Genomic DNA, 72,089 nt, shown 5'->3' with positions numbered 1-72,089 from the left:
TCCGAAGCCGCACCAACATAATAGAGATACAGAAACACCGTGGCCCCTTTCTTTGAGATAACTCTGCACTATTGCGAGCTGCAAATGCCACTTCCAGCTTAGCTGTGCAGAAGAAGAACAACAAGAAGAAGAAATATCTCGAAATATGTCCGTCAGGCCCCTTCCCTTGAGATAAATCTGCAAATATCTCGGAAACGAAGCGAGCTATGGCAAAATGTTAAGAGACCTTATGTGTAGAGAATTAAGTTTCCTACTTTTTCTGTTCTATGGTATTTTTTGGTCAGATGCGTAGTTCTCGAGATATATCAAGATATTTAAAAGTTCCGAAGCCGCACCAACATAATAGAGATACAGAAACACCGTGGCCCCTTTCTTTGAGATAACTCTGCACTATTGCGAGCTGCAAATGTCACTTCCAGCTTAGCTGTGCAGAAGAAGAACAACAAGAAGAAGAAATATCACGAAATATGTCCGTTAGGCCCCTTCCCTTGAGATAAATCTGCAAATATCTCGGAAACGAAGCGAGCTATGGCAAAATGTTAAGAGACCTTTTTTGTAGCGAATTAAGTTTCCTACTTTTTATGTTCTATGATATTTTTTGATCAGATGCGTAGTTCTCGAGATATATCAAGATATTTAAAAGTTCCGAAGCCGCACCAACATAATAGAGATACAGAAACACCGTGGCCCCTTTCTTTGAGATAACTCTGCACTATTGCGAGCTGCAAATGCCACTTCCAGCTTAGCTGTGCAGAGGAAGAACAACAAGAAGAAGAAATATCTCGAAATATGTCCGTCAGGCCAGTTCCTTTGAGCTGAATCTGCAAATATCTCGGAAACGAAGCGAGCTATGGCAAAATGTTAAGAGACGTTTTTTGTAGAGAATTATGTTTCCTACAATTTATGTTCTATGATATTTTTTGATCAGAAGCGTAGTTTTCGAGATATATCGAGATATTTAAAAGTTCCGAAGCAGCACCAACATAATAGAGATACAGAAACACCGTGGCCCCTTTCTTTGAGATAACTCTGCACTAGTGCGAGCCGCAAATGCCACTTCCAGCTTAGCTGTGCAGAAGAGGAACAACAAGAAGAAGAAATATCTCGAAATATGTCCGTCAGGCCCCTTCCCTTGAGATAAATCTGCAAATATCTCGGAAACGAAGCGAGCTATGGCAAAATGTTAACAGACCTTTTTTGTAGAGAATTATGTTTCCTACTTTTTATGTTCTATGATATTTTTTGATCAGACGCGTAGTTCTCGAGATATATCAAGATATTTAAAAGTTCCGAAGCCGCACCAACATAATAGAGATACAGAAACACCGTGGCTCCTTTCTTTGAGATAACTCTGCACTATTGCGACCAGGAAATGCCACTTCCAGTTTAGCTGTGCAGAAGAAGAACAACAAGAAGAAGAAATATCTCGAAATATGTCCGTTAGGCCCCTTCCCTAGAGATAAATCTGCAAATATCTCGGAAACGAAGCGAGCTATGGCAAAATGTTAAGAGACCTTTTTTGTAGAGAATTAAGTTTCCTACGTTTTATGTTCTATGATATTTTTTGATCAGATGCGTAGTTCTCGAGATATATCAAGATATTTAAAAGTTCCGAAGCCGCACCAACATAATAGAGATACAGAAACACCGTGGCCCCTTTCTTTGAGATAACTCTGCACTATAGCGAGCTGCAAATGCCACTTCCAGCTTAGCTGTGCAGAAGAAGAACAACAAGAAGAAGAAATATCTCGAAATATGTCCGTCAGGCCCCTTCCCTTGAGATAAATCTGCAAATATCTCGGAAACGAAGCGAGCTATGGCAAAATGATAAGAGACCTTTTTTGTAGAGAATTAAGATTCCTACTTTTTATGTTCTATGATATTTTTTGATCAGATGCGTAGTTCTCGAGATATATCAAGATATTTAAAAGTTCCGAAGCCGCACCAACATAATAGAGATACAGAAACACCGTGGCCCCTTTCTTTCAGATAGCTATGCACTATTGCGAGCTGCAAATGCCACTTCCAGCTTAGCTGTGCAGAAGAAGAACAACAAGAAGAAGAAATATCTCGAAATATGTCCGTCAGGCCCCTTACCTTGAGATAAATCTGCAAATATCTCGGAAACGAAGCGAGCTATGGCAAAATGTTAAGAGACCTTTTTTGTAGCGAATTAAGTTTCCTACTTTTTATGTTCTATGATATTTTTTGATCAGATGCGTAGTTCTCGAGATATATCAAGATATTTAAAAGTTCCGAAGCCGCACCAACATAATAGAGATACAGAAACACCGTGGCCCCTTTCTTTCAGATAGCTATGCACTATTGCGAGCTGCAAATGCCACTTCCAGCTTAGCTGTGCAGAAGAAGAACAACAAGAAGAAGAAATATCTCGAAATATGTCCGTCAGGCCCCTTCCCTTGAGATAAATCTGCAAATATCTCGGAAACGAAGCGAGCTATGGCAAAATGTTAAGAGACCTTTTTTGTAGAGAATTAAGTTTCCTACTTTGTATGTTCTATGATATTTTATGATCAGACGCGTAGTTCTCGAGATATATCAAGATATTTAACAGTTCCGAAGCCGCACCAACATAATAGAGATACAGAAACACCGTGGCCCCTTTCTTTCAGATAGCTATGCACTATTGCGAGCTGCAAATGCCACTTCCAGCTTAGCTGTGCAGAAGAAGAACAACAAGAAGAAGAAATATCTCGAAATATGTCCGTCAGGCCCCTTACCTTGAGATAAATCTGCAAATATCTCGGAAACGAAGCGAGCTATGGCAAAATGCTAAGAGACCTTTTTTGTAGCGAATTAAGTTTCCTACTTTGTATGTTCTATGATATTTTATGATCAGACGCGTAGTTCTCGAGATATATCAAGATATTTAACAGTTCCGAAGCCGCACCAACATAATAGAGATACAGAAACACCGTGGCCCCTTTCTTTCAGATAGCTATGCACTATTGCGAGCTGCAAATGCCACTTCCAGCTTAGCTGTGCAGAAGAAGAACAACAAGAAGAAGAAATATCTCGAAATATGTCCGTCAGGCCCCTTACCTTGAGATAAATCTGCAAATATCTCGGAAACGAAGCGAGCTATGGCAAAATGTTAAGAGACCTTTTTTGTAGCGAATTAAGTTTCCTACTTTTTATGTTCTATGATATTTTTTGATCAGATGCGTAGTTCTCGAGATATATCAAGATATTTAAAAGTTCCGAGGCCGCACCAACATAATAGAGATACAGAAACACCGTGGCCCCTTTCTTTCAGATAGCTATGCACTATTGCGAGCTGTAAATGCCACTTCCAGCTTAGCTGTGCAGAAGAAGAACAACAAGAAGAAGAAATATCTCGAAATATGTCCGTCAGGCCCCTTCCCTTGAGATAAATCTGCAAATATCTCGGAAACGAAGCGAGCTATGGCAAAATGTTGAGAGACCTTTTTTGTAGAGAATTATGTTTCCTACAATTTATGTTCTATGATATTTTTTGATCAGATGCGTAGTTCTCGAGATATACCAAGATATTTAAAAGTTCCGAAGCCGCACCAACATAATAGAGATACAGAAACACCGTGGCCCCTTTCTTTGAGATAACTCTGCACTATTGCGAGCTGCAAATGCCACTTCCAGCTTAGCTGTGCAGAGGAAGAACAACAAGAAGAAGGAATATCTCGAAATATGTCCGTCAGGCCAGTTCCTTTGAGCTGAATCTGCAAATATCTCGGAAACGAAGCGAGCTATGGCAAAATGTTAAGAGACGTTTTTTGTAGAGAATTATGTTTCCTACAATTTATGTTCTATGATATTTTTTGATCAGAAGCGTAGTTTTCGAGATATATCGAGATATTTAAAAGTTCCGAAGCCGCACCAACATAATAGAGATACAGAAACACCGTGGCCCCTTTCTTTCAGATAGCTCTGCACTAGTGCGAGCCGCAAATGCCACTTCCAGCTTAGCTGTGCAGAACAAGAACAACAAGAAGAAGAAATATCTCGAAATATGTCCGTCAGGCACCTTCCCTTGAGATAAATCTGCAAATATCTCGGAAACGAAGCGATCTATTGCAAAATGTTAAGAGACCTTTTTTGTAGAGAATTGAGTTTCCTACTTTTTATGTTCTATGATATTTTTTGATCAAATGCGTAGTTCTCGAGATATATCAAGATATTTAAAAGTTCCGAAGCCGCACCAACATAATAGAGATACAGAAACACCGTGGCCCCTTTCTTTCAAATAACTATGCACTATTGCGAGCTGCAAATGCCACTTCCAGCTTAGCTGTGCAGAAGAAGAACAACAAGAAGAAGAAATATCTCGAAATATGTCCGTCAGGCCCCTTACCTTGAGATAAATCTGCAAATATCTCGGAAACGAAGCGAGATATGGCAAAATGTTAAGAGACCTTTTTTGTAGAGAATTAAGTTTCCTACTTTTTATCTTCTATGATATTTTCTGATCAGATGCGTAGTTCTCGAGATATATCAAGATATTTAAAAGTTCCGAAGCCGCACCAACATAATAGAGATACAGAAACACCGTGGCCCCTTTCTTTGAGATAACTCTGCACTATTGCGAGCTGTAAATGCCACTTCCAGTTAAGCTGTGCAGAAGAAGAACAACAAGAAGAAGAAATATCTCGAAATATGTCCGTCAGGCCCCTTCCCTTGAGATAAATCTGCAAATATCTCGGAAACGAAGCGAGCTATGGCAAAATATTAAGAGACCTTTTTTGTAGAGAATTAAGTTTCCTACTTTGTATGTTCTATGATATTTTATGATCAGACGCGTAGTTCTCGAGATATATCAAGATATTTAACAGTTCCGAAGCCGCACCAACATAATAGAGATACAGAAACACCGTGGCCCCTTTCTTTGAGATATCTCTGCACTATTGCGAGCTGCAAATGCCACTTCCAGCTTAGCTGCGCAGAAGAAGAACAACAAGAAGAAGAAATATCTCGAAATATGTTCGTCAGGCCCCTTCCCTTGAGATATATCTGCAAATATCTCGGAAACGAAGCGAGCTATGGCAAAATGTTAAGAGACGTTTTTTGTAGAGAATTATGTTTCCTACAATTTATGTTCTATGATATTTTTTGATGAGAAGCGTAGTTTTCGAGATATATCGAGATATTTAAAAGTTCCGAAGCCGCACCAACATAATAGAGATACAGAAACACCGGGGCCCCTTTCTTTGAGATAACTCTGCACTATTGCGAGCTGCAAATGCCACTTCCAGCTTAGCTGTGCAGTGGAAAAACAACAAGAAGAAGAAATATCTCGAAATATGTCCGTCAGGCCAGTTCCTTTGAGCTGAATCTGCAAATATCTCGGAAACGAAGCGAGCTATGGCAAAATGTTAAGAGACGTTTTTTGTAGAGAATTATGTTTCCTACAATTTATGTTCTATGATATTTTTTGATCAGAAGCGTAGTTCTCGAGATATATCAAGATATTTAAAAGTTCCGAAGCCGCACCAACATAATAGAGATACAGAAACACCGTGGCCCCTTTCTTTGAGATATCTCTGCACTATTGCGAGCTGCAAATGCCACTTCCAGCTTAGCTGCGCAGAAGAAGAACAACAAGAAGAAGAAATATCTCGAAATATGTCCGTCAGGCCCCTTCCCTTGAGATATATCTGCAAATATCTCGGAAACGAAGCGAGCTATGGGAAAATGTTAAGAGACCTTTTTTGTAGAGAATTATGTTTCCTACAATTTATGTTCTATGATATTTTTTGATCAGATGCGTAGTTCTCGAGATATACCAAGATATTTAAAAGTTCCGAAGCCGCACCAACATAATAGAGATACAGAAACACCGTGGCCCCTTTCTTTGAGATAACTCTGCACTATTGCGAGCTGCAAATGCCACTTCCAGCTTAGCTGTGCAGAGGAAGAACAAGAAGAAGGAATATCTCGAAATATGTCCGTCAGGCCAGTTCCTTTGAGCTGAATCTGCAAATATCTCGGAAACGAAGCGAGCTATGGGAAAATGTTAGGAGACGTTTTTTGTAGAGAATTATGTTTCCTACAATTTATGTTCTATGATATTTTTTGATCAGAAGCGTAGTTTTCGAGATATATCGAGATATTTAAAAGTTCCGAAGCCGCACCAACATAATAGAGATACAGAAACACCGTGGCCCCTTTCTTTGAGATAACTCTGCACTAGTGCGAGCCGCAAATGCCACTTCCAGCTTAGCTGTGCAGAACAAGAACAACAAGAAGAAGAAATATCTCGAAATATGTCCGTCAGGCACCTTCCCTTGAGATAAATCTGCAAATATCTCGGAAACGAAGCGAGCTATTGCAAAATGTTAAGAGACCTTTTTTGTAGAGAATTGAGTTTCCTACTTTTTCTGTTCTATGATATTTTTTGATCAGATGCGTAGTTCTCGAGATATATCAAGATATTTAAAAGTTCCGAAGCCGCACCAACATAATAGAGATACAGAAACACCGTGGCCCCTTTCTTTCAGATAACTATGCACTATTGCGAGCTGCAAATGCCACTTCCAGCTTAGCTGTGCAGAAGCAGAACAACAAGAAGAAGAAATATCTCGAAATATGTCCGTCAGGCCCCTTACCTTGAGATAAATCTGCAAATATCTCGGAAACGAAGCGAGCTATGGCAAAATGTTAAGAGACCTTTTTTGTAGAGAATTAAGTTTCCTACTTTTTATCTTCTATGATATTTTCTGATCAGATGCGTAGTTATCGAGATATATCAAGATATTTAAAAGTTCCGAAGCCGCACCAACATAATAGAGATACAGAAACACCGTGGCCCCTTTCTTTGAGATAACTCTGCACTATTGCGAGCTGCAAATGCCACTTTCAGCTTAGCTGTGCAGAAGAAGAACAACAAGAAGAAGAAATATCTCGAAATATGTCCGTCAGGCCCCTTCCCTTGAGATAAATCTGCAAATATCTCGGAAACGAAGCGAGCTATGGCAAAATGTTAGGAGACCTTTTTTGTAGAGAATTATGTTTCCTACAATTTATGTTCTATGATATTTTTCGATCAGAGCGTAGTTTTCGAGATATATCGAGATATTTAAAAGTTCCGAAGCCGCACCAACATAATAGAGATACAGAAACACCGTGGCCCCTTTCGTTGAGATAACTCTGCACTAGTGCGAGCCGCAAATGCCACTTCCAGCTTAGCTGTGCAGAAGAAGAACAACAAGAAGAAGAAATATCTCGAAATATGTCCGTCAGGCCCCTTCCCTTGAGATAAATCTGCAAATATCTCGGAAACGAAGCGAGCTATTGCAAAATGTTAAGAGACCTTTTTTGTAGAGAATTGAGTTTCCTACTTTTTATGTTCTATGATATTTTTTGATCAAATGCGTAGTTCTCGAGATATATCAAGATATTTAAAAGTTCCGAAGCCGCACCAACATAATAGAGATACAGAAACACCGTGGCCCCTTTCTTTCAGATAACTATGCACTATTGCGAGCTGCAAATGCCACTTCCAGCTTAGCTGTGCAGAAGAAGAACAACAAGAAGAAGAAATATCTCGAAATATGTCCGTCAGGCCCCTTACCTTGAGATAAATCTGCAAATATCTCGGAAACGAAGCGAGCTATGGCAAAATGTTAAGAGACCTTTTTTGTAGAGAATTAAGTTTCCTACTTTTTATCTTCTATGATATTTTCTGATCAGATGCGTAGTTCTCGAGATATATCAAGATATTTAAAAGTTCCGAAGCCGCACCAACATAATAGAGATACAGAAACACCGTGGCCCCTTTCTTTGAGATAACTCTGCACTATTGCGAGCTGCAAATGCCACTTTCAGCTTAGCTGTGCAGAAGAAGAACATCAAGAAGAAGAAATATCTCGAAATATGTCCGTCAGGCCCCTTCCCTTGAGATAAATCTGCAAATATCTCGGAAACGAAGCGAGCTATGGCAAAATGTTAAGAGACCTTTTTTGTAGAGAATTATGTTTCCTACAATTTATGTTCTATGATATTTTTCGATCAGAAGCGTAGTTTTCGAGATATATCGAGATATTTAAAAGTTCCGAAGCCGCACCAACATAATAGAGATACAGAAACACCGTGGCCCCTTTCGTTGAGATAACTCTGCACTAGTGCGAGCCGCAAATGCCACTTCCAGCTTAGCTGTGCAGAAGAAGAACAACAAGAAGGAGAAATATCTCGAAATATGTCCGTCAGGCCCCTTACCATGAGATAAATCTGCAAATATCTCGGAAACGAAGCGAGCTATGGCAAAATGTTAAGAGACCTTTTTTGTAGAGAATTAAGTTTCCTACTTTTTATGTTCTATGATATTTTTTGATCAGATGCGTAGTTCTCGAGATATATCAAGATATTCAAAAGTTCCGAAGCCGCACCAACATAATAGAGATACAGAAACACCGTGGCCCCTTTCTTTGAGATAACTCTGCACTATTGCGAGCTGCAAATGCCACTTCCAGCTTAGCTGTGCAGAGGAAGAACAACAAGAAGAAGGAATATCTCGAAATATGTCCGTCAGGCCAGTTCCTTTGAGCTGAATCTGCAAATATCTCGGAAACGAAGCGAGCTATGGCAAAATGTTAAGCGACCTTTTTTGTAGAGAATTATATTTCCTACAATTTATGTTCTATGATATTTTTTGATCAGATGCGTAGTTCTCGAGATATATCAAGATATTTAAAAGTTCCGAAGCCGCACCAACATAATAGAGATACAGAAACACCGTGGCCCCTTTCTTTGAGATAACTCTGCACTATTGCGAGCTGTAAATGCCACTTCCAGTTAAGCTGTGCAGAAGAAGAACAACAAGAAGAAGAAATATCTCGAAATATGTCCGTCAGGCCCCTTCCCTTGAGATAAATCTGCAAATATCTCGGAAACGAAGCAAGCTATGGCAAAATATTAAGAGACCTTTTTTGTAGAGAATTAAGTTTCCTACTTTGTATGTTCTATGATATTTTATGATCAGACGCGTAGTTCTCGAGATATATCAAGATATTTAACAGTTCCGAAGCCGCACCAACATAATAGAGATACAGAAACACCGTGGCCCCTTTCTTTGAGATATCTCTGCACTATTGCGAGCTGCAAATGCCACTTCCAGCTTAGCTGCGCAGAAGAAGAACAACAAGAAGAAGAAATATCTCGAAATATGTCCGTCAGGCCCCTTCCCTTGAGATATATCTGCAAATATCTCGGAAACGAAGCGAGCTATGGCAAAATGTTAAGAGACCTTTTTTGTAGAGAATTATGTTTCCTACAATTTATGTTCTATGATATTTTTTGATCAGATGCGTAGTTCTCGAGATATACCAAGATATTTAAAAGTTCCGAAGCCGCACCAACATAATAGAGATACAGAAACACCGTGGCCCCTTTCTTTGAGATAACTCTGCACTATTGCGAGCTGCAAATGCCACTTCCAGCTTAGCTGTGCAGAGGAAGAACAAGAAGAAGGAATATCTCGAAATATGTCCGTCAGGCCAGTTCCTTTGAGCTGAATCTGCAAATATCTCGGAAACGAAGCGAGCTATGGCAAAATGTTAAGAGACGTTTTTTGTAGAGAATTATGTTTCCTACAATTTATGTTCTATGACATTTTTTGATCAGAAGCGTAGTTTTCGAGATATATCGAGATATTTAAAAGTTCCGAAGCCGCACCAACATAATAGAGATACAGAAACACCGTGGCCCCTTTCTTTGAGATAACTCTGCACTAGTGCGAGCCGCAAATGCCACTTCCAGCTTAGCTGTGCAGAACAAGAACAACAAGAAGAAGAAATATCTCGAAATATGTCCGTCAGGCACCTTCCCTTGAGATAAATCTGCAAATATCTCGGAAACGAAGCGAGCTATTGCAAAATGTTAAGAGACCTTTTTTGTAGAGAATTGAGTTTCCTACTTTTTATGTTCTATGATATTTTTTGATCAGATGCGTAGTTCTCGAGATATATCAAGATATTTAAAAGTTCCGAAGCCGCACCAACATAATAGAGATACAGAAACACCGTGGCCCCTTTCTTTCAGATAACTATGCACTACTGCGAGCTGCAAATGCCACTTCCAGCTTAGCTGTGCAGAAGAAGAACAACAAGAAGAAGAAATATCTCGAAATATGTCCGTCAGGCCCCTTACCTTGAGATAAATCTGCAAATATCTCGGAAACGAAGCGAGCTATGGCAAAATGTTAAGAGACCTTTTTTGTAGAGAATTAAGTTTCCTACTTTTTATCTTCTATGATATTTTCTGATCAGATGCGTAGTTATCGAGATATATCAAGATATTTAAAAGTTCCGAAGCCGCACCAACATAATAGAGATACAGAAACACCGTGGCCCCTTTCTTTGAGATAACTCTGCACTATTGCGAGCTGCAAATGCCACTTTCAGCTTAGCTGTGCAGAAGAAGAACAACAAGAAGAAGAAATATCTCGAAATATGTCCGTCAGGCCCCTTACCATGAGATAAATCTGCAAATATCTCGGAAACGAAGCGAGCTATGGCAAAATGTTAAGAGACCTTTTTTGTAGAGAATTAAGTTTCCTACTTTTTATGTTCTATGATATTTTTTGATCAGATGCGTAGTTCTCGAGATATATCAAGATATTCAAAAGTTCCGAAGCCGCACCAACATAATAGAGATACAGAAACACCGTGGCCCTTTTCTTTGAGATAACTCTGCACTATTGCGAGCTGCAAATGCCACTTCCAGCTTAGCTGTGCAGAGGAAGAACAACAAGAAGAAGGAATATCTCGAAATATGTCCGTCAGGCCAGTTCCTTTGAGCTGAATCTGCAAATATCTCGGAAACGAAGCGAGCTATGGCAAAATGTTAAGCGACCTTTTTTGTAGAGAATTAAGTTTCCTACTTTTTATGTTCTATGATATTTTTTGATCAGATGCGTAGTTCTCGAGATATATCAAGATATTTAAAAGTTCCGAAGCCGCACCAACATAATAGAGATACAGAAACACCGTGGCCCCTTTCTTTGGGATAACTCTGCACTATTGCGAGCTGCAAATGCCACTTTCAGCTTAGCTGTACAGAAGAAGAACAACAAGAAGAAGAAATATCTCGAAATATGTCCGTCAGGCCAGTTCCTTTGAGCTGAATCTGCAAATATCTCGGAAACGAAGCGAGCTATGGCAAAATGTTAAGAGACGTTTTTTGTAGAGAATTATGTTTCCTACAATTTATCTTCTATGATATTTTTTGATCAGAAGCGTAGTTTTCGAGATATATCGAGATATTTAAAAGTTCCGAAGCCGCACCAACATAATAGGGATACAGAAACACCGTGGCCCCTTTCTTTGAGATAACTCTGCACTAGTGCGAGCCGCAAATGCCACTTCCAGCTTAGCTGTGCAGAAGAAGAACAACAAGAAGAAGAAATATCTCGAAATATGTCCGTCAGGCCACTTCCCTTGAGATAAATCTGCAAATATCTCGGAAACGAAGCGAGCTATGGCAAAATGTTAAGAGACGTTTTTTGTAGAGAATTATGTTTCCTACAATTTATGTTCTATGATATTTTTTGATCAGAAGCGTAGTTTTCGAGATATATCGAGATATTTAAAAGTTCCGAAGCCGCACCAACATAATAGAGATACAGAAACACCGTGGCGCCTTTCTTTGAGATAACTCTGCACTAGTGCGAGCCGCAAATGCCACTTCCAGCTTAGCTGTGCAGAAGAAGAGCAACAAGAAGAAGAAATATCTCGAAATATGTCCGACAGGCCCCTTCCCTTGAGATAAATCTGCAAATATCTCGGAAACGACGCGAGCTATGGCGAAATGTTAAGAGACCTTTTTTGTAGAGAATTAAGTTTCCTACTTTTTATCTTCTATCATATTTTTTGATCAGATGCGTAGTTCTCGAGATAGATCAAGATACTTAAAAGTTCCGAAGCCGTACCAACATAATAGAGATACAGAAACACCGTGGCCCCTCTCTTTGAGATAACTCTGCACTATTGCGAGCTGCAAATGCCACTTCCAGCTTAGCTGTGCAGAAGAAGAACAACAAGAAGAAGAAATATCTCGAAATATGTCCGTCAGGCCCCTTCCCTTGAGATAAATCTGCAAATATCTCGGAAACGAAGCGAGCTATGGCAAAATGTTAAGCGACCTTTTTTGTAGAGAATTAAGTTTCCTACTTTTTATGTTCTATGATATTTTTTGATCAGATGCGTAGTTCTCGAGATATATCAAGATATTTAAAAGTTCCGAAGCCGCACCAACATAATAGAGATACAGAAACACCGTGGCCCCTTTCTTTGAGATAACTCTGCACTATTGCGAGCTGCAAATGCCACTTCCAGCTTAGCTGTGCGGAGGAAGAACAACAAGAAGAAGGAATATCTCGAAATATGTCCGTCAGGCCAGTTCCTTTGAGCTGAATCTGCAAATATCTCGGAAACGAAGCGAGCTATGGCGAAATGTTAAGAGACCTTTTTTGTAGAGAATTAAGTTTCCTACTTTTTATCTTCTATGATATTTTTTGATCAGATGCGTAGTTCTCGAGATAGATCAAGATACTTAAAAGTTCCGAAGCCGCACCAACATAATAGAGATACAGAAACACCGTGGCCCCTCTCTTTGAGATAACTCTGCACTATTGCGAGCTGCAAATGCCACTTCCAGCTTAGCTGTGCAGAAGAAGAACAACAAGAAGAAGAAATATCTCGAAATATGTCCGTCAGGCCCCTACCCTTGAGATAAATCTGCAAATATCTCGGAAACGAAGCGATCTATGGCAAAATGTTTAGAGACCTTTCTTGTAGAGAATTAAGTTTCCTACTTTTTATGTAGTATGATATTTTTTGATCAGATGCGTAGTTCTCGAGATATATCAAGATATTTAAAAGTTCCGAAGCCGCACCAACATAATAGAGATACAGAAACACCGTGATCCCTTTCTTTGGGATAACTCTGCACTATTGCGAGCTGCAAATGCCACTTCCAGCTTAGCTGTGCAGAACAAGAACAACAAGAAGAAGAAATATCTCGAAATATGTCCGTCAGGCCACTTCCCTTGAGATAAATCTGCAAATATCTCGGAAACGAAGCGAGCTATGGCAAAATGTTAAGAGACCTTTTTTGTAGAGAATTAAGTTTCCTACTTTTTATGTTCGATGATATTTCTTGATCAGATGCGTAGTTCTCGAGATATATCAAGATATTTAAAAGTTCCGAAGCTGCACCAACATAATAGAGGTACAGAAACACCGTGGCCTCTTTCTTTGAGATAACTCTGCACTATTGCGAGCTGCAAATGCCGCTTCGAGCTTAGCTGTGCAGAAGAAGAACAACAAGAAGGAGAAATATCTCGAAATATGTCCGTCAGACCCCTTCCCTTGAGATGAATCTGCAAATATCTCGGAAACGAAGCGAGCTATGGCAAAATGTTAAGAGACCTTTTTTGTAGAGAATAATGTTTCCTACAGTTTACGTTCTATGATATTTTTTGATCAGAAGCGTAGTTTTCGAGATATATCGGGATATTTAAAAGTTCCGAAGCCGCACCAACATAATAGAGATACAGAAACACCGTGGCCCCTTTCTTTGAGATAACTCTGCACTATTGCGACCTGCAAATGCCACTTCCAGCTCAGCTGTGCAGAAGAAGAACAACAAGAAGAAGAAATATCTCGAAATACGTCCGTCAGGCCCCTTCCCTTGAGATAAATCTGCAAATATCTCGGAAACGAAGCGAGCTATGGCAAAATGTTAAGAGACCTTTTTTGTAGAGAATTAAGTTTCCTACTTTTTATGTTCTATGGTATTTTTTGATCAGATGCGTAGTTCTCGAGATATATCAAGATATTTAAAAGTTCCGAAACCGCACCAACATAATAGAGATACAGAAACACCGTGGCCCCTTTCTTTGAGATAACTCTGCACTATTGCGAGCTGGAAATGCGACTTCCAGTTTAGCTGTGCAGAAGAAGAACAACAAGAAGAAGAAATATCTCGAAATATGTCCGTTAGGCCCCTTCCCTTGAGATAAATCTGCAAATATCTCGGAACCGAAGCGAGCTATGGCAAAATGTTAAGAGACCTTTTTTGTAGAGAATTAAGTTTCCTACTTTCTATGTTGTATGATATTTTTTGATCAGAAGCGTAGTTTTCGAGATATATCGAGATATTTAAAAGTTCCGAAGCCGCACCAACATAACAGAGATACAGAAACACCGTGGCCCCTTTCTTTGAGATAACTCTGCACTAGTGCGAGCCGCAAATGCCACTTCCAGCTTAGCTGTGCAGAAGAAGAACAACAAGAAGAAGAAATATCTCGAAATATGTCCGTCAGGCCAGTTCCTTTGAGCTGAATCTGCAAATATCTCGGAAACGAAGCGAGCTATGGCAAAATGTTAAGAGACCTTTTTTGTAGAGAATTATGTTTCCTACAATTTATGTTCTATGATATTTTTTGATCAGAGGCGTAGTTTTCGAGATATATCGAGATATTTAAAAGTTCCGAAGCCGCACCAACATAATAGAGATACAGAAACATCGTGGCCCCTTTCTTTGGGATAACTCTGCACTATTGCGAGCTGGAAATGCCACTTCCAGTTTAGCTGTGCAGAAGAAGAACAACAAGAAGAAGAAATATCTCGAAATATGTCCGTCAGGACCCTTCCCTTGAGATGAATCTGCAAATATATCGGAAACGAAGCGAGCTATGGCAAAATGTTAAGAGACCTTTTTTGTAGAGAATTAAGTTTCCTACTTTTTATGTTCTATGGTATTTTTTGATCAGATGCGTAGTTCTCGAGATATATCAAGATATTTAAAAGTTCCGAAACCGCACCAACATAATAGAGATACAGAAACACCGTGGCCCCTTTCTTTGAGATAACTCTGCACTATTGCGAGCTGGAAATGCGACTTCCAGTTTAGCTGTGCAGAAGAAGAACAACAAGAAGAAGAAATATCTCGAAATACGTCCGTCAGGCCCCTTCCCTTGAGATAAATCTGCAAATATCTCGGAACCGAAGCGAGCTATGGCAAAATGTTAAGAGACCTTTTTTGTAGAGAATTAAGTTTCCTACTTTTTATGTTGTATGATATTTTTTGATCAGAAGCGTAGTTTTCCAGATATATCGAGATATTTAAAAGTTCCGAAGCCGCACCAACATAACAGAGATACAGAAACACCGTGGCCCCTTTCTTTGAGATAACTCTGCACTAGTGCGAGCCGCAAATGCCACTTCCAGCTTAGCTGTGCAGAAGAAGAACAACAAGAAGAAGAAATATCTCGAAATATGTCCGTCAGGCCCCTTCCCTTGAGATAAATATGCAAATATCTCGGAAACGAAGCGAGCTATGGCAAAATGTTAAGAGACCGTTTTTGTAGAGAATTAAGTTTCCTACTTTTTATGTTCTATGACATTTTTTGATCAGATGCGTAGTTCTCGAGACATATCAAGATATTTAAAAGTTCCGAAGCCGCACCAACATAATAGAGATACAGAAACACCGTGGCCCCTTTCTTTAAGATAACTCTGCACTATTGCGAGCTGCAAATGCCACTTCCAGCTTAGCTGTGCAGAGGAAGAACAACAAGAAGAAGAAATATCTCGAAATATGTCCGTCAGGCCAGTTCCTTTGAGCTGAATCTGCAAATATCTCGGAAACGAAGCGAGCTATGGCAAAATGTTAAGAGACCTTTTTTGTAGAGAATTATGTTTCCTACAATTTATGTTGTATGATATTTTTTGATCAGAAGCGTAGTTTTCGAGATATATCGAGATATTTAAAAGTTCCGAAGCCGCACCAACATAATAGAGATACAGAAACACCGTGGCCCCTTTCTTTGAGATAACTCTGCACTAGTGCGAGCCGCAAATGCCACTTCCAGCTTAGCTGTGCAGAAGAAGAACAACAAGAAGAAGAAATATCTCGAAATATGTCCGTCAGGCCCCTTCCCTTGAGATAAATATGCAAATATCTCGGAAACGAAGCGAGCTATGGCAAAATGTTAAGAGACCTTTTTTGTAGAGAATTATGTTTCCTACAATTTTTGTTCTATGATATTTTTTGATCAGAAGCGTAGTTTTCGAGATATATCGAGATATTTAAAAGTTCCGAAGCCGCACCAACATAATAGAGATACAGAAACATCGTGGCCCCTTTCTTTGGGATAACTCTGCACTATTGCGAGCTGGAAATGCCACTTCCAGTTTAGCTGTGCAGAAGAAGAACAACAAGAAGAAGAAATATCTCGAAATATGTCCGTCAGGACCCTTCCCTTGAGATGAATCTGCAAATATCTCGGAAACGAAGCGAGCTATGGCAAAATGTTAAGAGACCTTTTTTGTAGAGAATTAAGTTTCCTACTTTTTATGTTCTATGATATTTTTTGATCAGATGCGTAGTTCTCGAGATATATCAAGATATTTAAAAGTTCCGAAGCCGCACCAACATAATAGAGGTACAGAAACACCGTGGCCTCTTTCTTTGAGATAACTCTGCACTATTGCGAGCTGCAAATGCCACTTCGAGCTTAGCTGTGCAGAAGAAGAACAACAAGAAGAAGAAATATCTCGAAATATGTCCGTCAGACCCCTTCCCTTGAGATGAATCTGCAAATATCTCGGAAACGAAGCGAGCTATGGCAAAATGTTAAGAGACCTTTTTTGTAGAGAATTAAGTTTCCTACTTTTTATGTTCGATGATATTTTTTGATCAGATGCGTAGTTCTCGAGATATATCAAGATATTTAAAAGTTCCGAAGCTGCACCAACATAATAGAGGTACAGAAACACCGTGGCCTCTTTCTTTGAGATAACTCTGCACTATTGCGAGCTGCAAATGCCACTTCGAGCTTAGCTGTGCAGAAGAAGAACAACAAGAAGAAGAAATATCTCGAAATATGTCCGTCAGAACCCTTCCCTTGAGATGAATCTGCAAATATCTCGGAAACGAAGCGAGCTATGGCAAAATGTTAAGAGACCTTTTTTGTAGAGAATTAAGTTTCCTACTTTTTATGTTCTATGATACTTTTTGATCAGATGCGTAGTTCTCGAGATATATCAAGATATTTAAAAGTTCCGAAGCCGCACCAACATAATAGAGATACAGAAACACCGTGGCCCCTTTCTTTGAGATAACTCTGCTCTAGTGCGAGCCGCAAATGCCACTTCCAGCTTAGCTGTGCAGAAGAAGAACAACAAGAAGAAGAAATATCTCGAAATATGTCCGTCAGGCCCCTTCCCTTGAGATAAATATGCAAATATCTCGGAAACGAAGCGAGCTATGGCAAAATGTTAAGAGACCTTTTTTGTAGAGAATTAAGTTTCCTACTTTTTACGTTCTATGATATTTTTTGATGAGATGCGTAGTTCTCGAGATATATCAAGATATTTAAAAGTTCCGAAGCCGCACCAACATAATAGAGATACAGAAACACCGTGGCCCCTTTCTTTGAGATAACTCTGCACTATTGCGAGCTGCACATGCCACTTCCAGCTTAGCTGTGCAGAGGAAGAACAACAAGAAGAAGAAATATCTCGAAATATGTCCGTCAGGCCAGTTCCTTTGAGCTGAATCTGCAAATATCTCGGAAACGAAGCGAGCTATGGCAAAATGTTAAGAGACGTTTTTTGTAGAGAATTATGTTTCCTACAATTTATGTTCTATCATATTTTTCGATCAGAAGCGTAGTTTTCGAGATATATCGAGATATTTAAAAGTTCCGAAGACGCACCAACATAATAGAGATACAGAAACACCGTGGCCCCTTTCTTTGAGATAACTGTGCACCAGTGCGAGCCGCAAATGCCACTTCCAGCTTAGCTGTGCAGAAGAAGAACAACAAGAAGAAGAAATATCTCGAAATATGTCCGTCAGGCCCCTTCCCTTGAGATATATCTGCAAATATCTCGGAAACGAAGCGAGCTATGGCAAAATGTTAAGAGACGTTTTTTGTTGAGAATTATGTTTCCTACAATTTATGTTCTATGATATTTTTTGATCAGAAGCGTAGTTCTCGAGATATATCAAGATATTTAAAAGTTCCGAAGTCGCACCAACATAATAGGGATACAAAAACACCGTGGCCTCTTTCTTTGAGATAACTCTGCACTATTGCGAGCTGCAAATGCCACTTCGAGCTTAGCTGTGCAGAAGAAGAACAACAAGAAGAAGAAATATCTCGAAATATGTCCGTCAGACCCCTTCCCTTGAGATGAATCTGCAAATATATCGGAAACGAAGCGAGCTATGGCAAAATGTTAAGAGACCTTTTTTGTAGAGAATTAAGTTTCCTACTTTTTATGTTCGATGATATTTCTTGATCAGATGCGTAGTTCTCGAGATATATCAAGATATTTAAAAGTTCCGAAGCTGCACCAACATAATAGAGGTACAGAAACACCGTGGCCTCTTTCTTTGAGATAACTCTGCACTATTGCGAGCTGCAAATGCCACTTCGAGCTTAGCTGTGCAGAAGAAGAACAACAAGAAGAAGAAATATCTCGAAATATGTCCGTCAGACCCCTTCCCTTGAGATGAATCTGCAAATATCTCGGAAACGAAGCGAGCTATGGCAAAATGTTAAGAGACCTTTTTTGTAGAGAATTAAGTTTCCTACTTTTTATGTTCTATGATATTTTTTGATCAGATGCGTAGTTCTCGAGATATATCAAGATATTTAAAAGTTCCGAAGCCGCACCAACATAATAGAGATACAGAAACACCGTGGCCCCTTTCTTTGAGATAACTCTGCACTAGTGCGAGCCGCAAATGCCACTTCCAGCTTAGCTGTGCAGAAGAAGAGCAACAAGAAGAAGAAATATCTCGAAATATGTCCGTCAGGCCCCTTCCCTTGAGATAAATATGCAAATATCTCGGAAACGAAGCGAGCTATGGCAAAATGTTAAGAGACCTTTTTTGTAGAGAATTAAGTTTCCTACTTTTTATGTTCTATGATATTTTTTGATGAGATGCGTAGTTCTCGAGATATATCAAGATATTTAAAAGTTCCGAAGCCGCACCAACATAATAGAGATACAGAAACACCGTGGCCCCTTTCTTTGAGATAACTCTGCACTATTGCGAGCTGCAAATGCCACTTCCAGCTTAGCTGTGCAGAGGAAGAACAACAAGAAGAAGAAATATCTCGAAATATGTCCGTCAGGCCAGTTCCTTTGAGCTGAATCTGCAAATATCTCGGAAACGAAGCGAGCTATGGCAAAATGTTAAGAGACGTTTTTTGTAGAGAATTATGTTTCCTACAATTTATGTTCTATGATATTTTTTGATCAGACGCGTAGTTCTCGAGATATATCAAGATATTTAAAAGTTCCGAAGCCGCACCAACATAATAGAGATACAGAAACACCGTGGCCCCTTTCTTTGAGATAACTCTGCACTATTGCGAGCTGCAAATGCCACTTCCAGCTTAGCTGTGCAGAAGAAGAACAACAAGAAGAAGAAATATCTCGAAATATGTCCGTCAGGCCCCTTCCCTTGAGATAAATCTGCAAATATCTCGGAAACGAAGAGAGCTATGGCAAAATGTTAAGAGACCTTTTTTGTAGAGAATTAAGTTTCCTACTTTTCATGTTCTATGGTATTTTTTGATCAGATGCGTAGTTCTCGAGATATATCAAGATATTTAAAAGTTCCGAAGCCGCACCAACATAATAGAGATACAGAAACACCGTGGCCCCTTTCTTTGAGATAACTCTGCACTATTGCGAGCTGTAAATGCCACTTCCAGCTTAGCTGTGCAGAAGAAGAACAACAAGAAGAAGAAATATCTCGAAATATGTCCGTCAGGCCCCTTCCCTTGAGATATATCTGCAAATATCTCGGAAACGAAGCGAGCTATGGCAAAATGTTAAGAGACCTTTTTTGTAGAGAATTATGTTTCCTACAATTTACGTTCTATGATATTTTTTGATCAGAAGCGTAGTTTTCGAGTTATATCGAGATATTTAAAAGTTCCGAAGCCGCACCAACATAATAGAGATACAGAAACACCGTGGCCCCTTTCTTTGAGATAACTCTGCACTAGTGCGAGCCGCAAATGCCACTTCCAGCTTAGCTGTGCAGAAGAAGAACAACAAGAAGAAGAAATATCTCGAAATATGTCCGTCAGGCCCCTTCCCTTGAGATAAATCTGCAAATATCTCGGAAACGAAGAGAGCTATGGCAAAATGTTAAGAGACCTTTTTTGTAGAGAATTAAGTTTCCTACTTTTCATGTTCTATGGTATTTTTTGATCAGATGCGTAGTTCTCGAGATATATCAAGATATTTAAAAGTTCCGAAGCCGCACCAACATAATAGAGATACAGAAACACCGTGGCCCCTTTCTTTGAGATAACTCTGCACTAGTGCGAGCCGCAAATGCCACTTCCAGCTTAGCTGTGCAGAAGAAGAACAACAAGAAGAAGAAATATCTCGAAATATGTCCGTCAGGCCCCTTCCCTTGAGATAAATCTGCAAATATCTCGGAAACGACGCGAGCTATGGCGAAATGTTAAGAGACCTTTTTTGTAGAGAATTAAGTTTCCTACTTTTTATCTTCTATCATATTTTTTGATCAGATGCGTAGTTCTCGAGATAGATCAAGATACTTAAAAGTTCCGAAGCCGTACCAACATAATAGAGATACAGAAACACCGTGGCCCCTCTCTTTGAGATAACTCTGCACTATTGCGAGCTGCAAATGCCACTTCCAGCTTAGCTGTGCAGAAGAAGAACAACAAGAAGAAGAAATATCTCGAAATATGTCCGTCAGGCCCCTTCCCTTGAGATGAATCTGCAAATATCTCGGAAACGAAGCGAGCTATGGCAAAATGTTAAGAGACCTTTTTTGTAGAGAATAATGTTTCCTACAGTTTATGTTCTATGATATTTTTTGATCAGAAGCGTAGTTATCGAGATATATCGGGATATTTAAAAGTTCCGAAGCCGCACCAACATAATAGAGATACAGAAACACCGTGGCCCCTTTCTTTGAGATAACTCTGCACTATTGCGACCTGCAAATGCCACTTCCAGCTCAGCTGTGCAGAAGAAGAACAACAAGAAGAAGAAATATCTCGAAATACGTCCGTCAGGCCCCTTCCCTTGAGATAAATCTGCAAATATCTCGGAAACGAAGCGAGCTATGGCAAAATGTTAAGAGACCTTTTTTGTAGAGAATTAAGTTTCCTACTTTTTATGTTCTATGGTATTTTTTGATCAGATGCGTAGTTCTCGAGATATATCAAGATATTTAAAAGTTCCGAAACCGCACCAACATAATAGAGATACAGAAACACCGTGGCCCCTTTCTTTGAGATAACTCTGCACTATTGCGAGCTGGAAATGCGACTTCCAGTTTAGCTGTGCAGAAGAAGAACAACAAGAAGAAGAAATATCTCGAAATATGTCCGTTAGGCCCCTTCCCTTGAGATAAATCTGCAAATATCTCGGAACCGAAGCGAGCTATGGCAAAATCTTAAGAGACCTTTTTTGTAGAGAATTAAGTTTCCTACTTTTTATGTTGTATGATATTTTTTGATCAGAAGCGTAGTTTTCGAGATATATCGAGATATTTAAAAGTTCCGAAGCCGCACCAACATAATAGAGATACAGAAACACCGTGGCCCCTTTCTTTGAGATAACTCTGCACTAGTGCGAGCCGCAAATGCCACTTCCAGCTTAGCTGTGCAGAGGAAGAACAACAAGAAGAAGAAATATCTCGAAATATGTCCGTCAGGCCAGTTCCTTTGAGCTGAATCTGCAAATATCTCGGAAACGAAGCGAGCTATGGCAAAATGTTAAGAGACGTTTTTTGTAGAGAATTATGTTTCCTACAATTTATGTTCTATGATATTTTTTGATCAGAAGCGTAGTTTTCGAGATATATCGAGATATTTAAAAGTTCCGAAGACGCACCAACATAATAGAGATACAGAAACACCGTGGCCCCTTTCTTTGAGATAACTGTGCACTAGTGCGAGCCGCAAATGCAACTTCCAGCTTAGCTGTGCAGAAGAAGAACAACAAGAAGAAGAAATATCTCGAAATATGTCCGTCAGGCCCCTTCCCTTGAGATAAATCTGCAAATGTCTCGGAAACGAAGCGAGCTATGGCAAAATGTTAAGAGACCTTTTTTGTAGAGAATTAAGTTTCCTACTTTTTATGTTCTATGATATTTATGGATCAGATGCGTAGTTCTCGAGATATATCAAGATATTTAAAAGTTCCGAAGCCGCACCAACATAATAGAGATACAGAAACACCGTGGCCCCTTTCTTTGAGATAACTCTGCACTATTGCGACCTGCAAATGCCACTTCCAGCTCAGCCGTGCAGAAGAAGAACAACAAGAAGAAGAAATATCTCGAAATATGTCCGTCAGGCCCCTTCCCTTGAGATATATCTGCAAATATCTCGGAAACGAAGCGAGCTATGGCAAAATGTTAAGAGACCTTTTTTGTAGAGAATTAAGTTTCCTACTTTTTATGTTCTATGATATTTTTTGATCAGATGCGTAGTTCTCGAGATATATCAAGATATTTAAAAGTTCCGAAGCCGCACCAACATAATAGAGATACAGAAACACCGTGGCCCCTTTCTTTGAGATAACTCTGCACTAGTGCGAGCCGCAAATGCCACTTCCAGCTTAGCTGTGCAGAAGAAGAACAACAAGAAGAAGAAATATCTCGAAATATGTCCGTCAGGCCCCTTCCCTTGAGATATATATGCAAATATCTCGGAAACGAAGCGAGCTATGGCAAAACGTTAAGAGACCTTTTTTGTAGAGAATTAAGTTTCCTACTTTTTATGTTCTATGATATTTTTTGATGAGATGCGTAGTTCTCGAGATATATCAAGATATTTAAAAGTTCCGAAGCCGCACCAACATAATAGAGATACAGAAACACCGTGGCCCCTTTCTTTGAGATAACTCTGCACTATTGCGAGCTGCACATGCCACTTCCAGCTTAGCTGTGCAGAGGAAGAACAACAAGAAGAAGAAATATCTCGAAATATGTCCGTCAGGCCAGTTCCTTTGAGCTGAATCTGCAAATATCTCGGAAACGAAGCGAGCTATGGCAAAATGTTAAGAGACGTTTTTTGTAGAGAATTATGTTTCCTACAATTTATGTTCTATCATATTTTTCGATCAGAAGCGTAGTTTTCGAGATATATCGAGTTATTTAAAAGTTCCGAAGACGCACCAACATAATAGAGATACAGAAACACCGTGGCCCCTTTCTTTGAGATAACTGTGCACCAGTGCGAGCCGCAAATGCCACTTCCAGCTTAGCTGTGCAGAAGAAGAACAACAAGAAGAAGAAATATCTCGAAATATGTCCGTCAGGCCCCTTCCCTTGAGATATATCTGCAAATATCTCGGAAACGAAGCGAGCTATGGCAAAATGTTAAGAGACGTTTTTTGTAGAGAATTATGTTTCCTACAATTTATGTTCTATGATATTTTTTGATCAGAAGCGTAGTTCTCGAGATATATCAAGATATTTAAAAGTTCCGAAGCCGCACCAACATAATAGGGATACAGAAACACCGTGGCCCCTTTCTTTGAGATAACTCTGCACTATTGCGCGCTGCAAATGCCACTTCCAGCTTAGCTGTGCAGAAGAAGAACAACAAGAAGAAGAAATATCTCGAAATATGTCCGTCAGGCCCCTTCCCTTGAGATAAATCTGCAAATATCTCGGAAACGAAGCGAGCTATGGCAAAATGTTAAGAGACCTTTTTTGTAGAAAATTATGTTTCCTACAATTTATGTTCTATGATATTTTTTGATCAGAAGCGTAGTTTTCGAGATATATCGAGATATTTAAAAGTTCCGAAGCCGCACCAACATAATAGCGATACAGAAACATCGTGGCCCCTTTCTTTGGGATAACTCTGCACTAGTGCGAGCCGCAAATGCCACTTCCAGCTTAGCTGTGCAGAAGAAGAACAACAAGAAGAAGAAATATCTCGAAATATGTCCGTCAGGCCCCTTCCCTTGAGATAAATATGCAAATATCTCGGAAACGAAGCGAGCTATGGCAAAATGTTAAGAGACCTTTTTTGTAGAGAATTAAGTTTCCTACTTTTTATGTTCTATGATATTTTTTGATGAGATGCGTAGTTCTCGAGATATATCAAGATATTTAAAAGTTCCGAAGCCGCACCAACATAATAGAGATACAGAAACACCGTGGCCCCTTTCTTTGAGATAACTCTGCACTATTGCGAGCTGCACATGCCACTTCCAGCTTAGCTGTGCAGAGGAAGAACAACAAGAAGAAGAAATATCTCGAAATATGTCCGTCAGGCCAGTTCCTTTGAGCTGAATCTGCAAATATCTCGGAAACGAAGCGAGCTATGGCAAAATGTTAAGAGACGTTTTTTGTAGAGAATTATGTTTCCTACAATTTATGTTCTATCATATTTTTCGATCAGAAGCGTAGTTTTCGAGATATATCGAGTTATTTAAAAGTTCCGAAGACGCACCAACATAATAGAGATACAGAAACACCGTGGCCCCTTTCTTTGAGATAACTGTGCACCAGTGCGAGCCGCAAATGCCACTTCCAGCTTAGCTGTGCAGAAGAAGAACAACAAGAAGAAGAAATATCTCGAAATATGTCCGTCAGGCCCCTTCCCTTGAGATATATCTGCAAATATCTCGGAAACGAAGCGAGCTATGGCAAAATGTTAAGAGACGTTTTTTGTAGAGAATTATGTTTCCTACAATTTATGTTCTATGATATTTTTTGATCAGAAGCGTAGTTCTCGAGATATATCAAGATATTTAAAAGTTCCGAAGCCGCACCAACATAATAGGGATACAGAAACACCGTGGCCCCTTTCTTTGAGATAACTCTGCACTAGTGCGAGCCGCAAATGCCACTTCCAGCTTAGCTGTGCAGAAGAAGAACAACAAGAAGAAGAAATATCTCGAAATATGTCCGTCAGGCCCCTTCCCTTGAGATAAATATGCAAATATCTCGGAAACGAAGCGAGCTATGGCAAAATGTTAAGAGACCTTTTTTGTAGAGAATTAAGTTTCCTACTTTTTATGTTCTATGATATTTTTTGATGAGATGCGTAGTTCTCGAGATATATCAAGATATTTAAAAGTTCCGAAGCCGCACCAACATAATAGAGATACAGAAACACCGTGGCCCCTTTCTTTGAGATAACTCTGCACTATTGCGAGCTGCACATGCCACTTCCAGCTTAGCTGTGCAGAGGAAGAACAACAAGAAGAAGAAATATCTCGAAATATGTCCGTCAGGCCAGTTCCTTTGAGCTGAATCTGCAAATATCTCGGAAACGAAGCGAGCTATGGCAAAATGTTAAGAGACGTTTTTTGTAGAGAATTATGTTTCCTACAATTTATGTTCTATCATATTTTTTGATCAGAAGCGTAGTTTTCGAGATATATCGAGATATTTAAAAGTTCCGAAGCCGCACCAACATAATAGAGATACAGAAACACCGTGGCCTCTTTCTTTGAGATAACTCTGCACTATTGCGAGCTGCAAATGCCACTTCGAGCTTAGCTGTGCAGAAGAAGAACAACAAGAAGAAGAAATATCTCGAAATATGTCCGTCAGACCCCTTCCCTTGAGATGAATCTGCAAATATCTCGGAAACGAAGCGAGCTATGGCAAAATGTTAAGAGACCTTTTTTGTAGAGAATTAAGTTTCCTACTTTTTATGTTCTATGATATTTTTTGATCAGATGCGTAGTTCTCGAGATATATCAAGATATTTAAAAGTTCCGAAGCCGCACCAACATAATAGAGATACAGAAACACCGTGGCCCCTTTCTTTGAGATAACTCTGCACTAGTGCGAGCCGCAAATGCCACTTCCAGCTTAGCTGTGCAGAAGAAGAACAACAAGAAGAAGAAATATCTCGAAATATGTCCGTCAGGCCCCTTCCCTTGAGATAAATATGCAAATATCTCGGAAACGAAGCGAGCTATGGCAAAATGTTAAGAGACCTTTTTTGTAGAGAATTAAGTTTCCTACTTTTTATGTTCTATGATATTTTTTGATGAGATGCGTAGTTCTCGAGATATATCAAGATATTTAAAAGTTCCGAAGCCGCACCAACATAATAGAGATACAGAAACACCGTGGCCCCTTTCTTTGAGATAACTCTGCACTATTGCGAGCTGCAAATGCCACTTCCAGCTTAGCTGTGCAGAGGAAGAACAACAAGAAGAAGAAATATCTCGAAATATGTCCGTCAGGCCAGTTCCTTTGAGCTGAATCTGCAAATATCTCGGAAACGAAGCGAGCTATGGCAAAATGTTAAGAGACGTTTTTTGTAGAGAATTATGTTTCCTACAATTTATGTTTTATCATATTTTTTGATCAGAAGCGTAGTTTTCGAGATATATCGAGATATTTAAAAGTTCCGAAGACGCACCAACATAATAGAGATACAGAAACACCGTGGCCCCTTTCTTTGAGATAACTGTGCACCAGTGCGAGCCGCAAATGCCACTTCCAGCTTAGCTGTGCAGAAGAAGAACAACAAGAAGAAGAAATATCTCGAAATATGTCCGTCAGGCCCCTTCCCTTGAGATAAATATGCAAATATCTCGGAAACGAAGCGAGCTATGGCAAAATGTTAAGAGACCTTTTTTGTAGAGAATTAAGTTTCCTACTTTTTATGTTCTATGATATTTTTTGATGAGATGCGTAGTTCTCGAGATATATCAAGATATTTAAAAGTTCCGAAGCCGCACCAACATAATAGAGATACAGAAACACCGTGGCCCCTTTCTTTGAGATAACTCTGCACTATTGCGAGCTGCACATGCCACTTCCAGCTTAGCTGTGCAGAGGAAGAACAACAAGAAGAAGAAATATCTCGAAATATGTCCGTCAGGCCAGTTCCTTTGAGCTGAATCTGCAAATATCTCGGAAACGAAGCGAGCTATGGCAAAATGTTAAGAGACGTTTTTTGTAGAGAATTATGTTTCCTACAATTTATGTTCTATCATATTTTTTGATCAGAAGCGTAGTTTTCGAGATATATCGAGATATTTAAAAGTTCCGAAGCCGCACCAACATAATAGAGATACAGAAACACCGTGGCCTCTTTCTTTGAGATAACTCTGCACTATTGCGAGCTGCAAATGCCACTTCGAGCTTAGCTGTGCAGAAGAAGAACAACAAGAAGAAGAAATATCTCGAAATATGTCCGTCAGACCCCTTCCCTTGAGATGAATCTGCAAATATCTCGGAAACGAAGCGAGCTATGGCAAAATGTTAAGAGACCTTTTTTGTAGAGAATTAAGTTTCCTACTTTTTATGTTCTATGATATTTTTTGATCAGATGCGTAGTTCTCGAGATATATCAAGATATTTAAAAGTTCCGAAGCCGCACCAACATAATAGAGATACAGAAACACCGTGGCCCCTTTCTTTGAGATAACTCTGCACTAGTGCGAGCCGCAAATGCCACTTCCAGCTTAGCTGTGCAGAAGAAGAACAACAAGAAGAAGAAATATCTCGAAATATGTCCGTCAGGCCCCTTCCCTTGAGATAAATATGCAAATATCTCGGAAACGAAGCGAGCTATGGCAAAATGTTAAGAGACCTTTTTTGTAGAGAATTAAGTTTCCTACTTTTTATGTTCTATGATATTTTTTGATGAGATGCGTAGTTCTCGAGATATATCAAGATATTTAAAAGTTCCGAAGCCGCACCAACATAATAGAGATACAGAAACACCGTGGCCCCTTTCTTTGAGATAACTCTGCACTATTGCGAGCTGCAAATGCCACTTCCAGCTTAGCTGTGCAGAGGAAGAACAACAAGAAGAAGAAATATCTCGAAATATGTCCGTCAGGCCAGTTCCTTTGAGCTGAATCTGCAAATATCTCGGAAACGAAGCGAGCTATGGCAAAATGTTAAGAGACGTTTTTTGTAGAGAATTATGTTTCCTACAATTTATGTTTTATCATATTTTTTGATCAGAAGCGTAGTTTTCGAGATATATCGAGATATTTAAAAGTTCCGAAGACGCACCAACATAATAGAGATACAGAAACACCGTGGCCCCTTTCTTTGAGATAACTGTGCACCAGTGCGAGCCGCAAATGCCACTTCCAGCTTAGCTGTGCAGAAGAAGAACAACAAGAAGAAGAAATATCTCGAAATATGTCCGCCAGGCCCCTTCCCTTGAGATATATCTGCAAATATCTCGGAAACGAAGCGAGCTATGGCAAAATGTTAAGAGACCGTTTTTGTAGAGAATTATGTTTCCTACTTTTTATGTTCTATGATATTTTTTGATCAGACGCGTAGTTCTCGAGATATATCAAGATATTTAAAAGTTCCGAAGCCGCACCAACATAATAGAGATACAGAAACACCGTGGCCCCTTTCTTTGAGATAACTCTGCACTATTGCGAGCTGCAAATGCCACTTCCAGCTTAGCTGTGCAGAAGAAGAACAACAAGAAGAAGAAATATCTCGAAATATGTCCGTCAGGCCCCTTCCCTTGAGATAAATCTGCAAATATCTCGGAAACGAAGAGAGCTATGGCAAAATGTTAAGAGACCTTTTTTGTAGAGAATTAAGTTTCCTACTTTTCATGTTCTATGGTATTTTTTGATCAGATGCGTAGTTCTCGAGATATATCAAGATATTTAAAAGTTCCGAAGCCGCACCAACATAATAGAGATACAGAAACACCGTGGCCCCTTTCTTTGAGATAACTCTGCACTATTGCGAGCTGTAAATGCCACTTCCAGCTTAGCTGTGCAGAAGGAGAACAACAAGAAGAAGAAATATCTCGAAATATGTCCGTCAGGCCCCTTCCCTTGAGATATATCTGCAAATATCTCGGAAACGAAGCGAGCTATGGCAAAATGTTAAGAGACCTTTTTTGTAGAGAATTATGTTTCCTACAATTTATGTTCTATGATATTTTTTGATCAGAAGCGTAGTTTTCGAGTTATATCGAGATATTTAAAAGTTCCGAAGCCGCACCAACATAATAGAGATACAGAAACACCGTGGCCCCTTTCTTTGAGATAACTCTGCACTAGTGCGAGCCGCAAATGCCACTTCCAGCTTAGCTGTGCAGAAGAAGAACAACAAGAAGAAGAAATATCTCGAAATATGTCCGTCAGGCCCCTTCCCTTGAGATAAATCTGCAAATATCTCGGAAACGAAGAGAGCTATGGCAAAATGTTAAGAGACCTTTTTTGTAGAGAATTAAGTTTCCTACTTTTCATGTTCTATGGTATTTTTTGATCAGATGCGTACTTCTCGAGATATATCAAGATATTTAAAAGTTCCGAAGCCGCACCAACATAATAGAGATACAGAAACACCGTGGCCCCTTTCTTTGAGATAACTCTGCACTAGTGCGAGCCGCAAATGCCACTTCCAGCTTAGCTGTGCAGAAGAAGAACAACAAGAAGAAGAAATATCTCGAAATATGTCCGTCAGGCCCCTTCCCTTGAGATAAATCTGCAAATATCTCGGAAACGAAGAGAGCTATGGCAAAATGTTAAGAGACCTTTTTTGTAGAGAATTAAGTTTCCTACTTTTCATGTTCTCTGGTATTTTTTGATCAGAAGCGTAGTTTTCGAGATATATCGAGATATTTAAAAGTTCCGAAGCCGCACCAACATAATAGAGATACAGAAACACCGTGGCCCATTTCGGTGAGATAACTCTGCACTAGTGCGAGCTGCAAATGCCACTTCCAGCTTAGCTGTGCAGAAGAAGAACAACAAGAAGAAGAAATATCTCGAAATATGTCCGTCAGGCCCCTTCCCTTGAGATAAATCTGCAAATATCTCGGAAACGAAGCGAGCTATGACAAAATGTTAAGAGACCTTTTTTGTAGAGAATTAAGTTTCCTACTTTTTATGTTCTATGATATTTTTTGATCAGATGCGTAGTTCTCGAGATATATCAAGATATTTAAAAGTTCCGAAGCCGCACCAACATAATAGAGATACAGAAACACCGTGGCCCCTTTCTTTGAGATAACTCTGCACTATTGCGAGCTGCAAATGCCACTTCCAGCTTAGCTGTGCAGAGGAAGAACAACAAGAAGAAGAAATATCTCGAAATATGTCCGTCAGGCCCCTTCCCTTGAGATAAATCTGCAAATATCTCGGAAACGAAGCGAGCTATGGCAAAATGTTTAGAGACCTTTCTTGTAGAGAATTAAGTTTCCTACTTTTTATGTAGTATGATATTTTTTGATCAGATGCGTAGTTCTCGAGATATATCAAGATATTTAAAAGTTCCGAAGCCGCACCAACACAATAGAGATACAGAAACACCGTGACCCCTTTCTTTGGGATAACTCTGCACTATTGCGAGCTGCAAATGCCACTTCCAGCTTAGCTGTGCAGAACAAGAACAACAAGAAGAAGAAATATCTCGAAATATGTCCGTCAGGCCACTTCCCTTGAGATAAATCTGCAAATATCTCGGAAACGAAGCGAGCTATGGCAAAATGTTAAGAGACCTTTTTTGTAGAGAATTAAGTTTCCTACTTTTTATGTTCGATGATATTTCTTGATCAGATGCGTAGTTCTCGAGATATATCAAGATATTTAAAAGTTCCGAAGCCACACCAACATAATAGAGATACAGAAACACCGTGGCCCCTTTCTTTGAGATAACTCTGCACTATTGCGAGCTGCAAATGCCACTTCCAGCTTAGCTGTGCAGAAGAAGAACAACAAGAAAAAGAAATATCTCGAAATATGTCCGTCAGGCCCCTTCCCTTGAGATAAATCTGCAAATATCTCGGAAACGAAGCGAGCTATGGCAAAATGTTAAGAGACCTTTTTTGTAGAGAATTAAGTTTCCTACTTTTTATGTTCTATGACATTTTTTGATCAGATGCGTAGTTCTCGAGATATATCAAGATATTTAAAAGTTCCGAAGCCGCACCAACATAATAGAGATACAGAAACACCGTGGCCCCTTTCTTTGAGATAACTCTGCACTATTGCGAGCTGCAAATGCCACTTCCAGCTTAGCTGTGCAGAAGAAGAACAACAAGAAAAAGAAATATCTCGAAATATGTCCGTCAGGCCCCTTCCCTTGAGATAAATCTGCAAATATCTCGGAAACGAAGCGAGCTATGGCAAAATGTTAAGAGACCTTTTTTGTAGAGAATTAAGTTTCCTACTTTTTATGTTCTATGACATTTTTTGATCAGATGCGTAGTTCTCGAGATATATCAAGATATTTAAAAGTTCCGAAGCCGCACCAACATAATAGAGATACAGAAACACCGTGGCCCCTTTCTTTGAGATAACTCTGCACTAGTGAGAGCCGCAAATGCCACTTCCAGCTTAGCTGTGCAGAAGAAGAACAACAAGAAGAAGAAATATCTCGAAATATGTCCGTCAGGCCCCTTCCCTTGAGATAAATATGCAAATATCTCGGAAACGAAGCGAGCTATGGCAAAATGTTAGGAGACCTTTTTTCTAGAGAATTAAGTTTCCTACTTTTTATGTTCTATGATATTTTTTGATCAGATGCGTAGTTCTCGAGATATATCAAGATATTTAAAAGTTCCGAAGCCGCACCAACATAATAGAGATACAGAAACACCGTGGCCCCTTTCATTGAGATAACTCTGCACTATTGCGAGCTGGAAATGCCACTTCCAGCTTAGCTGTGCAGAAGAAGAACAACAAGAAGAAGAAATATCTCGAAATATGTCCGTCAGGCCACTTCCCTTGAGATAAATCTGCAAATATCTCGGAAACGAAGCGAGCTATGGCAAAATGTTAAGAGACCTTTTTTGTAGAGAATTAAGTTTCCTACTTTTTATGTTCGATGATATTTTTTGATCAGATGCGTAGTTCTCGAGATATATCAAGATATTTAAAAGTTCCGAAGCTGCACCAACATAATAGAGGTACAGAAATACCGTGGCCTCTTTCTTTGAGATAACTCTGCACTATTGCGAGCTGCAAATGCCGCTTCGAGCTTAGCTGTGCAGAAGAAGAACAACAAGAAGAAGAAATATCTCGAAATATGTCCGTCAGACCCCTTCCCTTGAGATGAATCTGCAAATATCTCGGAAACGAAGCGAGCTATGGCAAAATGTTAAGAGACCTTTTTTGTAGAGAATAATGTTTCCTACAATTTATGTTCTATGATATTTTTTGATCAGAAGCGTAGTTTTCGAGATATATCGAGATATTTAAAAGTTCCGAAGACGCACCAACATAATAGATACAGAAACACCGTGGCCCCTTTCTTTGAGATAACTGTGCACTAGTGCGAGCCGCAAATGCAACTTCCAGCTTAGCTGTGCAGCAGAAGAACAACAAGAAGAAGAAATATCTCGAAATATGTCCGTCAGGCCCCTTCCCTTGAGATAAATCTGCAAATGTCTCGGAAACGAAGCGAGCTATGGCAAAATGTTAAGAGACCTTTTTTGTAGAGAATTAGGTTTCCTACTTTTTATGTTCTATGATATTTTTTGATCAGATGCGTAGTTCTCGAGATATATCAAGATATTTAAAAGTTCCGAAGCCGCACCAACATAATAGAGATACAGAAACACCGTGGCCCCTTTCTTTGAGATAACTCTGCACTATTGCGAGCTGCAAATGCCACTTCTAGCTTAGCTGTGCAGAGGAAGAACAACAAGAAGAAGAAATATCTCGAAATATGTCCGTCAGGCCAGTTCCTTTGAGCTGAATCTGCAAATATCTCGGAAACGAAGCGATCTATGGCAAAATGTTAAGAGACGTTTTTTGTAGAGAATTATGTTTCCTACAATTTATGTTCTATGATATTTTTTGATCAGAAGCGTAGTTTTCGAGATATATCGAGATATTTAAAAGTTCCGAAGCCGCACCAACATAATAGGGATACAGAAACACCGTGGCCCCTTTCTTTGAGATAACTCTGCACTAGTGCGAGCCGCAAATGCCACTTCCAGCTTAGCTGTGCAGAAGAAGAACAACAAGAAGAAGAAATATCTCGAAATATGTCCGTCAGACCCCTTCCCTTGAGATGAATCTGCAAATATCTCGGAAACGAAGCGAGCTACGGCAAAATGTTAAGAGACCTTTTTTGTAGAGAATAATGTGTCCTACAATTTACGTTCTATGATATTTTTTGATCAGAAGCGTAGTTTTCGAGATATATCGAGATATTTAAAAGTTCCGAAGCCGCACCAACATAATAGAGATACAGAAACACCGTGGCCCCTTTCTTTGAGATAACTCTGCACTATTGCGAGCTGGAAATGTCACTTCCAGTTTAGCTGTGCAGAAGAAGAACAACAAGAAGAAGAAATATCTCGAAATATGTCCGTTAGGCCCCTTCCCTTGAGATAAATCTGCAAATATCTCGGAAACGAAGCGAGCTATGGCAAAATGCTAAGAGACCTTTTTTGTAGAGAATTAAGTTTTCTACTTTTTATGTTCTATGATATTTTTTGATCAGAAGCGTAGTTTTCGAGATATATCGAGATATTTAAAAGTTCCGAAGCCGCACCAACATAATAGAGATACAGAAACACCGTGGCCCCTTTCTTTGGGATAACTCTGCACTATTGCGAGCTGCAAATGCCACTTCCAGCTTAGCTGTGCAGAACAAGAACAACAAGAAGAAGAAATATCTCGAAATATGTTCGTCAGGCCACTTCCCTTGAGATAAATCTGCAAATATCTCGGAAACGAAGCGAGCTATGGCAAAATCTTGAGAGACCTTTTTTGTAGAGAATTAAGTTTCCTACAATTTATGTTCTATGATATTTTTTGATCAGAAGCGTAGTTTTCGAGATATATCGAGATATTTAAAAGTTCCGACGCCGCACCAACATAATAGGGATACAGAAACACCGTGGCCCCTTTCTTTGAGATAACTCTGCACTAGTGCGAGCCGCAAATGCCACTTCCAGCTTAGCTGTGCAGAAGAAGAACAACAAGAAGAAGAAATATCTCGAAATATGTCCGTCAGACCCCTTCCCTTGAGATGAATCTGCAAATATCTCGGAAACGAAGCGAGCTACGGCAAAATGTTAAGAGACCTTTTTTGTAGAGAATAATGTTTCCTACAATTTACGTTCTATGATATTTTTTGATCAGAAGCGTAGTTTTCGAGATATATCGAGATATTTAAAAGTTCCGAAGCCGCACCAACATAATAGAGATACAGAAACACCGTGGCCCCTTTCTTTGAGATAACTCTGCACTATTGCGACCTGCAAATGCCACTTCCCGCTCAGCCGTGCAGAAGAAGAACAACACGAAGAAGAAATATCTCGAAATATGTCCGTCAGGCCCCTTCCCTTGAGATAAATCTGCAAATATCTCGGAAACGAAGCGAGCTATGGCAAAATGTTAAGAGACCTTTTTTGTAGAGAATTAAGTTTCCTACTTTTTATGTTCTATGATATTTTTTGATCAGATGCGTAGTTCTCGAGATATATCAAGATATTTAAAAGTTCCGAAGCCGCACCAACATAATAGAGATACAGAAACACCGTGGCCCCTTTCTTTGAGATAACTCTGCACTATTGCGAGCTGGAAATGCCACTTCCAGTTTAGCTGTGCAGAAGAAGAACAACAAGAAGAAGAAATATCTCGAAATATGTCCGTTAGGCCCCTTCCCTTGAGATAAATCTGCAAATATCTCGGAAACGAAGCGAGCTATGGCAAAATGTTAAGAGACCTTTTTTGTAGAGAATTAAGTTTTCTACTTTTTATGTTCTATGATATTTTTTGATCAGAAGCGTAGTTTTCGAGATATATCGAGATATTTAAAAGTTCCGAAGCCGCACCAACATAATAGAGATACAGAAACACCGTGGCCCCTTTCTTTGGGATAACTCTGCACTATTGCGAGCTGCAAATGCCACTTCCAGCTTAGCTGTGCAGAACAAGAACAACAAGAAGAAGAAATATCTCGAAATATGTTCGTCAGGCCACTTCCCTTGAGATAAATCTGCAAATATCTCGGAAACGAAGCGAGCTATGGCAAAATGTTGAGAGACCTTTTTTGTAGAGAATTAAGTTTCCTACTTTTTATGTTCGATGATATTTTTTGATCAGATGCGTAGTTCTCGAGATATATCAAGATATTTAAAAGTTCCGAAGCCGCACCAACATAATAGGGATACAGAAACACCGTGGCCCCTTTCTTTGAGATAACTCTGCACTAGTGCGAGCCGCAAATGCCACTTCCAGCTTAGCTGTGCAGAAGAAGAACAACAAGAAGAAGAAATATCTCGAAATATGTCCGTCAGGCCCCTTCCCTTGAGATAAATCTGCAAATATCTCGGAAACGAAGCGAGCTATGGCAAAATGTTAAGAGACCTTTTTTGTAGAGAATTATGTTTCCTACAATTTATGTTCTATGATATTTTTTGATCAGATCCGTAGTTCTCGAGATATATCAAGATATTTAAAAGTTCCGAAGCCACACCAACATAATAGAGATACAGAAACACCGTGGCCCCTTTCTTTGAGATAACTCTGCACTATTGCGAGCTGTAAATGCCACTTCCAGCTTAGCTGTGCAGAAGAAGAACAACAAGAAGAAGAAATATCTCGAAATATGTCCGTCAGGCCCCTTCCCTTGAGATGAATCTGCAAATATCTCGGAAACGAAGCGAGCTATGGCAAGATGTTAAGAGACCTTTTTTGTAGAGTATAATGTTTCCTACAATTTATGTTCTATGATATTTTTTGATCAGAAGCGTAGTTTTCGAGATATATCGAGATATTTAAAAGTTCCGAAGACGCACCAACATAATAGAGATACAGAAACACCGTGGCCCCTTTCTTTGAGATAACTGTGCACTAGTGCGAGCCGCAAATGCAACTTCCAGCTTAGCTGTGCAGAAGAAGAACAACAAGAAGAAGAAATATCTCGAAATATGTCCGTCAGGCCCCTTCCCTTGAGATAAATCTGCAAATGTCTCGGAAACGAAGCGAGCTATGGCAAAATGTTAAGAGACCTTTTTTGTAGAGAATTAGGTTTCCTACTTTTTATGTTCTATGATATTTTTTGATCAGATGCGTAGTTCTCGAGATATATCAAGATATTTAAAAGTTCCGAAGCCGCACCAACATAATAGAGATACAGAAACACCGTGGCCCCTTTCTTTGAGATAACTCTGCACTATTGCGAGCTGCAAATGCCACTTCTAGCTTAGCTGTGCAGAGGAAGAACAACAAGAAGAAGAAATATCTCGAAATATGTCCGTCAGGCCAGTTCCTTTGAGCTGAATCTGCAAATATCTCGGAAACGAAGCGATCTATGGCAAAATGTTAAGAGACGTTTTTTGTAGAGAATTATGTTTCCTACAATTTATGTTCTATGATATTTTTTGATCAGAAGCGTAGTTTTCGAGATATATCGAGATATTTAAAAGTTCCGAAGCCGCACCAACATAATAGGGATACAGAAACACCGTGGCCCCTTTCTTTGAGATAACTCTGCACTAGTGCGAGCCGCAAATGCCACTTCCAGCTTAGCTGTGCAGAAGAAGAACAACAAGAAGAAGAAATATCTCGAAATATGTCCGTCAGACCCCTTCCCTTGAGATGAATCTGCAAATATCTCGGAAACGAAGCGAGCTACGGCAAAATGTTAAGAGACCTTTTTTGTAGAGAATAATGTTTCCTACAATTTACGTTTTATGATATTTTTTGATCAGAAGCGTAGTTTTCGAGATATATCGAGATATTTAAAAGTTCCGAAGCCGCACCAACATAATAGAGATACAGAAACACCGTGGCCCCTTTCTTTGAGATAACTCTGCACTATTGCGACCTGCAAATGCCACTTCCAGCTCAGCTGTGCAGAAGAAGAACAGCAAGAAGAAGAAATATCTCGAAATATGTCCGTCAGGCCCCTTCCCTTGAGATAAATCTGCAAATATCTCGGAAACGAAGCGAGCTATGGCAAAATGTTAAGAGACCTTTTTTGTAGAGAATTAAGTTTCCTACTTTTTATGTTCTATGATATTTTTTGATCAGAAGCGTAGTTTTCGAGATATATCGAGATATTTAAAAGTTCCGAAGCCGCACCAACATAATAGAGATACAGAAACACCGTGGCCCCTTTCTTTGGGATAACTCTGCACTATTGCGAGCTGCAAATGCCACTTCCAGCTTAGCTGTGCAGAACAAGAACAACAAGAAGAAGAAATATCTCGAAATATGTCCGTCAGGCCACTTCCCTTGAGATAAATCTGCAAATATCTCGGAAACGAAGCGAGCTATCGCAAAATGTTGAGAGACCTTTTTTGTAGAGAATTAAGTTTCCTACTTTTTATGTTCGATGATATTTTTTGATCAGATGCGTAGTTCTCGAGATATATCAAGATATTTAAAAGTTCCGAAGCTGCACCAACATAATAGAGGTACAGAAACACCGTGGCCTCTTTCTTTGAGATAACTCTGCACTATTGCGAGCTGCAAATGCCGCTTCGAGCTTAGCTGTGCAGAAGAAGAACAACAAGAAGAAGAAATATCTCGAAATATGTCCGTCAGACCCCTTCCCTTGAGATGAATCTGCAAATATCTCGGAAACGAAGCGAGCTATGGCAAGATGTTAAGAGACCTTTTTTGTAGAGAATAATGTTTCCTACAATTTACGTTCTATGATATTTTTTGATCAGAAGCGTAGTTTTCGAGATATATCGAGATATTTAAAAGTTCCGAAGCCGCACCAACGTAATAGAGATACAGAAACACTGTGGCCCCTTTCTTTGAGATAACTCTGCACTATTGCGAGCTGCAAATGCCACTTTCAGCTTAGCTGTGCAGAAGAAGAACAACAAGAAGAAGAAATATCTCGAAATATGTCCGTCAGGCCACTTCCCTTGAGATAAATCTGCAAATATCTCGGAAACGAAGCGAGCTATCGCAAAATGTTGAGAGACCTTTTTTGTAGAGAATTAAGTTTCCTACTTTTTATGTTCGATGATATTTTTTGATCAGATGCGTAGTTCTCGAGATATATCAAGATATTTAAAAGTTCCGAAGCCGCACCAACATAATAGGGATACAGAAACACCGTGGCCCCGTTCTTTGAGATAACTCTGCACTAGCGCGAGCCGCAAATGCCACTTCCAGCTTAGCTGTGCAGAAGAAGAACAACAAGAAGAAGAAATATCTCGAAATATGTCCGTCAGGCCCCTTCCCTTGAGATAAATATGCAAATATCTCGGAAACGAAGCGAGCTATGGCAAAATGTTAAGCGACCTTTTTTGTAGAGAATTAAGTTTCCTACTTTTTATGTTCTATGATATTTTTTGATCGGATGCGTAGTTCTCGAGATATATCAAGATATTTAAAAGTTCCGAAGCCGCACCAACATAATAGGGATACAGAAACACCGTGGCCCCTTTCTTTGAGATAACTCTGCACTATTGCGAGCTGCAAATGCCACTTTCAGCTTAGCTGTACAGAAGAAGAACAACAAGAAGAAGAAATATCTCGAAATATGTCCGTCAGGCCCCTTCCCTTGAGATAAATCTGCAAATATCTCGGAAACGAAGCGAGCTATGGCAAAATGTTAAGAGACCTTTTTTGTAGAGAATTAAGTTTCCTACTTTTTATGTTGTATGATATTTTTTGATCAGATGCGTAGTTCTCGAGATATATCAAGATATTCAAAAGTTCCGAAGCCGCACCAACATAATAGAGATACAGAAACACCGTGGCCCCTTTCTTTGAGATAACTCTGCACTATTGCGAGCTGCAAATGCCACTTCCAGCTTAGCTGTGCAGTGGAAGAACAACAAGAAGAAGAAATATCTCGACATATGTCCGTCAGGCCAGTTCCTTTGAGCTGAATCTGCAAATATCTCGGAAACGAAGCGAGCTATGGCAAAATGTTAAGAGACCTTTTTTGTAGAGAATTAAGTTTCCTACTTTTTATGTTCTATGATATTTTTTGATCAGAAGCGTAGTTTTCGAGATATATCGAGATATTTAAAAGTTCCGAAGCCGCACCAACATAATAGAGATACAGAAACACCGTGGCCCCTTTCTTTGGGATAACTCTGCACTATTGCGAGCTGCAAATGCCACTTCCAGCTTAGCTGTGCAGAACAAGAACAACAAGAAGAAGAAATATCTCGAAATATGTCCGTCAGGCCACTTCCCTTGAGATAAATCTGCAAATATCTCGGAAACGAAGCGAGCTATCGCAAAATGTTGAGAGACCTTTTTTGTAGAGAATTAAGTTTCCTACTTTTTATGTTCGATGATATTTTTTGATCAGATGCGTAGTTCTCGAGATATATCAAGATATTTAAAAGTTCCGAAGCTGCACCAACATAATAGAGGTACAGAAACACCGTGGCCTCTTTCTTTGAGATAACTCTGCACTATTGCGAGCTGCAAATGCCGCTTCGAGCTTAGCTGTGCAGAAGAAGAACAACAAGAAGAAGAAATATCTCGAAATATGTCCGTCAGACCCCTTCCCTTGAGATGAATCTGCAAATATCTCGGAAACGAAGCGAGCTATGGCAAGATGTTAAGAGACCTTTTTTGTAGAGAATAATGTTTCCTACAATTTACGTTCTATGATATTTTTTGATCAGAAGCGTAGTTTTCGAGATATATCGAGATATTTAAAAGTTCCGAAGCCGCACCAACGTAATAGAGATACAGAAACACTGTGGCCCCTTTCTTTGAGATAACTCTGCACTATTGCGAGCTGCAAATGCCACTTTCAGCTTAGCTGTGCAGAAGAAGAACAACAAGAAGAAGAAATATCTCGAAATATGTCCGTCAGGCCACTTCCCTTGAGATAAATCTGCAAATATCTCGGAAACGAAGCGAGCTATCGCAAAATGTTGAGAGACCTTTTTTGTAGAGAATTAAGTTTCCTACTTTTTATGTTCGATGATATTTTTTGATCAGATGCGTAGTTCTCGAGATATATCAAGATATTCAAAAGTTCCGAAGCCGCACCAACATAATAGAGATACAGAAACACCGTGGCCCCTTTCTTTGAGATAACTCTGCACTATTGCGAGCTGCAAATGCCACTTCCAGCTTAGCTGTGCAGTGGAAGAACAACAAGAAGAAGAAATATCTCGACATATGTCCGTCAGGCCAGTTCCTTTGAGCTGAATCTGCAAATATCTCGGAAACGAAGCGAGCTATGGCAAAATGTTAAGAGAAGTTTTTTGTAGAGAATTATGTTTCCTACAATTTATGTTCTATGATATTTTTTGATCAGAAGCGTAGTTCTCGAGATATATCAAGATATTTAAAAGTTCCGAAGCCGCACCAACATAATAGGGATACAGAAACACCGTGGCCCCGTTCTTTGAGATAACTCTGCACTAGTGCGAGCCGCAAATGCCACTTCCAGCTTAGCTGTGTAGAAGAAGAACAACAAGAAGAAGAAATATCTCGAAATATGTCCGTCAGGCCCCTTCCCTTGAGATAAATATGCAAATATCTCGGAAACGAAGCGAGCTATGGCAAAATGTTAAGCGACCTTTTTTGTAGAGAATTAAGTTTCCTACTTTTTATGTTCTATGATATTTTTTGATCGGATGCGTAGTTCTCGAGATATATCAAGATATTTAAAAGTTCCGAAGCCGCACCAACATAATAGGGATACAGAAACACCGTGGCCCCTTTCTTTGAGATAACTCTGCACTATTGCGAGCTGCAAATGCCACTTTCAGCTTAGCTGTACAGAAGAAGAACAACAAGAAGAAGAAATATCTCGAAATATGTCCGTCAGGCCCCTTCCCTTGAGATAAATCTGCAAATATCTCGGAAACGAAGCGAGCTATGGCAAAATGTTAAGAGACCTTTTTTGTAGAGAATTAAGTTTCCTACTTTTTATGTTGTATGATATTTTTTGATCAGATGCGTAGTTCTCGAGATATATCAAGATATTCAAAAGTTCCGAAGCCGCACCAACATAATAGAGATACAGAAACACCGTGGCCCCTTTCTTTGAGATAACTCTGCACTATTGCGAGCTGCAAATGCCACTTCCAGCTTAGCTGTGCAGTGGAAGAACAACAAGAAGAAGAAATATCTCGACATATGTCCGTCAGGCCAGTTCCTTTGAGCTGAATCTGCAAATATCTCGGAAACGAAGCGAGCTATGGCAAAATGTTAAGAGACGTTTTTTGTAGAGAATTATGTTTCCTACAATTTATGTTCTATGATATTTTTTGATCAGAAGCGTAGTTCTCGAGATATATCAAGATATTTAAAAGTTCCGAAGCCGCACCAACATAATAGGGATACAGAAACACCGTGGGCCCGTTCTTTGAGATAACACTCCACTAGTGCGAGCTGTAAATGCCACTTCCAGCTTAGCTGTGCAGAAGAAGAACAACAAGAAGAAGAAATATCTCGAAATATGTCCGTCAGGCCCCTTCCCTTGAGATATATCTGCAAATATCTCGGAAACGAAGCAAGCTATGGCAAAATGTTAAGAGACCTTTTTTGTAGAGAATTAGGTTTCCTACTTTTTATGTTCTATGATATTTTTTGATCAGATGCGTAGTTCTCGAGATATATCAAGATATTTAAAAGTTCCGAAGCCGCACCGACATAATAGAGATACAGAAACACCGTGGCCCCTTTCTTTGAGATAACTCTGCACTATTGCGAGCTGCAAATGCCACTTTCAGCTTAGCTGTACAGAAGAAGAACAACAAGAAGAAGAAATATCTCGAAATATGTCCGTCAGGCCCCTTCCCTTGAGATAAATCTGCAAATATCTCGGAAACGAAGAGAGCTATGGCAAAATGTTAAGAGACCTTTTTTGTAGAGAATTAGGTTTCCTACTTTTTATGTTCTATGATATTTTTTGATCAGATGCGTAGTTCTCGAGATATATCAAGATATTTAAAAGTTCCGAAGCCGCACCAACATAACAGGGATACAGAAACACCGTGGCCCCGTTCTTTGAGATAACTCTGCACTAGTGCGAGCCGCAAATGCCACTTCCAGCTTAGCTGTGCAGAAGAAGAACAACAAGAAGAAGAAATATCTCGAAATATGTCCGTCAGGCCCCTTCCCTTGAGATAGATATGCAAATATCTCGGAAACGAAGCGAGCTATGGCAAAATGTTAAGCGACCTTTTTTGTAGAGAATTAAGTTTCCTACTTTTTATGTTCTATGATATTTTTTGATCAGATGCGTAGTTCTCGAGATATATCAAGATATTTAAAAGTTCCGAAGCCGCACCAACATAATAGAGATACAGAAACACCGTGGCCCCTTTCTTTGAGATAACTCTGCACTATTGCGAGCTGCAAATGCCACTTTCAGCTTAGCTGTACAGAAGAAGAACAACAAGAAGAAGAAATATCTCGAAATATGTCCGTCAGGCCCCTTCCCTTGAGATAAATCTGCAAATATCTCGGAAACGAAGAGAGCTATGGCAAAATGTTAAGAGACCTTTTTTGTAGAGAATTAGGTTTCCTACTTTTTATGTTCTATGATATTTTTTGATCAGATGCGTAGTTCTCGAGATATATCAAGATATTTAAAAGTTCCGAAGCCGCACCAACATAATAGAGATACAGAAACACCGTGGCCCCTTTCTTTGAGATAACTCTGCACTATTGCGAGCTATAAATGCCACTTCCAGCTTAGCTGTGCAGAAGAAGAACAACAAGAAGAAGAAATATCTCGAAATATGTCCGTCAGGCCCCTTCCCTTGAGATATATCTGCAAATATCTCGGAAACGAAGCAAGCTATGGCAAAATGTTAAGAGACCTTTTTTGTAGAGAATTATGTTTCCTACAATTTATGTTCTATGATATTTTTTCATCAGAAGCGTAGTTTTCGAGATATATCGAGATATTTAAAAGTTCCGAAGCCGCACCAACATAATAGAGATACAGAAACACTGTGGCCCCTTTCGTTGAGATAACTCTGCACTAGTGCGAGCCGCGAATGCCACTTCCAGCTTAGCTGTGCAGAAGAAGAACAACAAGAAGAAGAAATATCTCGAAATATGTCGGTCAGGCCCCTTCCCTTGAGATAAATCTGCAAATATCTCGGAAACGAAGCGAGCTATGGCAAAATGCTAAGAGACCTTTTTTGTAGAGAATTAAGTTTCCTACTTTTTATGTTCTATGATATTTTTTGATCAGATGCGTAGTTCTCGAGATATATCAAGATATTCAAAAGTTCCGAAGCCGCACCAACATAATAGAGATACAGAAACACCGTGGCCCCTTTCTTTGAGATAACTCTGCACTATTGCGAGCTGCAAATGCCACTTCCAGCTTAGCTGTGCAGTGGAAGAACAACAAGAAGAAGAAATATCTCGAAATATGTCCGTCAGGGCAGTTCCTTTGAGCTGAATCTGCAAATATCTCCGAAACGAAGCGAGCTATGGCAAAATGTTAAGAGACGTTTTTTGTAGAGAATTATGTTTCCTACAATTTATGTTCTATGATATTTTTTGATCAGAAGCGTAGTTCTCGAGATATATCAAGATATTTAAAAGTTCCGAAGCCGCACCAACATAATAGGGATACAGAAACACCGTGGCCCCGTTCTTTGAGATAACTCTGCACTAGTGCGAGCCGCAAATGCCACTTCCAGCTTAGCTGTGCAGAAGAAGAACAACAAGAAGAAGAAATATCTCGAAATATGTCCGTCAGGCCCCTTCCCTTGAGATAAATATGCAAATATCTCGGAAACGAAGCGAGCTATGGCAAAATGTTAAGCGACCTTTTTTGTAGAGAATTAAGTTTCCTACTTTTTATGTTCTATGATATTTTTTGATCAGATGCGTAGTTCTCGAGATATATCAAGATATTTAAAAGTTCCGAAGCCGCACCAACATAATAGAGATACAGAAACACCGTGGCCCCTTTCTTTGAGATAACTCTGCACTAGTGCGAGCCGCAAATGCCACTTCCAGCTTAGCTGTGCAGAAGAAGAACAACAAGAAGAAGAAATATCTCGAAATATGTCCGTCAGGCCCCTTCCCTTGAGATAAATATGCAAATATCTCGGAAACGAAGCGAGCTATGGCAAAATGTTAAGAGACCTTTTTTGTAGAGAATTAAGTTTCCTACTTTTTATGTTCTATGACATTTTTTGATCAGATGCGTAGTTCTCGAGATATATCAAGATATTTAAAAGTTCCGAAGCCGCACCAACATAATAGAGATACAGAAACACCGTGGCCCCTTTCTTTAAGATAACTCTGCACTATTGCGAGCTGCAAATGCCACTTCCAGCTTAGCTGTGCAGAGGAAGAACAACAAGAAGAAGAAATATCTCGAAATATGTCCGTCAGGCCAGTTCCTTTGAGCTGAATCTGCAAATATCTCGGAAACGAAGCGAGCTATGGCAAAATGTTAAGAGACCTTTTTTGTAGAGAATTATGTTTCCTACAATTTATGTTGTATGATATTTTTTGATCAGAAGCGTAGTTTTCGAGATATATCGAGATATTTAAAAGTTCCGAAGCCGCACCAACATAATAGAGATACAGAAACACCGTGGCCCCTTTCTTTGAGATAACTCTGCACTAGTGCGAGCCGCAAATGCCACTTCCAGCTTAGCTGTGCAGAAGAAGAACAACAAGAAGAAGAAATATCTCGAAATATGTCCGTCAGGCCCCTTCCCTTGAGATAAATATGCAAATATCTCGGAAACGAAGCGAGCTATGTCAAAATGTTAAGAGACCTTTTTTGTAGAGAATTAAGTTTCCTACTTTTTATGTTCTATGATATTTTTTGATCAGATGCGTAGTTCTCGAGATATATCAAGATATTTAAAAGTTCCGAAGCCGCACCAACATAATAGAGATACAGAAACACCGTGGCCCCTTTCTTTGAGATAACTCTGCACTATTGCGAGCTGCAAATGCCACTTTCAGCTTAGCTGTGCAGAGGAAGAACAACAAGAAGAAGAAATATCTCGAAATATGTCCGTCAGGCCAGTTCCTTTGAGATGAATCTGCAAATATCTCGGAAACGAAACGAGCTATGGCAAAATGTTAAGAGACCTTTTTTGTAGAGAATTAAGTTTCCTACTTTTTATGTTCTATGATATTTTTTGATCAGATGCGTAGTTCTCGAGATATATCAAGATATTTAAAAGTTCCGAAGCCGCACCAACATAATAGAGATACAGAAACACCGTGGCCCCTTTCTTTGAGATAACTCTGCACTATTGCGAGCTGGAAATGCCACTTCCAGTTTAGCTGTGCAGAAGAAGAACAACAAGAAGAAGAAATATCTCGAAATATGTCCGTTAGGCCCCTTCCCTTGAGATAAATCTGCAAATATCTCGGAAACGAAGCGAGCTATGGCAAAATGTTAAGAGACGTTTTTTGTAGAGAATTATGTTTCCTACAATTTATGTTCTATGATATTTTTTGATCAGAAGCGTAGTTTTCGAGATATATCGAGATATTTAAAAGTTCCGAAGACGCACCAACATAATAGAGATACAGAAACACCGTGGCCCCTTTCTTTGAGATAACTGTGCACTAGTGCGAGCCGCAAATGCAACTTCCAGCTTAGCTGTGCAGAAGAAGAACAACAAGAAGAAGAAATATCTCGAAATATGTCCGTCAGGCCCCTTCCCTTGAGATAAATCTGCAAATGTCTCGGAAACGAAGCGAGCTATGGCAAAATGTTAAGAGACCTTTTTTGTAGAGAACTAAGTTTCCTACTTTTTATGTTCTATGATATTTTTTGATCAGATGCGTAGTTCTCGAGATATATCAAGATATTTTAAAGTTCCGAAGCCGCACCAACATAATAGAGATACAGAAACACCGTGGCCCCTTTCTTTGAGATAACTCTGCACTATTGCGAGCTGCAAATGCCACTTCTAGCTTAGCTGTGCAGAGGAAGAACAACAAGAAGAAGAAATATCTCGAAATATGTCCGTCAGGCCAGTTCCTTTGAGCTGAATCTGCAAATATCTCAGAAACGAAGCGAGCTATGGCAAAATGTTAAGAGACCTTTTTTGTAGAGAATAATGTTTCCTACAATTTACGTTGTATGATATTTTTTGATCAGAAGCGTAGTTTTCGAGATATATCGAGATATTTAAAAGTTCCGAAGCCGCACCAACATAATAGAGATACAGAAACACCGTGGCCCCTTTCTTTGAGATAACTCTGCACTATTGCGACCTGCAAATGCCACTTCCAGCTCAGCCGTGCAGAAGAAGAACAACAAGAAGAAGAAATATCTCGAAATATGTCCGTCAGGCCCCTTCCCTTGAGATAAATCTGCAAATATCTCGGAAACGAAGCGAGCTATGGCAAAATGTTAAGAGACCTTTTTTGTAGAGAATTAAGTTTCCTACTTTTTATGTTCTATGATATTTTTTGATCAGATGCGTAGTTCTCGAGATATATCAAGATATTTAAAAGTTCCGAAGCCGCACCAACATAATAGAGATACAGAAACACCGTGGCCCCTTTCTTTGAGATAACTCTGCACTATTGCGAGCTGGAAATGCCACTTCCAGTTTAGCTGTGCAGAAGAAGAACAACAAGAAGAAGAAATATCTCGAAATATGTCCGTTAGGCCCCTTCCCTTGAGATAAATCTGCAAATATCTCGGAAACGAAGCGAGCTATGGCAAAATGTTAAGAGACCTTTTTTGTAGAGAATTATGTTTCCTACAATTTATGTTCTATGATATTTTTTGATCAGATGCGTAGTTCTCGAGATATATCAAGATATTTAAAAGTTCCGAAGCCGCACCAACATAATAGAGATACAGAAACACCGTGGCCCCTTTCTTTGAGATAACTCTGCACTATTGCGAGCTGTAAATGCCACTTCCAGCTTAGCTGTGCAGAAGAAGAACAAGAAGAAGAAGAAATATCTCGAAATATGTCCGTCAGGCCCCTTCCCTTGAGATATATCTGCAAATATCTCGGAAACGAAGCGAGCTATGGCAAAATGTTAAGAGACCTTTTTTGTAGAGAATTAAGTTTCCTACTTTTTATGTTCTATGACATTTTTTGATCAGATGCGTAGTTCTCGAGATATATCAAGATATTTAAAAGTTCCGAAGCCGCACCAACATAATAGAGATACAGAAACACCGTGGCCCCTTTCTTTGGGATAACTCTGCACTATTGCGAGCCGCAAATGCCACTTCCAGCTTAGCTGTGCAGAAGAAGAACAACAAGAAGAAGAAATATCTCGAAATATGTCCGTCAGGCCCCTTCCCTTGAGATATATCTGCAAATATCTCGGAAACGAAGCGAGCTGTGGCAAAATGTTAAGAGACCTTTTTTGTAGAGAATTCTGTTTCCTACAATTTATGTTCTATGATATTTTTTGATCAGAAGCGTAGTTTTCGAGATATATCGAGATATTTAAAAGTTCCGAAGCCGCACCAACATAATAGGGATACAGAAACACCGTGGCCCCTTTCTTTGAGATAACTCTGCACTAGTGCGAGCCGCAAATGCCACTTCCAGCTTAGCTGTGCAGAAGAAGAACAACAAGAAGAAGAAATATCTCGAAATATGTCCGTCAGGCCCCTTCCCTTGAGATAAATCTGCAAATCTCTCGGAAACGAAGCGAGCTATGGCAAAATGTTAAGAGACCTTTTTTGTAGAGAATTAAGTTTCCTACTTTTTATGTTCTATGATATTTTTTGATCAGATGCGTAGTTCTCGAGATATATCAAGATATTTAAAAGTTCCGAAGCCGCACCAACATAATAGAGATACAGAAACACCGTGGCCCCTTTCTTTGAGATAACTCTGCACTGTTGCGAGCTGTAAATGCCACTTCCAGCTTAGCTGTGCAGAAGAAGAATAACAAGAAGAAGAAATATCTCGAAATATGTCCGTCAGGCCCCTTCCCTTGAGATATATCTGCAAATATCTCGGAAACGAAGCGAGCTATGGTAAAATGTTAAGAGACCTTTTTTGTAGAGAATTCTGTTTCCTACAATTTATGTTCTATGATATTTTTTGATCAGAAGCGTAGTTTTCGAGATATATCGAGATATTTAAAAGTTCCGAAGCCGCACCAACATAATAGGGATACAGAAACACCGTGGCCCCTTTCTTTGAGATAACTCTGCACTAGTGCGAGCCGCAAATGCCACTTCCAGCTTAGCTGTGCAGAAGAAGAACAACAAGAAGAAGAAATATCTCGAAATATGTCCGTCAGGCCCCTTCCCTTGAGATAAATCTGCAAATATCTCGGAAACGAAGCGAGCCATGGCAAAATGTTAAGAGACCTTTTTTGTAGATAATTAAGTTTCCTACTTTTTATGTTCTATGATATTTTTTGATCAGATGCGTAGTTCTCGAGATATATCAAGATACTTAAAAGTTCCGAAGCCGCACCAACATAATAGAGATACAGAAACACCGTGGCCCCTTTCTTTGAGATAACTCTGCACTATGGCGAGCTGCAAATGCCACTTCCAGCTTAGCTGTGCAGAAGAAGAACAACAAGAAGAAGAAATATCTCGAAATATGTCCGTCAGGCCCCTTCCCTTGAGATAAATCTGCAAATATCTCGGAAACGAAGAGAGCTATGGCAAAATGTTAAGAGACCTTTTTTGTAGAGACTTAAGTTTCCTACAATTTATGTTCTATGATATTTTTTGATCAGAAGCGTAGTTTTCGAGATATATCGAGATATTTAAAAGTTCCGAAGCCGCACCAACATAATAGGGATACAGAAACACCGTGGCCCCTTTCTTTGAGATAACTCTGCACTAGTGCGAGCCGCAAATGCCACTTCCAGCTTAGCTGTGCAGAAGAAGAACAACAAGAAGAAGAAATATCTCGAAATATGTCCGTCAGGCCCCTTCCCTTGAGATAAATCTGCAAATATCTCGGAAACGAAGCGAGCTATGGCAAAATGTTAAGAGACCTTTTTTGTAGAGAATTAAGTTTCCTACTTTTTTTGTTCTATGATATTTTTTGATCAGATGCGTAGTTCTCGAGATATATCAAGATATTTAAAAGTTCCGAAGCCGCACCAACATAATAGAGATACAGAAACACCGTGGCCCCTTTCTTTGAGATAACTCTGCACTGTTGCGAGCTGTAAATGCCACTTCCAGCTTAGCTGTGCAGAAGAAGAATAACAAGAAGAAGAAATATCTCGAAATATGTCCGTCAGGCCCCTTCCCTTGAGATATATCTGCAAATATCTCGGAAACGAAGCGAGCTATGGCAAAATGTTAAGAGACCTTTTTTGTAGAGAATTATGTTTCCTACAATTTAGGTTCTATGATATTTTTTGATCAGAAGCGTAGTTTTCGCGATGTATCGAGATATTTAAAAGTTCCGAAGCCGCACCAACATAATAGCGATACAGAAACACCGTGGCCCCTTTCTTTGAGATAACTCTGCACTAGTGCGAGCCGCAAATGCCACTTCCAGCTTAGCTGTGCAGAAGAAGAACAACAAGAAGAAGAAATATCTCGAAATATGTCCGTCAGGCCCCTTCCCTTGAGATATATCTGCAAATATCTCGGAAACGAAGCGAGCTGTGGCAAAATGTTAAGAGACCTTTTTTGTAGAGAATTCTGTTTCCTACAATTTATGTTCTATGATATTTTTTGATCAGAAGCGTAGTTTTCGAGATATATCGAGATATTTAAAAGTTCCGAAGCCGCACCAACATAATAGGGATACAGAAACACCGTGGCCCCTTTCTTTGAGATAACTCTGCACTAGTGCGAGCCGCAAATGCCACTTCCAGCTTAGCTGTGCAGAAGAAGAACAACAAGAAGAAGAAATATCTCGAAATATGTCCGTCAGGCCCCTTCCCTTGAGATAAATCTGCAAATCTCTCGGAAACGAAGCGAGCTATGGCAAAATGTTAAGAGACCTTTTTTGTAGAGAATTAAGTTTCCTACTTTTTATGTTCTATGATATTTTTTGATCAGATGCGTAGTTCTCGAGATATATCAAGATATTTAAAAGTTCCGAAGCCGCACCAACATAATAGAGATACAGAAACACCGTGGCCCCTTTCTTTGAGATAACTCTGCACTGTTGCGAGCTGTAAATGCCACTTCCAGCTTAGCTGTGCAGAAGAAGAATAACAAGAAGAAGAAATATCTCGAAATATGTCCGTCAGGCCCCTTCCCTTGAGATATATCTGCAAATATCTCGGAAACGAAGCGAGCTATGGTAAAATGTTAAGAGACCTTTTTTGTAGAGAATTCTGTTTCCTACAATTTATGTTCTATGATATTTTTTGATCAGAAGCGTAGTTTTCGAGATATATCGAGATATTTAAAAGTTCCAAACCGCACCAACATAATAGGGATACAGAAACACCGTGGCCCCTTTCTTTGAGATAACTCTGCACTAGTGCGAGCCGCAAATGCCACTTCCAGCTTAGCTGTGCAGAAGAAGAACAACAAGAAGAAGAAATATCTCGAAATATGTCCGTCAGGCCCCTTCCCTTGAGATAAATCTGCAAATATCTCGGAAACGAAGCGAGCTGTGGCAAAATGTTAAGAGACCTTTTTTGTAGAGAATTCTGTTTCCTACAATTTATGTTCTATGATATTTTTTGATCAGAAGCGTAGTTTTCGAGATATATCGAGATATTTAAAAGTTCCGAAGCCGCACCAACATAATAGGGATACAGAAACACCGTGGCCCCTTTCTTTGAGATAACTCTGCACTAGTGCGAGCCGCAAATGCCACTTCCAGCTTAGCTGTGCAGAAGAAGAACAACAAGAAGAAGAAATATCTCGAAATATGTCCGTCAGGCCCCTTCCCTTGAGATATATCTGCAAATATCTCGGAAACGAAGCGAGCTATGGCAAAATGTTAAGAGACCTTTTTTGTAGAGAATTATGTTTCCTACAATTTATCTTCTATGATATTTTTTGATCAGAAGCGTAGTTTTCGAGATATATCGAGATATTTAAAAGTTCCGAAGCCGCACCAACATAATAGAGATACAGAAACACCGTGGCCCCTTTCTTTGAGATAACTCTGCACTAGTGCGAGCCGCAAATGCCACTTCCAGCTTAGCTGTGCAGAAGAAGAACAACAAGAAGAAGAAATATCTCGAAATATGTCCGTCAGGCCCCTTCCCTTGAGATAAATCTGCAAATATCTCGGAAACGAAGCGAGCTATGGCAAAATGTTAAGAGACCTTTTTCGTAGAGAATTAAGTTTCCTACTTTTTATGTTCTATGATATTTTTTGATCAGATGCGTAGTTCTCGAGATATATCAAGATACTTAAAAGTTCCGAAGCCGCACCAACATAATAGAGATACAGAAACACCGCGGCCCCTTTCTTTGAAATAACTCTGCACTATTGCGAGCTGCAAATGCCACTTCCAGCTTAGCTGTGCAGAGGAAGAACAACAAGAAGAAGAAATATCTCGAAATATGTCCGTCAGGCCAGTTCCTTTGAGCTGAATCTGCAAATATCTCGGAAACGAAGCGAGCTATGGCAAAATGTTAAGAGACCTTTTTTGTAGAGAATTATGTTTCCTACAATTTAGGTTCTATGATATTTTTTGATCAGAAGCGTAGTTTTCGAGATGTATCGAGATATTTAAAAGTTCCGAAGCCGCACCAACATAATAGCGATACAGAAACACCGTGGCCCCTTTCTTTGAGATAACTCTGCACTAGTGCGAGCCGCAAATGCCACTTCCAGCTTAGCTGTGCAGAAGAAGAACAACAAGAAGAAGAAATATCTCGAAATATGTCCGTCAGGCCCCTTCCCTTGAGATATATCTGCAAATATCTCGGAAACGAAGCGAGCTGTGGCAAAATGTTAAGAGACCTTTTTTGTAGAGAATTCTGTTTCCTACAATTTATGTTCTATGATATTTTTTGATCAGAAGCGTAGTTTTCGAGATATATCGAGATATTTAAAAGTTCCGAAGCCGCACCAACATAATAGGGATACAGAAACACCGTGGCCCCTTTCTTTGAGATAACTCTGCACTAGTGCGAGCCGCAAATGCCACTTCCAGCTTAGCTGTGCAGAAGAAGAACAACAAGAAGAAGAAATATCTCGAAATATGTCCGTCAGGCCCCTTCCCTTGAGATAAATCTACAAATATCTCGGAAACGAAGCGAGCTATGGCAAAATGTTAAGAGACCTTTTTTGTAGAGAATTAAGTTTCCTACTTTTTATGTTCTGTGATATTTTTTGATCAGATGCGTAGTTCTCGAGATATATCAAGATATTTAAAAGTTCCGAAGCCGCACCAACATAATAGAGATACAGACACACCGTGGCCCCTTTCTTTGAGATAACTCTGCACTAGTGCGAGCCGCAAATGCCACTTCCAGCTTAGCTGTGCAGAAGAAGAACAACAAGAAGAAGAAATATCTCGAAATATGTCCGTCAGGCCAGTTCCTTTGAGCTGAATCTGCAAATATCTCGGAAACGAAGCGAGCTATGGCAAAATGTTAAGAGACGTTTTTTGTAGAGAATTAAGTTTCCTACTTTTTATGTTCTATGATATTTTTTGATCAGATGCGTAGTTCTCGAAATATATCAAGATATTTAAAAGTTCCGAAGCCGCACCAACATAATAGAGATACAGAAACACCGTGGCCCCTTTCTTTGAGATAACTCTGCACTAGTGCGAGCCGCAAATGCCACTTCCAGCTTAGCTGTGCAGAAGAAGAACAACAAGAAGAAGAAATATCTCGAAATATGTCCGTCAGGCCCCTTCCCTTGAGATATATCTGCAAATATCTCGGAAACGAAGCGAGCTATGGCAAAATGGTAAGAGACCTTTTTTGTAGAGAATTAGGTTTCCTACTTTTTATGTTCTATGATATTTTTTGATCAGATGCGTAGTTCTCGAAATATATCAAGATATTTAAAAGTTCCGAAGCCGCACCAACATAATAGAGATACAGAAACACCGTGGCCCCTTTCTTTGAGATAACTCTGCACTATTGCGAGCTGCAAATGCCACTTCCAGCTTAGCTGTGCAGAAGAAGAACAACAAGAAGAAGAAATATCTCGAAATATGTCCGTCAGGCCAGTTCCTTTGAGCTGAATCTGCAAATATCTCGGAAACGAAGCGAGCTATGGCAAAATGTTAAGAGACGTTTTTTGTAGAGAATTAAGTTTCCTACTTTTTATGTTCTATGATATTTTTTGATCAGATGCGTAGTTCTCGAAATATATCAAGATATTTAAAAGTTCCGAAGCCGCACCAACATAATAGAGATACAGAAACACCGTGGCCCCTTTCTTTGAGATAACTCTGCACTATTGCGCGCTGCAAATGCCACTTCCAGCTTAGCTGTGCAGAAGAAGAACAACAAGAAGAAGAAATATCTCGAAATATGTCCGTCAGGCCCCTTCCCTTGAGATAAATCTGCAAATATCTCGGAAACGAAGCGAGCTATGGCAAAATGTTAAGAGACCTTTTTTGTAGAGAATAATGTTTCCTACAATTTACGTTCTATGATATTTTTTGATCAGAAGCGTAGTTTTCGAGATATATCGAGATATTTAAAAGTTCCGAAGCCGCACCAACATAATAGAGATACAGAAACACCGTGGCCCCTTTCTTTGAGATAACTCTGCACTATTGCGACCTGCAAATGCCACTTCCAGCTCAGCTGTGCAGAAGAAGAACAACAAGAAGAAGAAATATCTCGAAATATGTCCGTCAGGCCCCTTCCCTTGAGATAAATCTACAAATATCTCGGAAACGAAGCGAGCTATGGCAAAATGTTAAGACACCTTTTTTGTAGAGAATTAAGTTTCCTACTTTTTATGTTCTGTGATATTTTTTGATCAGATGCGTAGTTCTCGAGATATATCAAGATATTTAAAAGTTCCGAAGCCGCACCAACATAATAGAGATACAGACACACCGTGGCCCCTTTCTTTGAGATAACTCTGCACTAGTGCGAGCCGCAAATGCCACTTCCAGCTTAGCTGTGCAGAAGAAGAACAACAAGAAGAAGAAATATCTCGAAATATGTCCGTCAGGCCAGTTCCTTTGAGCTGAATCTGCAAATATCTCGGAAACGAAGCGAGCTATGGCAAAATGTTAAGAGACGTTTTTTGTAGAGAATTAAGTTTCCTACTTTTTATGTTCTATGATATTTTTTGATCAGATGCGTAGTTCTCGAAATATATCAAGATATTTAAAAGTTCCGAAGCCGCACCAACATAATAGAGATACAGAAACACCGTGGCCCCTTTCTTTGAGATAACTCTGCACTATTGCGAGCTGCAAATGCCACTTCCAGCTTAGCTGTGCAGAAGAAGAACAACAAGAAGAAGAAATATCTCGAAATATGTCCGTCAGGCCCCTTCCCTTGAGATAAATCTGCAAATATCTTGGAAACGAAGCGAGCTATGGCAAAATCTTTAGAGACCTTTCTTGTAGAGAATTAAGTTTCCTACTTTTCATGTAGTATGATATTTTTTGATCAGATGCGTAGTTCTCGAGATATATCAAGATATTTAAAAGTTCCGAAGCCGCACCAACATAATAGAGATACAGAAACACCGTGGCCCCTTTCTTTGAGATAACTCTGCACTATTGCGCGCTGCAAATGCCACTTCCAGCTTAGCTGTGCAGAAGAAGAACAACAAGAAGAAGAAATATCTCGAAATATGTCCGTCAGGCCCCTTCCCTTGAGATAAATCTGCAAATATCTCGGAAACGAAGCGAGCTATGGCAAAATGTTAAGAGACCTTTTTTGTAGAGAATAATGTTTCCTACAATTTACGTTCTATGATATTTTTTGATCAGAAGCGTAGTTTTCGAGATATATCGAGATATTTAAAAGTTCCGAAGCCGCACCAACATAATAGAGATACAGAAACACCGTGGCCCCTTTCTTTGAGATAACTCTGCACTATTGCGACCTGCAAATGCCACTTCCAGCTCAGCTGTGCAGAAGAAGAACAACAAGAAGAAGAAATATCTCGAAATATGTCCGTCGGGCCCCTTCCCTTGGGATAAATCTGCAAATATCTCGGAAATGAAGCGAGCTATGGCAAAATGTTAAGATACCTTTTTTGTAGAGAATTAAGTTTCCTACTTTTTATGTTCTGTGATATTTTTTGATCAGATGCGTAGTTCTCGAGATATATCAAGATATTTAAAAGTTCCGAAGCCGCACCAACATAATAGAGATACAGAAACACCGTGGCCCCTTTCTTTGAGATAACTCTGCACTATTGCGAGCTGCAAATGCCACTTCCAGCTTAGCTGTGCAGAAGAAGAACAACAAGAAGAAGAAATATCTCGAAATATGTCCGTCAGGCCCCTTCCCTTGAGATAAATCTGCAAATATCTCGGAAACGAAGCGAGCTATCGCAAAATGTTAAGAGACCTTTTTTGTAGAGAATTAAGTTTCCTACTTTTTATGTTCTATGATGTTTTTTGATCAGATGCGTAGTTCTCGAGATATATCAAGATATTTAAAAGTTCCGAAGCCGCACCAACATAATAGAGATACAGACACACCGTGGCCCCTTTCTTTGAGATAACTCTGCACTAGTGCGAGCCGCAAATGCCACTTCCAGCTTAGCTGTGCAGAAGAAGAACAACAAGAAGAAGAAATATCTCGAAATATGTCCGTCAGGACCCTTCCCTTGAGATAAATCTGCAAATATCTCGGAAACGAAGCGAGTTATGGCAAAATGTTAAGAGACCTTTTTTGTAGAGAATTAAGTTTCCTACTTTTTATGTTCTATGATATTTTTTGATCAGATGCGTAGTTCTCGAGATATATCAAGATATTTAAAAGTTCCGAACCCGCACCAACATAATAGAGATACAGAAACACCGTGGCCCCTTTCTTTGAGATAACTCTGCACTATTGCGAGCTGCAAATGCCACTTCCAGCTTAGCTGTGCAGAGGAAGAACAACAAGAAGAAGAAATATCTCGAAATATGTCCGTCAGGCCAGTTCCTTTGAGTTGAATCTGCAAATATCTCGGAAACGAAGCGAGCTATGGCAAAATGTTAAGAGACGTTTTTTGTAGAGAATTAAGTTTCCTACTTTTTATGTTCTATGATATTTTTTGATCAGATGCGTAGTTCTCGAAATATATCAAGATATTTAAAAGTTCCGAAGCCGCACCAACATAATAGAGATACAGAAACACCGTGGCCCCTTTCTTTGAGATAACTCTGCACTATTGCGAGCTGCAAATGCCACTTCCAGCTTAGCTGTGCAGAAGAAGAACAACAAGAAGAAGAAATATCTCGAAATATGTCCGTCAGGCCCCTTCCCTTGAGATATATCTGCAAATATCTCGGAAACGAAGCGAGCTATGGCAAAATGTTAAGAAACCTTTTTTGTAGAGAATTATGTTTCCTACAATTTATGTTCTATGATATTTTTCGATCAGAAGCGTAGTTTTCGAGATATGGAGATATTTAAAAGTTCCGAAGCCGCACCAACATAATAGAGATACAGAAACACCGTGGCCCCTTTCTTTGAGATAACTCTGCACTAGTGCGAGCCGCAAATGCCACTTCCAGCTTAGCTGTGCAGAAGAAGAACAACAAGAAGAAGAAATATCTCGAAATATGTCCGACAGGCCCCTTCCCTTGAGATAAATCTGCAAATATCTCGGAAACGAAGCGAGCTATGGCGAAATGTTAAGAGACCTTTTTTGTAGAGAATTAAGTTTCCTACTTTTTATCTTCTATGATATTTTTTGATCAGATGCGTAGTTCTCGAGATATATCAAGATATTTAAAAGTTCCGAAGCCGCACCAACATAATAGAGATACAGAAACACCGTGGCCCCTTTCTTTGAGATAACTCTGCACTATTGCGAGCTGCAAATGCCACTTCCAGCTTAGCTGTGCAGAAGAAGAACAACAAGAAGAAGAAATATCTCGAAATATGTCCGTCAGGCCCCTTCCCTTGAGATAAATCTGCAAATATCTCGGAAACGAAGCGAGCTATGGCAAAATGTTTAGAGACCTTTCTTGTAGAGAATTAAGTTTCCTACTTTTTATGTAGTATGATATTTTTTGATCAGATGCGTAGTTCTCGAGATATATCAAGATATTTAAAAGTTCCGAAGCCGCACCAATATAATAGAGATACAGAAACACCGTGGCCCCTTTCTTTGAGATAACTCTGCGCTATTGCGCGCTGCAAATGCCACTTCCAGCTTAGCTGTGCAGAAGAAGAACAACAAGAAGAAGAAATATCTCGAAATATGTCCGACAGGCCCCTTCCCTTGAGATAAATCTGCAAATATCTCGGAAACGAAGCGAGCTATGGCGAAATGTTAAGAGACCTTTTTTGTAGAGAATTAAGTTTCCTACTTTTTATCTTCTATGATATTTTTTGATCAGATGCGTAGTTCTCGAGATATATCAAGATATTTAAAAGTTCCGAAGCCGTACCAACATAATAGAGATACAGAAACACCGTGGCCCCTCTCTTTGAGATAACTCTGCACTATTGCGAGCTGCAAATGCCACTTCCAGCTTAGCTGTGCAGAAGAAGAACAACAAGAAGAAGAAATATCTCGAATTATGTCCGTCAGGCCCCTTCCCTTGAGATAAATCTGCAAATATCTCGGAAACGAAGCGAGCTATGGCAAAATGTTAAGGGACCTTTTTTGTAGAGAATAATATTTCCTACAATTTACGTTCTATGATATTTTTTGATCAGAAGCGTAGTTTTCGAGATATATCGAGATATTTAAAAGTTCCGAAGCCGCACCAACATAATAGAGATACAGAAACACCGTGGCCCCTTTCTTTGAGATAATTCTGCACTATTGCGACCTGCAAATGCCACTTCCAGCTCAGCTGTGCAGAAGAAGAACAACAAGAAGAAGAAATATCTCGAAATATGTCCGTCAGGCCCCTTCCCTTGAGATAAATCTGCAAATATCTCGGAAACGAAGCGAGCTATGGCAAAATGTTAAGAGACCTTTTTTGTAGAGAATTAAGTTTCCTACTTTTTATGTTCTATGACATTTTTTGATCAGATGCGTAGTTCTCGAGATATATCAAGATATTTAAAAGTTCCGAAGCCGCACCAACATAATAGAGATACAGAAACACCGTGGCCCCTTTCTTTGAGATAACTCTGCACTATTGCGAGCTGCAAATGCCACTTCCAGCTTAGCTGTGCAGAAGAAGAACAACAAGAAGAAGAAATATCTCGAAATATGTCCGTCAGGCCCCTTCCCTTGAGATAAATCTGCAAATATCTCGGAAACGAAGCGAGCTATGGCAAAATGTTTAGAGACCTTTCTTGTAGAGAATTAAGTTTCCTACTTTTTATGTGGTATGATATTTTTTGATCAGATGCGTAGTTCTCGAGATATATGAAGATATTTAAAAGTTCCGAAGCCGCACCAACATAATAGAGATACAGAAACACCGTGGCCCCTTTCTTTGAGATAACTTTGCACTATTGCGCGCTGCAAATGCCACTTCCAGCTTAGCTGTGCAGAAGAAGAACAACAAGAAGAAGAAATATCTCGAAATATGTCCGTCAGGCCCCTTCCCTTGAGATAAATCTGCAAATATCTCGGAAACGAAGAGAGCTATGGCAAAATGTTAAGAGACCTTTTTTGTAGAGAATTAAGTTTCCTACTTTTCATGGTCTATGATATTTTTTGATCAGATGCGTAGTTCTCGAGATATATCAAGATATTTAAAAGTTCCGAAGCCGCACCAACATAATAGAGATACAGAAACACCGTGGCCCCTCTCTTTGAGATAACTCTGCACTATTGCGAGCTGGAAATGCCACTTCCAGTTTAGCTGTGCAGAAGAAGAACAACAAGAAGAAGAAATATCTCGAAATATGTCCGTTAGGCCCCTTCCCTTGAGATAAATCTGCAAATATCTCGGAAACGAAGCGAGCTATGGCAAAATGTTAAGAGACCTTTTTTGTAGAGAATTATGTTTCCTACAATTTATGTTCTATGATATTTTTTGATCAGAAGCGTAGTTCTCGAGATATATCGAGATATTTAAAAGTTCCGAAGCCGCACCAACATAATAGGGATACAGAAACACCGTGGCCCCTTTCTTTGAGATAACTCTGCACTAGTGCGAGCCGCAAATGCCACTTCCAGCTTAGCTGTGCAGAAGAAGAACAACAAGAAGAAGAAATATCTCGAAATATGTCCGTCAGGCCCCTTCCCTTGAGATATATCTGCAAATATCTCGGAAACGAAGCGAGCTATGGCAGAATGTTAAGAGACGTTTTTTGTAGAGAATTATGTTTCCTACAATTTATGTTCTATGATATTTTTTGATCAGAAGCGTAGTTCTCGAGATATATCAAGATATTTAAAAGTTCCGAAGCCGCACCAACATAATAGAGATACAGAAACACCGTGGGCCCTCTCTTTGAGATAACTCTGCACTATTGCGAGCTGGAAATGCCACTTCCAGTTTAGCTGTGCAGAAGAAGAACAACAAGAAGAAGAAATATCTCGAAATATGTCCGTTAGGCCCCTTCCCTTGAGATAAATCTGCAAATATCTCGGAAACGAAGCGAGCTATGGCAAAATCTTAAGAGACCTTTTTTGTAGAGAATTAAGTTTCCTACTTTTTATGTTCTATGATATTTTTTGATCAGATGCGTAGTTCTCGAGATATATCAAGATATTTAAAAGTTCCGAAGCCGCACCAACATAATAGAGATACAGAAACACCGTGGCCCCTCTCTTTGAGATAACTCTGCACTATTCCGAGCTGTAAATGCCACTTCCAGCTTAGCTGTGCAGAAGAAGAACAACAAGAAGAAGAAATATCCCGAAATATGTCCGTCAGGCCCCTTCCCTTGAGATATATCTGCAAATATCTCGGAAACGAAGCGAGCTATGGCAGAATGTTAAGAGACGTTTTTTGTAGAGAATTAAGTTTCCTACTTTTTATGTTCTATGATATTTTTTGATCAGACGCGTAGTTCTCGAGATATATCAAGATATTTAAAAGTTCCGAGCCGCACCAACATAATAGAGATACAGAAACACCGTGGCCCCTTTCTTTGAGATAACTCTGCACTATTGCGAGCTGCAAATGTCACTTCCAGCTTAGCTGTGCAGAAGAAGAACAACAAGAAGAAGAAATATCTCGAAATATGTCCCTCAGGCCCCTTCCCTTGAGATATATCTGCAAATATCTCGGAAACGAAGCGAGCTATGGCAAAATGTTAAGAGACCTTTTTTGTCGAGAATTATGTTTCCTACAATTTATGTTCTATGATATTTTTTGATCAGAAGCGTAGTTTTCGAGATATATCGAGATATTTAAAAGTTCCGCAGCCGCACCAACATAATAGAGATACAGAAACACCGTGGCCCCTTTCTTTGAGATAACTCTGCACTATTGCGAGCTGGAAATGCCACTTCCAGTTTAGCTGTGCAGAAGAAGAACAACAAGAAGAAGAAATATCTCGAAATATGTCCGTTAGGCCCCTTCCCTTGAGATAAATCTGCAAATATCTCGGAAACGAAGCGAGCTATGGCAAAATGTTAAGAGACCTTTTTTGTAGAGAATTAAGTTTCCTACTTTTTATGTTCTATGATATTTTTCGATCAGATGCGTAGTTCTCGAGATATATCAAGATATTTAAAAGTTCCGAAGCCGCACCAACATAATAGAGATACAGAAACACCGTGTCCCCTTTCTTTGAGATAACTCTGCACTATTGCGCGCTGCAAATGCCACTTCCAGCTTAGCTGTGCAGAAGAAGAACAACAAGAAGAAGAAATATCTCGAAATATGTCCGTCAGGCCCCTTCCCTTGAGATAAATCTGCAAATATCTCGGAAACGAAGCGAGCTATGGCAAAATGTTAAGAGACCTTTTTTGTAGAGAATTAAGTTTCCTACTTTTTATGTTGTATGATATTTTTTGATCAGATGCGTAGTTCTCGAGATATATCAAGATATTTAAAAGTTCCGAAGCCGCACCAACATAATAGAGATACAGAAACACCGTGGCCCCTTTCTTTGAGATAACTCTGCACTATTGCGAGCTGCAAATGCCACTTCCAACTTAGCTGTGCAGAGGAAGAACAACAAGAAGAAGAAATATCTCGAAATATGTCCGTCAGGCCCCTTCCCTTGAGATAAATCTGCAAATATCTCGGAAACGAAGCGAGCTATGGCAAAATGTTAAGAGACGTTTTTTGTGGAGAATTATGTTTCCTACAATTTATGTTCTATGATATTTTTTGATCAGAAGCGTAGTTTTCGAGATATATCGAGATATTTAAAAGTTCCGAAGCCGCACCAATATAATAGAGATACAGAAACACCGTGGCCCCTTTCTTTGAGATAACTGTGCACTAGTGCGAGCCAGAAATGCCACTTCCAGCTTAGCTGTGCAGAAGAAGAACAACAAGAAGAAGAAATATCTCGAAATATGTCCGTCAGGCCCCTTCCCTTGAGATAAATCTGCAAATATCTCGGAAACGAAGCTAGCTATGGCAAAATGTTAAGAGACCTCTTTTGTAGAGAATTAAGTTTCCTACTTTTTATGTTCTATGATATTTTTCGGTCAGATGCGTAGTTCTCGAGATATATCAAGATATTTAAAAGTTCCGAAGCCGCACCAACATAATAGAGATACAGAAACACCGTGGCCCCTCTCTTTGAGATAACTCTGCACTATTGCGAGCTGCAAATGCCACTTCCAGCTTAGCTGTGCAGAAGAAGAACAACAAGAAGAAGAAATATCTCGAAATATGTCCGTCAGGCCCCTTCCCTTGAGATAACTCTGCAAATATCTCGGAAACGAAGCGAGCTATGGCAAAATGTTAAGAGACCTTATTTGTAGAGAATTAAGTTTCCTGCTTTTTATGTTCTATGATATTTTTTGATCAGACGCGTAGTTCTCGAGATATATCAAGATATTTAAAAGTTCCGAGCCGCACCAACATAATAGAGATACAGAAACACCGTGGCCCCTTTCTTTGAGATAACTCTGCACTATTGCGAGCTGCAAATGTCACTTCCAGCTTAGCTGTGCAGAAGAAGAACAACAAGAAGAAGAAATATCTCGAAATATGTCCCTCAGGCCCCTTCCCTTGAGATATATCTGCAAATATCTCGGAAACGAAGCGAGCTATGGCAAAATGTTAAGAGACCTTTTTTGTCGAGAATTATGTTTCCTACAATTTATGTTCTATGATATTTTTTGATCAGAAGCGTAGTTTTCGAGATATATCGAGATATTTAAAAGTTCCGCAGCCGCACCAACATAATAGAGATACAGAAACACCGTGGCCCCTTTCTTTGAGATAACTCTGCACTATTGCGAGCTGGAAATGCCACTTCCAGTTTAGCTGTGCAGAAGAAGAACAACAAGAAGAAGAAATATCTCGAAATATGTCCGTTAGGCCCCTTCCCTTGAGATAAATCTGCAAATATCTCGGAAACGAAGCGAGCTATGGCAAAATGTTAAGAGACCTTTTTTGTAGAGAATTAAGTTTCCTACTTTTTATGTTCTATGATATTTTTCGATCAGATGCGTAGTTCTCGAGATATATCAAGATATTTAAAAGTTCCGAAGCCGCACCAACATAATAGAGATACAGAAACACCGTGTCCCCTTTCTTTGAGATAACTCTGCACTATTGCGCGCTGCAAATGCCACTTCCAGCTTAGCTGTGCAGAAGAAGAACAACAAGAAGAAGAAATATCTCGAAATATGTCCGTCAGGCCCCTTCCCTTGAGATAAATCTGCAAATATCTCGGAAACGAAGCGAGCTATGGCAAAATGTTAAGAGACCTTTTTTGTAGAGAATTAAGTTTCCTACTTTTTATGTTGTATGATATTTTTTGATCAGATGCGTAGTTCTCGAGATATATCAAGATATTTAAAAGTTCCGAAGCCGCACCAACATAATAGAGATACAGAAACACCGTGGCCCCTTTCTTTGAGATAACTCTGCACTATTGCGAGCTGCAAATGCCACTTCCAACTTAGCTGTGCAGAGGAAGAACAAGAAGAAGAAGAAATATCTCGAAATATGTCCGTCAGGCCCCTTCCCTTGAGATAAATCTGCAAATATCTCGGAAACGAAGCGAGCTATGGCAAAATGTTAAGAGACGTTTTTTGTGGAGAATTATGTTTCCTACAATTTATGTTCTATGATATTTTTTGATCAGAAGCGTAGTTTTCGAGATATATCGAGATATTTAAAAGTTCCGAAGCCGCACCAATATAATAGAGATACAGAAACACCGTGGCCCCTTTCTTTGAGATAACTGTGCACTAGTGCGAGCCACAAATGCCACTTCCAGCTTAGCTGTGCAGAAGAAGAACAACAAGAAGAAGAAATATCTCGAAATATGTCCGTCAGGCCCCTTCCCTTGAGATAAATCTGCAAATATCTCGGAAACGAAGCTAGCTATGGCAAAATGTTAAGAGACCTCTTTTGTAGAGAATTAAGTTTCCTACTTTTTATGTTCTATGATATTTTTCGGTCAGATGCGTAGTTCTCGAGATATATCAAGATATTTAAAAGTTCCGAAGCCGCACCAACATAATAGAGATACAGAAACACCGTGGCCCCTCTCTTTGAGATAACTCTGCACTATTGCGAGCTGCAAATGCCACTTCCAGCTTAGCTGTGCAGAAGAAGAACAACAAGAAGAAGAAATATCTCGAAATATGTCCGTCAGGCCCCTTCCCTTGAGATAACTCTGCAAATATCTCGGAAACGAAGCGAGCTATGGCAAAATGTTAAGACACCTTTTTTGTAGAGAATTAAGTTTCCTACTTTTTATGTTCTGTGATATTTTTTGATCAGATGCGTAGTTCTCGAGATATATCAAGATATTTAAAAGTTCCGAAGCCGCACCAACATAATAGAGATACAGAAACACCGTGGCCCCTCTCTTTGAGATAACTCTGCACTATTCCGAGCTGTAAATGCCACTTCCAGCTTAGCTGTGCAGAAGAAGAACAACAAGAAGAAGAAATATCCCGAAATATGTCCGTCAGGCCCCTTCCCTTGAGATATATCTGCAAATATCTCGGAAACGAAGCGAGCTATGGCAGAATGTTAAGAGACGTTTTTTGTAGAGAATTAAGTTTCCTACTTTTTATGTTCTATGATATTTTTTGATCAGACGCGTAGTTCTCGAGATATATCAAGATATTTAAAAGTTCCGAGCCGCACCAACATAATAGAGATACAGAAACACCGTGGCCCCTTTCTTTGAGATAACTCTGCACTATTGCGAGCTGCAAATGTCACTTCCAGCTTAGCTGTGCAGAAGAAGAACAACAAGAAGAAGAAATATCTCGAAATATGTCCCTCAGGCCCCTTCCCTTGAGATATATCTGCAAATATCTCGGAAACGAAGCGAGCTATGGCAAAATGTTAAGAGACCTTTTTTGTCGAGAATTATGTTTCCTACAATTTATGTTCTATGATATTTTTTGATCAGAAGCGTAGTTTTCGAGATATATCGAGATATTTAAAAGTTCCGCAGCCGCACCAACATAATAGAGATACAGAAACACCGTGGCCCCTTTCTTTGAGATAACTCTGCACTATTGCGAGCTGGAAATGCCACTTCCAGTTTAGCTGTGCAGAAGAAGAACAACAAGAAGAAGAAATATCTCGAAATATGTCCGTTAGGCCCCTTCCCTTGAGATAAATCTGCAAATATCTCGGAAACGAAGCGAGCTATGGCAAAATGTTAAGAGACCTTTTTTGTAGAGAATTAAGTTTCCTACTTTTTATGTTCTATGATATTTTTCGATCAGATGCGTAGTTCTCGAGATATATCAAGATATTTAAAAGTTCCGAAGCCGCACCAACATAATAGAGATACAGAAACACCGTGTCCCCTTTCTTTGAGATAACTCTGCACTATTGCGCGCTGCAAATGCCACTTCCAGCTTAGCTGTGCAGAAGAAGAACAACAAGAAGAAGAAATATCTCGAAATATGTCCGTCAGGCCCCTTCCCTTGAGATAAATCTGCAAATATCTCGGAAACGAAGCGAGCTATGGCAAAATGTTAAGAGACCTTTTTTGTAGAGAATTAAGTTTCCTACTTTTTATGTTGTATGATATTTTTTGATCAGATGCGTAGTTCTCGAGATATATCAAGATATTTAAAAGTTCCGAAGCCGCACCAACATAATAGAGATACAGAAACACCGTGGCCCCTTTCTTTGAGATAACTCTGCACTATTGCGAGCTGCAAATGCCACTTCCAACTTAGCTGTGCAGAGGAAGAACAACAAGAAGAAGAAATATCTCGAAATATGTCCGTCAGGCCCCTTCCCTTGAGATAAATCTGCAAATATCTCGGAAACGAAGCGAGCTATGGCAAAATGTTAAGAGACGTTTTTTGTGGAGAATTATGTTTCCTACAATTTATGTTCTATGATATTTTTTGATCAGAAGCGTAGTTTTCGAGATATATCGAGATATTTAAAAGTTCCGAAGCCGCACCAATATAATAGAGATACAGAAACACCGTGGCCCCTTTCTTTGAGATAACTGTGCACTAGTGCGAGCCAGAAATGCCACTTCCAGCTTAGCTGTGCAGAAGAAGAACAACAAGAAGAAGAAATATCTCGAAATATGTCCGTCAGGCCCCTTCCCTTGAGATAAATCTGCAAATATCTCGGAAACGAAGCTAGCTATGGCAAAATGTTAAGAGACCTCTTTTGTAGAGAATTAAGTTTCCTACTTTTTATGTTCTATGATATTTTTCGGTCAGATGCGTAGTTCTCGAGATATATCAAGATATTTAAAAGTTCCGAAGCCGCACCAACATAATAGAGATACAGAAACACCGTGGCCCCTCTCTTTGAGATAACTCTGCACTATTGCGAGCTGCAAATGCCACTTCCAGCTTAGCTGTGCAGAAGAAGAACAACAAGAAGAAGAAATATCTCGAAATATGTCCGTCAGGCCCCTTCCCTTGAGATAACTCTGCAAATATCTCGGAAACGAAGCGAGCTATGGCAAAATGTTAAGAGACCTTATTTGTAGAGAATTAAGTTTCCTGCTTTTTATGTTCTATGATATTTTTTGATCAGACGCGTAGTTCTCGAGATATATCAAGATATTTAAAAGTTCCGAGCCGCACCAACATAATAGAGATACAGAAACACCGTGGCCCCTTTCTTTGAGATAACTCTGCACTATTGCGAGCTGCAAATGTCACTTCCAGCTTAGCTGTGCAGAAGAAGAACAACAAGAAGAAGAAATATCTCGAAATATGTCCCTCAGGCCCCTTCCCTTGAGATATATCTGCAAATATCTCGGAAACGAAGCGAGCTATGGCAAAATGTTAAGAGACCTTTTTTGTCGAGAATTATGTTTCCTACAATTTATGTTCTATGATATTTTTTGATCAGAAGCGTAGTTTTCGAGATATATCGAGATATTTAAAAGTTCCGAAGCCGCACCAACATAATAGAGATACAGAAACACCGTGGCCCCTTTCTTTGAGATAACTCTGCACTATTGCGAGCTGCAAATGCCACTTCCAACTTAGCTGTGCAGAGGAAGAACAACAAGAAGAAGAAATATCTCGAAATATGTCCGTCAGGCCCCTTCCCTTGAGATAAATCTGCAAATATCTCGGAAACGAAGCGAGCTATGGCAAAATGTTAAGAGACGTTTTTTGTGGAGAATTATGTTTCCTACTTTTTATGTTCTATGATATTTTTTGATCAGACGCGTAGTTCTCGAGATATATCAAGATATTTAAAAGTTCCGAGCCGCACCAACATAATAGAGATACAGAAACACCGTGGCCCCTTTCTTTGAGATAACTCTGCACTATTGCGAGCTGCAAATGTCACTTCCAGCTTAGCTGTGCAGAAGAAGAACAACAAGAAGAAGAAATATCTCGAAATATGTCCCTCAGGCCCCTTCCCTTGAGATATATCTGCAAATATCTCGGAAACGAAGCGAGCTATGGCAAAATGTTAAGAGACCTTTTTTGTCGAGAATTATGTTTCCTACAATTTATGTTCTATGATATTTTTTGATCAGAAGCGTAGTTTTCGAGATATATCGAGATATTTAAAAGTTCCGCAGCCGCACCAACATAATAGAGATACAGAAACACCGTGGCCCCTTTCTTTGAGATAACTCTGCACTATTGCGAGCTGGAAATGCCACTTCCAGTTTAGCTGTGCAGAAGAAGAACAACAAGAAGAAGAAATATCTCGAAATATGTCCGTTAGGCCCCTTCCCTTGAGATAAATCTGCAAATATCTCGGAAACGAAGCGAGCTATGGCAAAATGTTAAGAGACCTTTTTTGTAGAGAATTAAGTTTCCTACTTTTTATGTTCTATGATATTTTTCGATCAGATGCGTAGTTCTCGAGATATATCAAGATATTTAAAAGTTCCGAAGCCGCACCAACATAATAGAGATACAGAAACACCGTGTCCCCTTTCTTTGAGATAACTCTGCACTATTGCGCGCTGCAAATGCCACTTCCAGCTTAGCTGTGCAGAAGAAGAACAACAAGAAGAAGAAATATCTCGAAATATGTCCGTCAGGCCCCTTCCCTTGAGATAAATCTGCAAATATCTCGGAAACGAAGCGAGCTATGGCAAAATGTTAAGAGACCTTTTTTGTAGAGAATTAAGTTTCCTACTTTTTATGTTGTATGATATTTTTTGATCAGATGCGTAGTTCTCGAGATATATCAAGATATTTAAAAGTTCCGAAGCCGCACCAACATAATAGAGATACAGAAACACCGTGGCCCCTTTCTTTGAGATAACTCTGCACTATTGCGAGCTGCAAATGCCACTTCCAACTTAGCTGTGCAGAGGAAGAACAACAAGAAGAAGAAATATCTCGAAATATGTCCGTCAGGCCCCTTCCCTTGAGATAAATCTGCAAATATCTCGGAAACGAAGCGAGCTATGGCAAAATGTTAAGAGACGTTTTTTGTGGAGAATTATGTTTCCTACAATTTATGTTCTATGATATTTTTTGATCAGAAGCGTAGTTTTCGAGATATATCGAGATATTTAAAAGTTCCGAAGCCGCACCAATATAATAGAGATACAGAAACACCGTGGCCCCTTTCTTTGAGATAACTGTGCACTAGTGCGAGCCAGAAATGCCACTTCCAGCTTAGCTGTGCAGAAGAAGAACAACAAGAAGAAGAAATATCTCGAAATATGTCCGTCAGGCCCCTTCCCTTGAGATAAATCTGCAAATATCTCGGAAACGAAGCTAGCTATGGCAAAATGTTAAGAGACCTCTTTTGTAGAGAATTAAGTTTCCTACTTTTTATGTTCTATGATATTTTTCGGTCAGATGCGTAGTTCTCGAGATATATCAAGATATTTAAAAGTTCCGAAGCCGCACCAACATAATAGAGATACAGAAACACCGTGGCCCCTCTCTTTGAGATAACTCTGCACTATTGCGAGCTGCAAATGCCACTTCCAGCTTAGCTGTGCAGAAGAAGAACAACAAGAAGAAGAAATATCTCGAAATATGTCCGTCAGGCCCCTTCCCTTGAGATAACTCTGCAAATATCTCGGAAACGAAGCGAGCTATGGCAAAATGTTAAGAGACCTTATTTGTAGAGAATTAAGTTTCCTGCTTTTTATGTTCTATGATATTTTTTGATCAGACGCGTAGTTCTCGAGATATATCAAGATATTTAAAAGTTCCGAGCCGCACCAACATAATAGAGATACAGAAACACCGTGGCCCCTTTCTTTGAGATAACTCTGCACTATTGCGAGCTGCAAATGTCACTTCCAGCTTAGCTGTGCAGAAGAAGAACAACAAGAAGAAGAAATATCTCGAAATATGTCCCTCAGGCCCCTTCCCTTGAGATATATCTGCAAATATCTCGGAAACGAAGCGAGCTATGGCAAAATGTTAAGAGACCTTTTTTGTCGAGAATTATGTTTCCTACAATTTATGTTCTATGATATTTTTTGATCAGAAGCGTAGTTTTCGAGATATATCGAGATATTTAAAAGTTCCGCAGCCGCACCAACATAATAGAGATACAGAAACACCGTGGCCCCTTTCTTTGAGATAACTCTGCACTATTGCGAGCTGGAAATGCCACTTCCAGTTTAGCTGTGCAGAAGAAGAACAACAAGAAGAAGAAATATCTCGAAATATGTCCGTTAGGCCCCTTCCCTTGAGATAAATCTGCAAATATCTCGGAAACGAAGCGAGCTATGGCAAAATGTTAAGAGACCTTTTTTGTAGAGAATTAAGTTTCCTACTTTTTATGTTCTATGATATTTTTCGATCAGATGCGTAGTTCTCGAGATATATCAAGATATTTAAAAGTTCCGAAGCCGCACCAACATAATAGAGATACAGAAACACCGTGTCCCCTTTCTTTGAGATAACTCTGCACTATTGCGCGCTGCAAATGCCACTTCCAGCTTAGCTGTGCAGAAGAAGAACAACAAGAAGAAGAAATATCTCGAAATATGTCCGTCAGGCCCCTTCCCTTGAGATAAATCTGCAAATATCTCGGAAACGAAGCGAGCTATGGCAAAATGTTAAGAGACCTTTTTTGTAGAGAATTAAGTTTCCTACTTTTTATGTTGTATGATATTTTTTGATCAGATGCGTAGTTCTCGAGATATATCAAGATATTTAAAAGTTCCGAAGCCGCACCAACATAATAGAGATACAGAAACACCGTGGCCCCTTTCTTTGAGATAACTCTGCACTATTGCGAGCTGCAAATGCCACTTCCAACTTAGCTGTGCAGAGGAAGAACAACAAGAAGAAGAAATATCTCGAAATATGTCCGTCAGGCCCCTTCCCTTGAGATAAATCTGCAAATATCTCGGAAACGAAGCGAGCTATGGCAAAATGTTAAGAGACGTTTTTTGTGGAGAATTATGTTTCCTACAATTTATGTTCTATGATATTTTTTGATCAGAAGCGTAGTTTTCGAGATATATCGAGATATTTAAAAGTTCCGAAGCCGCACCAATATAATAGAGATACAGAAACACCGTGGCCCCTTTCTTTGAGATAACTGTGCACTAGTGCGAGCCACAAATGCCACTTCCAGCTTAGCTGTGCAGAAGAAGAACAACAAGAAGAAGAAATATCTCGAAATATGTCCGTCAGGCCCCTTCCCTTGAGATAAATCTGCAAATATCTCGGAAACGAAGCTAGCTATGGCAAAATGTTAAGAGACCTCTTTTGTAGAGAATTAAGTTTCCTACTTTTTATGTTCTATGATATTTTTCGGTCAGATGCGTAGTTCTCGAGATATATCAAGATATTTAAAAGTTCCGAAGCCGCACCAACATAATAGAGATACAGAAACACCGTGGCCCCTCTCTTTGAGATAACTCTGCACTATTGCGAGCTGCAAATGCCACTTCCAGCTTAGCTGTGCAGAAGAAGAACAACAAGAAGAAGAAATATCTCGAAATATGTCCGTCAGGCCCCTTCCCTTGAGATAACTCTGCAAATATCTCGGAAACGAAGCGAGCTATGGCAAAATGTTAAGAGACCTTATTTGTAGAGAATTAAGTTTCCTGCTTTTTATGTTCTATGATATTTTTTGATCAGATGCGTAGTTCTCGAGATATATCAAGATATTTAAAAGTTCCGAAGCCGCACCAACATAATAGAGATACAGAAACACCGTGGCCCCTTTCTTTGAGATAACTCTGCGCTATTGCGAGCTGGAAATGCCACTTCCAGTTTAGCTGTGCAGAAGAAGAACAACAAGAAGAGGAAATATCTCGAAATATGTCCGTCAGGCCCCTTCCCTTGAGATAAATCTGCAAATATCTCGGAAACGAAGCGAGCTATGGCAAAATGTTAAGAGACCTTTTTTGTAGAGAATTAAGTTTCCTACTTTTTATCTTCTATGATATTTTCTGATCAGATTCGTAGTTCTCGAGATATATCAAGGTATTTAAAAGTTCCGAAGCCGCACCAACATAATAGAGATACAGAAACACCGTGGCCCCTCTCTTTGAGATAACTCTGCACAATTGCGAGCTGCAAATGCCACTTCCAGCTTAGCTGTGCAGAAGAAGAACAACAAGAAGAAGAAATATCTCGAAATATGTCCGTCAGGCCCCTTCCCTTGAGATAAATCTGCAAATATCTCGGAAACGAAGCGAGCTATGGCAAAATGTTAAGAGACCTTTTTTGTAGAGAATTAAGTTTCCTACGTTTTATGTTGTATGATATTTTTTGATCAGATGCGTAGTTCTCGAGATATATCAAGATATTTAAAAGTTCCGAAGCCGCACCAACATAATAGAGATACAGAAACACCGTGGCCCCTCTCTTTGAGATAACTCTGCACTATTGCGAGCTGCAAATGCCACTTCCAGTTTAGCTGTGCAGAAGAAGAACAACAAGAAGAAGAAATATCTCGAAATATGTCCGTTAGGCCCCTTCCCTTGAGATAAATCGGCAAGTATCTCGGAAACGAAGCGAGCTATGGCAAAATGTTGAGAGACCTTTTTTGTAGAGAATTAAGTTTCCTACTTTTTATGTTCTATGATATTTTTTGATCAGATGCGTAGATCTCGAGATATATCAAGATATTTAAAAGTTAAGAAGCCGCACCAACATAATAGAGATACAGAAACACCGTGGCCCCTTTCTTTGAGATAACTCTGCACTATTGCGAGCTGCAAATGCCACTTCCAGCTTAGCGTGCAGAAGAAGAACAACAAGAAGAAGAAATATCTCGAAATGTGTCCGTCAGGCCCCTTCCCTTGAGATAAATCTGCAAATATCTCGGAAACGAAGCGAGCTATGGCAAAATGTTGAGAGACCTTTTTTGTAGAGAATTAAGTTTCCTACGTTTTATGTTCTATGATATTTTTTGATCAGAAGCGTAGTTTTCGAGATATATCGAGATATGTAAAAGTTCCGAAGCCGCACCAACATAATAGAGATACAGAAACACCGTGGCCCCTTTCTTTGAGATAACTCTGCACTATTGCGAGCCGCAAATGCCACTTCCAGCTTAGCTGTGCAGAGGAAGAACAACAAGAAGAAGAAATATCTCGAAATATGTCCGTCAGGCCAGTTCCTTTGAGCTGAATCTGCAAATATCTCGGAAACGAAGCGAGCTATGGCAAAATGTTAAGAGACGTTTTTTGTAGAGAATTATGTTTGCTACAATTTATGTTCTATGATATTTTTTGATCAGAAGCGTAGTTTTCGAGAT

This window comes from Osmia lignaria, unplaced genomic scaffold (assembly GCF_051020975.1).
Source record: "Osmia lignaria lignaria isolate PbOS001 unplaced genomic scaffold, iyOsmLign1 scaffold0005, whole genome shotgun sequence".
Lineage (NCBI taxonomy): Eukaryota > Metazoa > Arthropoda > Insecta > Hymenoptera > Megachilidae > Osmia > Osmia lignaria.
The sequence above is the reverse complement of the archived record's forward strand: the minus strand, read 5'-3'. Positions refer to the sequence as shown.